Source organism: Salvelinus alpinus, chromosome 31 (assembly GCF_045679555.1).
Source record: "Salvelinus alpinus chromosome 31, SLU_Salpinus.1, whole genome shotgun sequence".
NCBI classification, from domain to species: Eukaryota; Metazoa; Chordata; class Actinopteri; order Salmoniformes; family Salmonidae; genus Salvelinus; species Salvelinus alpinus.
In genome coordinates, this window is record NC_092116.1 from 28811155 (window position 1) to 28870160 (window position 59006).

The 59006-nt window shown below is 43.3% G+C and overlaps 5 protein-coding genes across 15 annotated transcripts; 4 read left to right on the top strand and 1 right to left on the bottom strand.

Moving 5' to 3' along the window:
- Positions 1–715: 715 nt before the first annotated feature.
- On the top strand, positions 716–6440 carry LOC139561604 (uncharacterized; the record flags this gene model as incomplete). The annotated part of the gene is made up of 2 exons (XM_071378825.1): positions 716–857; positions 5115–6440. Coding segments are annotated over 2 exons (1077 nt in total), but the record flags the coding sequence as incomplete, so codon positions are not given.
- A 4653-nt stretch (positions 6441–11093) lies between these two features.
- On the top strand, positions 11094–16808 carry LOC139561457 (uncharacterized). 3 transcript variants are annotated; one of them, XM_071378581.1, is made up of 7 exons: positions 11094–11794; positions 11927–12104; positions 12206–12537; positions 14662–14863; positions 14971–15219; positions 15324–15759; positions 16420–16808. In XM_071378581.1, the coding sequence occupies exons 4-7, from the start codon at positions 14799–14801 to the stop codon at positions 16660–16662; spliced, it is 993 nt and encodes a 330-aa protein (XP_071234682.1). In that variant the 5' UTR covers positions 11094–11794; positions 11927–12104; positions 12206–12537; positions 14662–14798; the 3' UTR covers positions 16663–16808. The 3 variants fall into 3 exon arrangements, with proteins under 3 accessions (XP_071234682.1, XP_071234681.1, XP_071234683.1); XM_071378580.1 differs by having other exon boundaries at positions 11094–11490; XM_071378582.1 differs by having other exon boundaries at positions 11094–11490; positions 11927–12092.
- LOC139561464 (uncharacterized) lies at positions 16806–29924 on the bottom strand. Of its 8 annotated transcripts, none has more exons than XR_011672141.1 (12): positions 26772–29915; positions 25936–26090; positions 24495–25612; positions 23968–24388; positions 23320–23639; positions 19915–21398; positions 19587–19802; positions 19340–19495; positions 18596–19161; positions 17720–17966; positions 17370–17501; positions 16806–17275 (listed from the first exon to the last, which is right to left on the bottom strand). XR_011672141.1 is itself a non-coding variant. In XM_071378592.1 (9 exons), exons 6-8 carry the CDS (start codon positions 19652–19654, stop codon positions 18627–18629), a joined length of 759 nt encoding a protein of 252 aa, XP_071234693.1. In that variant the 5' UTR covers positions 19655–19802; positions 19915–21398; positions 23320–23639; positions 23968–24388; positions 24495–25612; positions 25936–29915; the 3' UTR covers positions 17673–17966; positions 18596–18626. The 8 variants fall into 8 exon arrangements, 2 of the variants coding, with proteins under 2 accessions (XP_071234693.1, XP_071234692.1); XR_011672142.1 differs by having other exon boundaries at positions 24495–24568; positions 25006–25612; positions 25936–29915; XR_011672145.1 differs by having other exon boundaries at positions 18981–19161; positions 25936–29924.
- Positions 29925–33150: 3226 nt separating this feature from the next.
- On the top strand, positions 33151–44595 carry LOC139561437 (zinc finger protein OZF-like). 2 transcript variants are annotated; one of them, XM_071378532.1, is made up of 4 exons: positions 33151–33427; positions 33564–33695; positions 41598–42047; positions 42616–44595. In XM_071378532.1, the coding sequence occupies exons 1-4, from the start codon at positions 33385–33387 to the stop codon at positions 43917–43919; spliced, it is 1929 nt and encodes a 642-aa protein (XP_071234633.1). In that variant the 5' UTR covers positions 33151–33384; the 3' UTR covers positions 43920–44595. The 2 variants fall into 2 exon arrangements, with proteins under 2 accessions (XP_071234633.1, XP_071234634.1); XM_071378533.1 differs by lacking the exon at positions 41598–42047 and having other exon boundaries at positions 33162–33427.
- Positions 44596–47964: 3369 nt separating this feature from the next.
- Positions 47965–53925, top strand: LOC139561446 (gastrula zinc finger protein XlCGF26.1-like). The gene is made up of 2 exons (XM_071378546.1): positions 47965–50635; positions 52160–53925. The coding sequence occupies exons 1-2, from the start codon at positions 50470–50472 to the stop codon at positions 53368–53370; spliced, it is 1377 nt and encodes a 458-aa protein (XP_071234647.1). The 5' UTR covers positions 47965–50469; the 3' UTR covers positions 53371–53925.
- Positions 53926–59006: the final 5081 nt, after the last annotated feature.

A 59006-nucleotide genomic window follows, 5' to 3' on the forward strand; every position in this document is an offset into this window, starting at 1 on the left:
AGGCTTTCTGCATAAGTCTCTATGAGATTTGCACACCTGGATTGTACAATATTTGCACATTATTATTTTAAAAATTCTTCAAGCTCTGTCAAGTTAGTTGTTGATCATTACTAAACAGACATTTTCAAGTGTTGCCATAGATTTCCAAGAAGATTTAATTAGTGATGCACCGATATTACATTTTTGTCCGATACCGATATCCAGTATTTTCCTTGCCAAAAAAACCCCGGTACCCGATATTTAACATTTTAGCGGCATTTTAAGCATTCTAGTTCATTTAAATAGTTAACACACACACATGGACGCAGCGGTCTAAGGCACTGCATCTCAGTGCAAGATGCCCTGGTTCAAATCCAGGCTGTATCACGTGATTGGGAGTCCCATAGCGCGGCGCACAATTGGCCCAGAATTTGTTCTTCTTTTTCTCCCCCCAATTTCCTGGTATCCAATTGATAGTATTGCTGCATCTCCCGTACGGACTCGGGAGAGGCGAAGGTCGAGAGCCATGCGTCCTCCGAAACACAACACAACCAAGCCGCACTGCTTCTTGACACAATGCACATCCAACCCGGAAGCCAGCCGCACCAATGTGTCGGAGGAAACACCGTACACCTGGCGACCTGGTCAGCGTGCACTGCGCCCGGCCCGCCACAGGAGTCGCTAGTGCGCGATGAGACAAGGATATCCCTGCCGGCCAAACCCTCCCTAACCCGGACGACGCTGGGCCAATTGTGCGCTGCCCCATGGGCCTCCTGGTCACGACCGGCTACGACAGAGCCTGGACTCGAACTCAGAATCTCTGGTGGCACAGCTAGCACTGCGATGCAGCGCCTCAGACCACTGCGCCACCCGGGAGGGTAAGAATTTGTTCTTAACTGACTTGCCTAGTTAAATAAAGGTTACACACACCACACTGACCAAAAAGTTATTTTGTTGGCATTTACGCATGTCCCCATTACCAGTAAAACATCCTCAAAACCTATTTCTTTCACTTGATGTGCCGTTTTGTTGTTCAGTCGTTTCATACTCAACCAGGATTATTGTGAATTTTCCAGTATGTATGTGGCAATTATTTATTTCAGAAGGAGCCAGCAAAACTAGTGTACTCTATATGTGCTCTGGGTCATTAGACATGCACGACTGGTTATTCCTGTAACTGTGTTATGGCCAACTATGTACTGTTGCTATGGTTACACCTCTTTTGATATTTTCCAGAACAGGGTTGTCCCTTTCAGAGGAGTTAGCAGGATGACATGTATGGTTATTTCTGTAGGGTGCCATGGTCTGTTACTATGGTCCTACATGCATGAAACTATTTCTGTGGCTCTACAGGTTCCATGTCCTAATATGAAGGCAATAGCTAACTATATAGCTCGGTGTAACTCTAATTTATAAGACAGTTGTTATTTGATTAATGGTGGTCGGACCCATCTATGTGAAGCTAGCTACAATAAGGATTAGCCACAATAGTGGACTTTGCGGTTAGCCTTCAAAATAAATGTATGGCATAATTCTACTATTTGTATTCATTTGCATCACTGTCAATGACATACTTTTATTTTGAAGACAAACCTCAAATTCCAGTATTTGTGGCTAGCTTCACAACACATGGTGCGGTCGAGCTAGATGAAGCTAGCTGGCTGCTTATAATTTGGGCAACAGGTTTAAGTAGCTGGCTAGCTATTTATTTTAATGAACTGGAGTTCAATTTCAATAGGCGAACAACAAGTGGCTACCTAGCTAATACTTACTCACTAGGATTCCTAAATCATTGCTAAGAATAATGAAAATGACTGCAGTTTCTACTGGTCATTGTTTTCAATCTGGTTGTATTGGTGTTAGCTAGGTACCAAGCTACAGCTAGCTACCCCAGAAGTTGCGGTCGAACAAATGATGCTTTATTACCAACGCGGTATTATAAACACATCGTTCGTGGCCGGTGTGTTTGCTTGTTTGCATACTTTTTTGTACAGCTTTGACAGTACTACTGCATCTTTTTTGACACGCAAAGACCCAAACGGCGTTCCATAGTGTGTATGTCGTGAAGCTAATAGCAGTGATGCTATTACTGTGTAACTCTGGTAGGGCAACATCGGAAAACTTGGTAGTGTGTACCGGTGCTCGACCAGTCAGCGAAAGCCAACATCACCCACGACAGAGAATGGTTGATTGTCAAGGGCAATGAATTCCATTATTTTGGCTTTCATGGATTTCGCCTTTGAGTTGTCTCGCTGAAATGTTCTTACTCTTTCAAATGATTGCTTGACTTGTTTGACTGCTCGATCCACATAGCAGACATTGTGGGCTAGGTTAGGAATTCTGTGTTGCACGTGTAGCGTAACATTTTACGTGGCGTCATTACGTCATGTGCCTATGTTATATAAGTATGCACGGTAGCTTTGACATCGGTTTTTAACATCGGCGTTAAACTAGACATCAGGCTGATACCGATGTTGGCATTTTTAGCTAATATCGTCCGATTCCGATATGTTCACCGACATATCGTGCATCCCTAGATTTAAGTCAAAACTGTAACTAGGCCACTCAGGAACATTCAATGTCTTATTGGTAAGCAACTCCAGTGTATATTTGGCCTTCTGTTTTAGGTTATTGTTCTACTGAATGGTTAGTTCCTTATTGTAAAGAGCATGCATGTTTTGCAATATTTGTATTCTGTACAGGCTTCTGTCTCTTCACTCTGTAATTTAGGTTAGTATTGTGAGTAATTACAAGGTTGTTGATCCAGCCTCAGTTTTCTCCTATCACAGCCATTAATCTCTGTAGCTGTTTTAAAGTCACCATTGGCCTCATGGTGAAATCCCTGAGTGGTTTCCTTCCTCTCCGGCAACTGAGTTAGGAAGGATGCCTGTATCTTTGTATTGACTGGGTGTATTGATACACCATCCAAAGTGTAATTAATAACTGCACCATGCTCAAAGGGATATTGTGTCTGCTGTCTGCTTTTTAATTTTTACCCATCAATAGGTGCACTTCTTTGCGAGGCATTGGAAAACCTCCCTTGTCTTTGTGGTTGAATATGTTTGAAATTCATTGCTTGACTGAGGGACCTTATAGATAATTGTGTGATACAGAGATGAGAAAGTTGTTCAAAAATCATGTTAAACACAGGAGGGCGGCAGGTAGCCTGGCGGGTAGGAGCGTTATCAGTAACCGAAATGTTGCTGGATCGAATCCCCGAGCTGACAAGTTAAAAATCTGTCATTCTGCCCCTGAGCAAGGAGGTTAAAACCTCTTAGGGATCCCTTAACGCTCGAATCCCGTTAGCGGGATAGATTTGACAACATCCGGTGAAATTGCAGAGCACCAAATTCAAACTACAGAAATATAAATATTTAACATTCATATAAATACAAGTGTAATACATCAAAATAAAGCTTAACTTCTTGTTAATCCAGCCGCTGTGTCAGATTTCATAAAGGCTTTACGGCGAAAGCACACCATGCAATTATCTGAGGACAACGCCCCGCATACAAAAACATGAAAACCATTTTTCAACCAGGCAGGTGCGACACAAAAGTCAGAAATAGCGATATAATAAATGCCTTACCTTTGAAGATCTTCATCTTTTTGCAATCCCAAATGTCTCAGTGACACAATGAAGGGTCGTTTTGTTCAATAAATTCCTTCTTTATATCCCCAAAATGTCCATTTATTTGGCGCGTTTGATCCAGAAATACACCGGTTCCAACTCACCCAACATGACTACAAAGTATCTAATAAGTTACCTGTAAACTTGGTCCAAACTTTTCAAACAACGTTTCTAATCCAACCTCAGGTACCCTAAAATGTAAATAATCGATAAAATTTAAGACGGAATAAACTGTTTCCAATACCGGAGAAAAATAACGAGGAGCAGCGCACTCCTGTTCACGCGCACCAAAAGACTTGAGTCCATCTGAGTGACACATGGAAAGAATAGGACTACTTCTTCATTTCTCAAAAGAAAAACATCGAACAATTTCTAAAGACTGTTGACATATAATGGAAGCCATAGGAACTGCAATCTGGGCCCTAATAAATCAGGTTTCCCATAGAAAAGCATTGGAAAACACAATGACCTCAAAAAATAAATTCCCTGGATGGATTGTGCTCGGGGTTAACAGTTTTAGAAACTTTAGAGTGTTTTCTATCCAATACTACCATGCATATGCATATCCTAGCTTCTGGGCCTGAGTGACAGGCAGTTTACTTTGGGCACGCTTTTTATCCGGACGTGAAAATACTGCCGCCTAGCCCAAAGAGGTTTTAACCTACTGTTCCCCGCGCGCCAATGATGTGAATGTCGATTAAGGCAGCCCTCCGCACCTTTCTGATTCAGAGGAGTTGGGTTAAATGCAGAGGACACATTTCAGTTGAATGCATTCAGTTGTACAACTGACAAGGTATCTCCCTTTCCTATTATTGTTGGTGACAGAATGCAACTTATTATGTGACTATTTAAGCACATTTTTACTCCTTAAATTATTTAGGTTTGCCATAGCAAAGGAGTTGAATAATTCCACCTTGACATTATGGGGTATTGTGTGTAGGCCAGTGACACAAAATCTAAATGTAATCCATTTTAAATTCAGTCTCTAACACAACAAAATGTGGAGGGGGGAAAAAAAAGGTCAAGGGGGTGTGGATACTTTCTGAAGGCACTGTAGCTAGCTTCATAAAGTATTCACACCCTTTTTCTACATTTGGTTGTGTAGTGCATGTTTAAAGTCGTGTGGTTCTGTTGGTAGATCAGTAAGAAAGTGTAAGTCACTCTGGATACGATTGTCTGTTAAATTACAAATTTGACAGACTTCACATAGAATTACGTAAAAAAAAGAAAAAAAAGAATCAAAAACAACGTATTGCAACACCCAAAGAAAATAACACAGTTACACAGGTCAAACACAGGTACAAGGTAGGCATTAAAGAATGGACATGTTTACAGTTTGGACAGATATAGGGACTCGATGCAACCAGAGATACACTCCGCCGGCACTCATCACATCTCCATTGAGATGTATATATGGTGGAATTCAGTTGTCTCAGCTTGTCTAAAGTCTGTATAGATTTGGGGACTGTGGTAACCTCTGCTCCTCCTCTCTCCTTCCCTCCAGACTCCCTCCAGCTCTCTGTCTCTGAAGAGGAGGTTCCCCCTGAGCAGCAGCACTGTGAGCAGGAGTGGAGCCCCAGTCTGGGGAAGGAGGACCCAGAGACCAAACAGATTAAAGAGAAACAGGAGGAACTCAGGACCAGTGAGGAGGAAGAGCAGCTTCAAGGTCTGGAGCCTGATATCATAGAATTCAAATTCACTCCTCCCTGTGTGAAAAGTGAATGTGATCCGGAGGACCCACTTTGGTCCTTGACTCTTCCCCAAATCCAGACTGTGGAGAACAGAGAGAGTGACTGTAAACGAGTGGATTTCACACGTTTTGGCACTGTGACCCACATTAAGGGTCTCAACATTTTCTGTGACCCTCCAGATAATCAAAACAATGCCTCCAGCCACAGTTCAGCTGTAAGCAGCGACCCAGTAGGACTTGACAGCAGCCCACCATTTGAGCCTAGCCTATCATTGGATCCAAACACACCAATGGGGGAACACTATTCCAAACCCAGCACCACATCTAGAATAACTCACCACTGCCGTGACTGTGGTGAAACGTTTCCTCTGAAAGCTGACCTGCAGAGGCACGTGACTTTTGCCAAGAAGAGATTCAGCGAATGCCACTTATGCAAAAAACAGTACAACTCCACCTGTAAACTGAAGGCCCATGTCCGACTCTGTCACGATGGGAAACCCTGCACCTGCCCCTTTTGTGGCAAGGCCTTCAAACAAAAAGGACATCTGTCCAGGCACATGAATATTCACACAGGAGAGAAACCATTTACCTGTGGTGACTGTGGGAAGAGCTTTATTCAGAAAGGGGACCTAAGGAGACACATACTGACTCACACAGGAGAGAAACCATTTAGCTGTGGTGACTGTGGTAAAGGCTTCATTCGCAAGGAGCACCTAACTGCACATATACGGACTCACACAGGAGAGTAATCATTTATCTGTGGTGACTGCTGGAAAAGCTTTAGTCTCAAGCAGAACCTAACCATGCACAAACTGACTCACACAAGAGAGTAATCATATGGCTGCTCAGTCTGAGGTAAAAGATTAATTCAGAAGGTAAACATGCTGACGCACGTGAGATACATCCACAAAGAAAGAAAATAGGATGAAAACACAAAAAAAGAAAGACAGTTAGGACAAAGATCTCCTATCAGAAGATGGGAATAAAAGGCAGGATGTGAACAACACTCTTAGGAAAGCAAAGCTACTCTGGATAATTCGTGCTGTGGGTTTCAGATAAATAGATACACGATGGATTTACTTTAGTAAAATGTTTTGTGTAAATAAAGTTTGATTTTAATTAAAAGTTTAGGAAATAAAATAACAGTAGTGCCTGTATTTTGTTCAACGTCTGTTGATGTTTTCACGTAATTAGAAACAGGGATATCTGGTGATGACAGAATGTTCTGACTGGTGTTATTGATTTATAAAAAAATGCATTCATTCCAGGAGTTATCTCCTTCCGTCTGTCCCATGAGTGTTTCTCATCCATTCTGACCCAATGTTGCTCATTCATGATATTGTTTTAAATTGTAACTTCTGGGAAGTAGTGATATAGTCAACTCCTCATAAGTGCACTGCAGTGTTTTTCCTGTCCCAATTCAATAACATCTACACTACCGTTCAAAAGTTTGGGGTCACTTTGAAATGTCCTTGTTTTTGAAAGAAAGGCACATTTTTTGTCCATTAAAATAATATAAAATTGATCAGAAATACAGTGTAGACATTGTTAATGTTGTAAATTACTATTGTAGATGGAAATGGCTGATTTTTAATGGAATATCTACATAGGCGTAGAGGCCCATTATCAGCAACCATCACTCCTCTGTTCCAATGGCACGTTGTGTTAGCTAATCCAAGTTTATCATTTTAAAAGGCTAGTTGATCATTAGAAAACCTTTTGCAATTATGTTAGCACAGCTGAAAACTTGTGCTAATTAAAGAAGCAATAAAACTGGCCTTCTTTAGACTAGTTGAGTGTCTGGAGTATCAGCATTTGTGAGTTCGATTACAGGCTCAAAATGGCCAGAAACAAAGAACTTTCTTCTGAAACTCGTCAGTCTATTCTTGTTCTGAGAAATGAAGGCTATTCTATGCGAGAAATTGCCAAGAAACTGAAGATCTCGTACAACACTATGTACTACTCCCTTCACAGAACAGCGCAAACTGGCTCTAACCAGAATAGAAAGAGGAGTGGGACGCCCCGGTGCACAACTGAGCAAGAGGACAAGTACATTAGAATGTCTAATTTGAGAAACAGACGCCTCACAAGTCCTCAACTGGCAGCTTCATTAAATAGTACCCGCAAAACACCAGTCTCAACGTCAACAGTGAAGAGGCGACTCCGGGATGCTGGCCTTCTAGGCAGAGTTGCAAAGAAAAAAGCCATATCTTAGACTGGCCAATAAAAAGAAAAGATTAAGATGGGCAAAAGAACACAGACACTGGACATAGTCTGAATACCTCTCGTATTGCCAACCTTACTACAATGGCAGCAAATATTCCTATGAATTCAACAACACACTTTATTTATATCATCCCTTCTCCTGAAGTGAATGGTTTCACCCACTATTCTACCCGTGAACTGCGGCGTTCTTTGATATCTACATTGCGTGTGAGGTTGATGGAAACTCTACATTTTCAATTTGTCACACTGGCATGTCATGCCTAAGTTTGCTAATCTTGCCAATTAAAATATAATAAAAATAATTGGCAATATCCGTGGGTTTTGTGATGAATGAGCCATCTGATTCAATGAATGATGGAACTGAGTTTGGCTTTTTGTCCAAAATTTCATTTAAGGTGCTCCAAAGCTTTTTACTATAATTCTTTATGTCATTCTTTATGTAATGTATCTTTGTTTCATAGTGTAGTTTCTTATTCTTTTAATTAAGTTTGGTTACATGATTTCTCAATATGCAATACGTTTGCCAGTCGGTTGTGAAGCCAGACTTATTTGCCATTCCTTTTGCCTCATCTCTCTCAACCATAACATTTTTCAATTCCTCATCAAACCACAGGGATTTAACATTTTTTACAGTCATTTTCTTAATAGATGCATTCTTATTAATAACTGGAATAAGCAATTTCATAAATGTGTCAAGTGCAGCGTCTGGTTGCTCCTCGTTACACACTGCAGACCAACAAATATTCAACAACATAGGAATCACTACAAAACATATTGTATGACCTCTTATACACTAAACTCAGCAACAACAATAAAACGTCCCTTTTTCAGGACCGTGTCTTTCAAAGATAATTCGTAAAAATCCAAATAACATAGATATTCATTGTAAAGGGTTTAAACACTGTTTCCCATGCTTGTTCAATGAACCATGAACAATTACTGAACATGCACCTGTGGAACGGTCGTTAAGACACTAACAGCTTACAGATGCTAGGCAATTAAGGTCACAGTTATGAAAACTTAGGACACTAAAGAGGCCTTTCTACTGACTCTGAAAAACACCAAAGAAAGATGCCCAGGGTCCCTGCTCATCTGCGTGAACATGCCTTAGGCATGCTGCAAGGAGGCATGAGGACTGCAGATGTGGCCAGGGCAATAAATTGCAATGTCCGTACTGTGAGATGCCTAAGACAGCGCCACAGGGAGACAGGACAGACAGCTGATCGTCCTCGCAGTGGCAGACCACGTGTAACACCTGCACAGGATCGGTACATCCGAACATCACACCTGCGGGACAGGTACAGGATGGCAACAACAACTGGGACTGAGACATTTCTCACCATTGAACTGCCCAATACAACGGCCAGAGAAGGGGATGTAGAAATCCGCCCATTCCTACCCATCACACAATTCACGCACCATGCTTCACTGTAGTGGTGTTATTGACCAGGTGATGAGCGGTGCCAGGTTTCCTCCAGACGTGATGCTTGGCATTCAGGCCAAAGAGTTCAATATGGGTTTCATCAGACCAGAGAATCTTGTTTCTCCTGGTCTGAGAGTCCTTCAGGTGCCTTTTAGCAAACTCCAAGCAGCTGTCATGTGCCTTTTACTGAAGAATGGCTTCCATCTGGCCAGAGAGCTGGCGGGCAACTCTCAACAAGAAGCAACAGCAGTGGATTGACCAGACGCTGTTTACCAGGAGCCGCCTACGGAGCTCACCGTTAATCACTGTCCTTGCCCTGGTGGGGTGAAGACCAGAAGAGGGTGATGTCCTTCCTGCTTCCAAGGCCTGCCTCAGAAAGTGCTGGGGTGAGTATTTCTATAATAAATGAGAATAAATGAGTTTAGAAATGGTATTTTAATATTTGCTAATGTTGGGTCGACTGTTAGTAGTGTGCCACTCTCTCCCTCTCTCTCTTAGAGCTGGCGGGCAACTCTCAACAAGCATCAGCAGCGGTGGACTGGTCGGACGCTGTTCACCAGGAGCAGCATGGGGAGCACAATTCATCACCGACTTGCTTGAGAGACACCAGACTAACGTCTGTCCAGTGTGAGGGCACAATTCATCACAGACGAACTAATCAGCATTTCACTCAAATGTGTGGCATGAATATGCAATCCTTAAAATTGTCTTCTAACAAAGGGACAGATACACAGACACTCCTGCCATTTCTATGGCCCCCTCTAACTTCAAAATAACTTGAAGTGCTGCTGAGGGGAAGACCGTAGAACAGTGGCTGGCGGAGAAGAGACGCTAAGGGGCAAGCTGCTGGAGGAAACTGAGCCACACGTTGGGTTGTCGTGAAACATTCCTTTTGTATATAGTTCAGTTCACCTTGTTCCCCTCTACCAAGACAGTGTAGAGGCTTGTGTGTGTTGAGGGCCCTCTGAGCTATATTCTCTGTAGCCTATGACCACTGGCAGGAAGTCCCATGACAAACAGGTCTGAGGTGAGTCACCAGCCTGACACCGGTCCTTTTTTTCAATGTGGGCCTGTCTAACCAATGCTAACAATGATCTATTCCAAAGGAACATATATTCGGACATTGCTGAAATGCGTTTTAAGTTTGACATTTGTAACTAATCTGTATTTCACTCAAATGTGTGGTGTGAATATAAGCAATGCTTATAATTGTCAACTACAAAGGGACAGTTATACAGGCACTCCTGTAATTTATAAGGCCCCTCTAACTTCAAAATGTTAATGGTGATCTGATATGAACTGAAATATTTTAAGTGCAAAAGATAAGCGTACAAGAGGCATGGTAAAGGTTTATTTTACTTTATTATAAATTATTTATAAAAATACATATAAGAATTTGTGTGAGGGCAGGGGATATTGACAATGTATGAAATTTAAATATGAACTGTAAAAAATGTTTAAAAGAGTAATGAGTTGATTAGAATACAATGACATTGTTATTTTTGTCTACTACAAAGGGATAGTTTCACCTTTTAACTTGTATGTCTTGTAATTTAGTCCATCTTCTATCACCTTAACTTGCACAGTCGGTAAACAGGGGACATACAGACCGTGTGGGTCACACATTATCCTGTCATTTCTTTCAATGTGTTGTTTTCCACATCTGGTGTGAGCTGATGTTACCCTCCTGTGAAAATGTGACAAGGCACCTGTCACTAATTTACAGTGGTCCCTGTGGGACGCCATAATGAAAAAACATTAAAACAATGAAGCAGCAAGCAGCCATGATGGGGTTCAAGCTAGGGCTGTGCATACAGACGAATGATTGTTTTTATTAATTACTTTTGTATCCACTTTTCAATCACAAGGTAACTGTTACAAATGTAGTCACCTGCTAAAGCTCAAGGATGACACGCAAATTCGTGAAGCGTTCCTTATTTTTCCCCCCCTGGGGATAGTTCTGGCTTTTTAACAACTAAAACTTGTGTGTACTGTGTGGTGGAGAAAGCACTGCGAAACTCCTGTGGATGTTCGCTCCCCTCTAGTGGTCATGTTAGGTAAGTGCACCTCTAGAGGTCATGTTAGGTAAGTGCAACAGGACGGCTGAACTAAACGCAAATCAAATCAGACACTGTGTCCCAATCCACAAGGATAAAAAGGCAGCATTTCAAGGCAAGATGTCGAAAGTGGCATGTCTCAAGCTCAATGACACTTAAAGGGGAATGGAAGTACATCTAAGCAAAGAGATGTATTCAATCAACTAATACTAAACATGTGCATTTAACATTAAAAAAAACATCTCTATATTTAGTGTTTTGAACTTCGACAAGGTTTATTTGAGCTATGGTCAGCGCCATTTTTAATTACCATAGTAACGACTGGCAGGAATCAGAAAATTGTCTGTTATTGAGTTTTCGCGCGGAGAGTGGATCGAAGAGAGTGAGTTTAGGACAACGAAGATGGCAACAAAACGTAGTAATTCAAACATGAACTGTATAGCACCCGGCTGTAGGAATTGGCTCAACAACTAAAAATCCCTCGGTAAGCTACCATCGGCTGCCCAAGGACCCACAACTTTTGAAGACGTGTCAGCTGGAGCTAGCAGGATCTGTAGCCAGCACTTCACGGAGGAAGGGCACTTTCGATTCGGCAACCGGGAGTTTCCGAATGGAAAGGAATCATAGGCCTACGTTGAAGCCCTCTGCTTGCCCCCTCCATTTTCAATTCAAGTTTGACATTTCAAATCAGATGCTTGAGCTTGTTCCAATTTTACAACAATTTCGAGGTCGATACAACATACATACAACTTGCATACAACGAATTGGACCAAGCTAGGCCTTCATTGGTGGGTTTTTGCTCTCTTTGTCTAAATTGGAACAAGCTGAAGCATCTGATTGGAGGAGGGCAATCGGAACAATTGGGACAGAGAAGAAGGTCCCCTACTAGTTGCGTCCCTAATCATGCATTGTTCTCTCAGGTACCAGGGCAAATGCCATGCATTTCCAGGCATTCCTGTTGGATGGACTGGTGAGGTGGAACGAGGCAGCCTCTGCTTTGTTACAGTGGCCACCTGCAGCACATCCTTACCCTTAGCAGCCAAAGGGTGCTTGGCCAGGACCAGGTTAAGGACTACACCAAGCCTAGTGAGTACACGGGTAAGTCGAGTAAGAGAATGAATATTTACATCAATTGCATTGATTACATCCCATTAACACTTCCCTACTCTGCTTTTGCCTGATTATTTTTTTTTTAATAGGGGAACTCCTTGGAGTTGAGTACCTGTACTCTCAGACTGGCAGAGTGCTGCAGGATGTCAGCGCAGACCCTGACGTTCCAGAAGAGGCAGCCGCCGTCGAGCCGCTCGATGAGGGCTTTCAGGAGGAGGATGTGGATCCGACAGTTCACAGCCCTCCTGTTACTCCTATGAGCGCCCCGTCCTCCAGCTCAGCGGCACCTCTGTCAGGGGAACCCGCTGACACACCCAGGTCTGGGCCATCCAGTCCCACCGCCCCTGAAGACGGAAGCTCTCCTGAGGCCACTGATCGACACGATTCTCCTCACCCTGACCACTCCTCCTCTGATTCAGAGGTAAGAGTTCAATTATAATTGACCTTTTGTGTTGTTAAAAATAAAAATTCTATTGCAACCTCTTTGCAATAAGGACTTGAGACCAAAAGCTCAAGAGACGTTTCAAGTGTTTAATACCAAGGATGCAGTCAGCTGAGTGCATACATTTAGGAGTCACCTCCCCAGCTATCCATGTTATACTCTTCCCTTGTAGGAGTCACCTCCCCAGCTATACATTTTATACTCTTCCCTTGTAGGAGTCACCTCCCCAGCTATACATGTTATACTCTTCCCTTGTAGGAGTCACCTCCCCAGCTATACATTTTATACTCTTCCCTTGTAGGAGTCACCTCCCCAGCTATACATTTTATACTCTTCCCTTGTAGGAGTCACCTCCCCAGCTATACATGTTATGCTCTTCCCTTGTAGGAGTCACCTCCCCAGCTATACATGTTATACTCTTCCCTTGTAGGAGTCACCTCCCCAGCTATACATTTTATACTCTTCCCTTGTAGGAGTCACCTCCCCAGCTATACATGTTATACTCTTCCCTTGTAGGAGTCACCTCCCCAGCTATACATGTTATGCTCTTCCCTTGTAGGAGTCACCTCCCCAGCTATACATGTTATACTCTTCCCTTGTAGGAGTCACCTCCCCAGCTATACATGTTATGCTCTTCCCTTGTAGGAGTCACCTTCCCAGCTATACATGTTATACTCTTCCCTTGTAGGAGTCACCTCCCCAGCTATACATGTTATACTCTTCCCTTGTAGGAGTCACCTCCCCAGCTATACATGTTATGCTCTTCCCTTGTAGGAGTCACCTCCCCAGCTATACATGTTATACTCTTCCCTTGTAGGAGTCACCTCCCCAGCTATACATGTTATGCTCTTCCCTTGTAGGAGTCACCTCCCCAGCTATACATGTTATGCTCTTCCCTTGTAGGAGTCACCTCCCCAGCTATACATGTTATACTCTTCCCTTGTAGGAGTCACCTCCCCAGCTATACATGTTATACTCTTCCCTTGTAGGAGTCACCTCCCCAGCTATACATGTTATGCTCTTCCCTTGTAGGAGTCACCTCCCCAGCTATACATGTTATGCTCTTCCCTTGTAGGAGTCACCTCCCCAGCTATACATGTTATGCTCTTCCCTTGTAGGAGTCACCTCCCCAGCTATACATGTTATACTCTTCCCTTGTAGGAGTCACCTCCCCAGCTATACATGTTATGCTCTTCCCTTGTAGGAGTCACCTCCCCAGCTATACATTTTATACTCTTCCCTTGTAGGAGTCACCTCCCCAGCTATACATGTTATGCTCTTCCCTTGTAGGAGTCACCTCCCCAGCTATCCATGTTATACTCTTCCCTTGTAGGAGTCACCTCCCCAGCTATACATGTTATGCTCTTCCCTTGTAGGAGTCACCTCCCCAGCTATACATGTTATACTCTTCCCTTGTAGGAGTCACCTTCCCAGCTATACATGTTATACTCTTCCCTTGTAGGAGTCACCTCCCCAGCTATACATGTTATACTCTTCCCTTGTAGGAGTCACCTCCCCAGCTATACATTTTATACTCTTCCCTTGTAGGAGTCACCTCCCCAGCTATACATGTTATACTCTTCCCTTGTAGGAGTCATCTCCCCAGCTATACATTTTATACTCTTCCCTTGTAGGAGTCACCTCCCCAGCTATACATGTTATACCCTTCCCTTGTAGGAGTCACCTCCCCAGCTATACATTTTATGACCCCACTGAGTTTCCCTCCTTTCCCCTGTTGAATGTCCATGGTCCTCTCTTTGTTTAGCTATCCATCTTCTGGGCCTGACCCTGCTCTCTGATCCTAGACAATTTCCTCTTTTCTGATTAGGTCAACCTTTCTAAATTAGCATACACACAGTTTCATGGCCTAAACTCCATTAATACTCACAGTAATCATTCACCAAACAGGAAACAAACAAACTACAGTTTAACTTGAAACATGTTACATTTTAACAGAATCCATCAGTGTGATTTTCAGTTACACAACATAAAATAACATTATCTATTTCGTTTGTAGAGGAATCGTATGTGTTACCTCTAAATGTGTGACATTGTCCTCACCGATTTTCCCCTGTCTCTTATGATGCAATGCCGGGCTACCAGCATGTCTGCAGGCTTGCCAGGGCCTTGGAACCGTCAGTTGTTGTCGGACCGCAGGGTAGACTGTCTGGTGGCGCTGTTGGCGCTGCCAAACTATGACAAGTAGCGTTTGATCTACCCTGCCCGACAAGGGGGAGAGGATGGATCGGCGGCGGTTTAAGGTACTGAAGGGGAAGGAGTACCAGACTCTCTCCAACGGTATATTGTTAGTATTCATGTCCTTCACCTGACTATTATATTGTCGCTATATTAAATGCATATGAAGGTCATTATTTTTCTATGTTCTCTAATTATTTATCTCCTTCGTTTCAGTTGTCTTCTCGGACTGAACTCGGGCCCTGCTAATTGGCCAGCCATCTTCCGTTTGGTGGAGGCCATTAGCAGTCATCTCTGTCAGATCCATCCCAGCACCACGCAGTCTGCCGGCGTCAAGAAGAGCAGGCGGGCGCTCATTCTGGCAGACTACGTGGCCATCAGGGTGGCAATGCTGAACAGCCCGAGGTTGATGGCCCAGACCAACCTTCAGCTGTTTGAGCTTAATCAAAGGACCATCAGTCAGTGGTAAGACATTAACTTATAGAAGACTTGTTACATAAAAGCCATGTGACTAATGCCTAATGACAATCTGAGTGACAGCTTGTGTTTGTTTTCTCTCCCTGTTTCAGGTACTCCCGGTGTCAGAAGGAGATGGAGAGGATGGTGCTGCAGCAGGGATTGGAGCTCGCTCCTGCCCCCAGCGTCAACGCCCAGCCCCTCCCTGCAGCCAAGCCCGTCCACTACCAGCGGGAGGGGATCCAGGCACCCTTCCCTTTCCCTACACTGCCCCCCCCGGTCCCACGCCAGGCCACCCAGCAAGGACGGTCCGCCCATTCTGCCAGCCCACCTGGAGCAACAACCCCCCGCACTTCCTGGCCCCTCCCAGCCCAAGGACCACCGACGGGCTCCTCTTTACCTCCAAGGACAACGGCTTGGAGGGGACAGCCGGGAAGAGACGAAGGCAATACGAGCAGTACATCTGCTCCAAACGCGGGTTGCCGAAGCGGCGGGAGACGGGGCACAGCCGCTTCGGCGGAGTGGCGTTCTGCTCTGTTGCTGAGGAGGGTAAGACCGTGGCCCAGTGGCTGGTGGAGGGAAGACCGTGGCCCAGTGGCTGGTGGAGGGAAGACCGTGGCCCAGTGGCTGGTGGAGGGAAGACCGTGGCCCAGTGGCTGGCGGAAATGAAGGACGCTAAGGGGCGAGGTGACGGACACTGAGCCACTGGCTGGGTGGTCTCGGACGTTTTTATTTTAAATAGTTCCCCTCTACCTGGACCGAGACCTTGAGCATGGTGTAGAGGCTTGTGTGTGTTGACGACCCTCAGAGCTATATTGTCTGTAGTTTATAAGACTACTGGTAGGGTCACCCATGGCCAGCAGGTCAGAGGAACTATATTGTCTGTAGTTTATAAGACTACTGGTAGGGTCACCCATGGCCAGCAGGTCAGAGGAACTATATTGTCTGTAGTTTATAAGACTACTGGTAGGGTCACCCATGGCCAGCAGGTCAGAGGAACTATATTGTCTGTAGTTTATTAGACTACTGGTAGGGTCACCCATGGCCAGCAGGTCAGAGGCGAGACACCAGACTAACATCGGTCTGTTCCCCCACGGGGAAGTCGGGCACAATGAACGTTTTATGAGCGCAGGAACATTTTGACATAGTTCAATAAAATTATTGTATAGCAAGTTCTCGTGTGTGACAATATGTCTCTTTTCTCAATAGTTGGGTTTACTTATGCATCTGTCACGAAACAAAAGGGCCCAGCTGACCACAACAAAGCCTCAAAGCACAAGACTTGTCACCCAGCAAAACCCCCTTTCCTCCCTCCATTGGACTGAGAAGATTGAGCAGGATCTTGATCCATGGCCATCTTGTAGGTTGGCCCCTGTGGTTTCACAGGGCTCGTGGAGCACCTTAACGGACTTTACAGAGACCCCAAAGATGGCTCAAATGAACTTGATGTAAACATGTTAAGGTATTAAATGAATTATGTAATATACATGTTAAATAGGCACAGTGGCCCTTTAAGTAGGTGTGGCTACAATTATGTTAAGTAGCCATGTGCTTCCCAAAATTCAAAAACAATAAATGAGCTATTTGACATGTGATAGTTTTAGGCTCTCAAGCTCTTTATTTATCAACCAAGAAAACAGATACTTTTAACTATTTACATTTTCAAACATATTACACAACTTTACATTTTTGAAACATTAAAACATATTACAGAACTATTTCTGACCCTCCGCTTCCATGCTGTGGTCCTTGACACCCGAGGCCCAGGCCCCCAGTTTTTACAGTCTCCCCTGTACTGGCTGTGGCCAAATTCTTTTCTTTTAGGCTTGCCACATATCTTGCAGGGGAAAGCAACGGGTAACCTCCTCTTCCTCACAAGGTTCATGACCAGCCGTTGCAATTCTCCTCCTCAAATATGTGGATCTGGTCAAGGGGAGGCCTTTTCCGAGGGTGGAAGCGGCAGCAACTCTAGCATTAGGGGGGGGTTGCTTGTTGGTTGGCACCGCTTTAGCTGTCCTCCGGGCCCCCTTGTTGCTTCTGGATGGAGCTGGCTTCAGGTTCTTGTCTAGAGGGACACACAGGCATTAGTGGCTTATTATACACATCACACACAGGAAAATTGCTATTGTCAAACAAACTGTGAATTTAAGAGAACTCACCTTTGGGGGTGGTGGGAGGGGTGTCTGTTCAGAACTGGGGGCCAACATGGATGGCTGAATTTCAGGTGGGGGGGGGGGGGGGGACCGGGGAGATTAACAACCTTTCGGCTGAGGCTGGTATCGGGTTCTTGTCTACAGAAGGACAAACGGGTATTAGTGTCTTAATGAACACACCAAACAATATATTGCTATATTTAAAATTGTGATTTTTACATGTTATTTGAATGAATTCATTCATTTTTTGGGGTAATAGATTTTTTATTTTGATCCACTGAAGTTTTTTTTTGAATTGCTTATTTTTTAAGATGAATTAAATTTATGGAATATAAAAAATAAAATAAAGACTTCACCTCTGGGGAACCGCTAGTTCAGAACTGGAGGCCACCGTGGACGGCTAAATGTCAGGTGTGAAGGCGGGTCCTTGTATTTTCCAGCACGCCGCTGTGCTCTCTCTCTCCTCTCTTTCCCTCGTCTGCCTTTTTATTCTGTCACACTCCAGTTGGGCCTTTTGGGCTTCCCTCTGATTCTTTCTTCCAAATATAGTGTTGGACAGCACACATTCTTGTCCCAGGCAAGGTGTTGAGCTGCCTTATGTAGCTGTGAGAACCAAAATAAAGAATTAGCCGATACACTAAAAGGTGGATAACAAATAGATTCATAATTTTAAAAAGTTTGTTTACAGCCTGTAGAGTTATAGACTACATTGATCACAGTGCCAAAACCTGCCCTCTAGAAAGCTCTATCCATCTTGAGTAATAGACATTGGGAAACTGAGACTCCCTGAGGATGAACTTCAACAAATGGTGTGCAGCAACCAATCAGAGATTAGTGGGCGTCACTGGGGGCGGTGACTCCCTGCTGTCACCTCTAGTATCTGTTGGTCATGTCTGAGTAGAAACGGACTGTTTGGTGTGTTACAATTCTGTATATAGTGTGTCTATTAACTGAGTAGAAAATTATGACCGATTTACTTTTTTTAATTTGTTGAACTTTATAAAGAGTGTATAAAATTAAATCAGAATGAATTTCAAAGGAGAAAAAAAAATGTATTCAATTATTTATTGTCACAGGGGATGTCATGTGTGCTTATCTCAGCATGATGTCCCCTACACCTACTGTAAAAGCTACGGTGATTAAAAATGAACTAAATATACAAGAGATTAACAAGTTAAATTGATTGAAAATGAATGTCGTAAAAAAAAAAAGTGAACAAGAAATATATTTACAAAAAAAATGTACACGTAAGTCAGTCGATGTTTACTGGCCCTGGCTAACACCACGCTGGGACCTCATCAGTGCCAGCCACTCCTCCACAGTTTGGCTGCCAGAGGTAGCGGCACAGAATCTCACAGTTCCATACATACTGTGTCCAAATTCACAAGTTCTAGGCTTGCCACATTTAGAGCAGTTGTATCCGTCGTACGGCTTGTGCTCCCTGACTATTCCCAGACTCTTCCTCTTCCTCCATACGGTGGTCCTGGAGACCTTGGGTCCACTAGCAGGAGAGAGCAGAGCAGTGCAGGTCTTGGGAGACTGGAGAAATAGGGAAGGAGGTGGTAGGCAGACTAGGTGGTGGTAGAGGTGGCAGTGACTGACTAGTGGCTGCTCTACCACGCTGTGTAGCCTGCCCCGTTCTGTCCTCTGGAAGCTGCTGCTGGTTGATGGGGCTGGCAGCAGTGATGTGCTCCTGACTGCAGCGTGGAAAGGGCCTGACTCCTCCCTCTCTGTAGTCATGCTGTCCCGGGTCTGGTGCAGGGTCACTCTCTCCATGGGGGACATCGGTTTGTTGTACCTGTGTGAAAAACGTGAAATATGTTAATTGTTATCATTAACACTATGTCAACCAGTGAACTACACATAAAATATATAAAACTTACCACTGTGTCAAGGTCAACTTGTTGACTTGGAACAGTTGCAACCTTGTGTGGGTAATCAGGTTTGGGCTGCCCAGCACCATGGTTCTGATTTACCTGTAGTCCCCCAGGATAGCAGCCCACCGGTTGACCCGGTTCCCAAGCACCATCTTGCCTGCAGGGTGTTTGTGGCACAGCTCAACAAAAATGGCCTCTACTGTCCTGCTGGTGTTGGGCCACTGAGCAGGTCCAGAGCCTTGGCCAAGCAGGGAGCTGAAGGTAGATAAAGGAAACATCACATTAATGAGAAATACACTCATGGCTTTGTGTGTGAAGTGAGTTTAGAACAATGTGCAGTACGTACCTCTCGGGGTAGGAGACTGCTGCCTTGTCTCTTCTCTGGAAGGTTTCCCCAGAGAGCCATGATGTCATCTATGTGCCTATTGGAGATAGGCACATAGATGACATGGCCCCTCCAGCAGCCATGGCCCCTCCAGCATGGCCCCTCCAGCAGCCTCACCAGACTCCTGGCCAGGAGGACGTGCTGGTATCCACTAACCCCATCAGGTCCTATGTACTCCTGGATAATAAAAGAGTCGTGGGGAAGGGTTGGATTAATAGTCAGATTAACTATTATGAATGGAAAGAAACTTAAGCAATGTGAGCTGCTTAGGATGTGGATAGGCTCTTACGTCATCCTCCGTGTCCTGACTGGCAGCGGGTGCAGTGTCCACCTCCGTAGTGTCATCAGGGGGTGTGATGACAGGTACCTGGGTTGGGTTGAGTGGGCTGACATGGGGTGGGCTCAGTGGGCGGTGAAGTGGCCTTCCTGAGTGAAGGGAGTGGTGGGAGACACTCATCGAGGGTGTGCAAGGAGATGGTGGGGTCGTCCTCCTCTCCCTCTCCCTCTCTCAAATAGATCAGGTGTCCCTTCTGGGACATCCGGGTCCTTACCGAGGCTGGACTCCAGCTTCTGGTCACCATCGGTCTGGGAGAAGAGATACTCGACCCCAATGAGTTCCCCATCCTCTGTATGCTCTCTTTATGCGGCGGCTCACCTCCTGCATATTGGTGTGGTATGCAGATGATGTGGAGCGCCTGCGGGAGGCCAAGCGAGGGGAGCTGAAGGAGAGCCACATCACGGGGCTCAGCGACGCACAGGTTATGAAGAGGATCAGCCCCAAAGAGATGGCTCGGCACTGTCGTCGCCGCCGCACGCGCGGGGCGGAGGCGACCGAGCGTCTCATCGGGGAATTCCTGGAGACTTTCATGGATGCCACAGACACCCTGGGCAACCGGCTCCTGGACCGTGACCGAATGCAGGCCACCTGGCAGACCCAGAGACGACACCTGGTCTGCATTCAGGACCCCCCCCGGTGTCAGCATCTACACCAACAAGGGCAAGGACGTGACCATGGGAGGGGTCATCCTGCCTGTGTTGCGCTGCTCACGTGGGTCCACCTCCCTGGAGTCTTTCCACCTCAACCACTTCATTCCTGGTATGTTAAATGTAAAACCGGGTTGCGTTGTTGTGAGTGTCAACAACTGTGCATGTGAGGAGATCTTGTTTGTTGTTGTCGTTCATAGGAACAAGTGCTCGTGTCGAGCTCTTTCAGCCCTACCTCCTTGAAGGGTTGGTTGGGTGGAATGAGGACCGTGCCGAAGCTGCAGCGGAGGGGGGGGACAGAAGCAGCCCCTGCACTGCTATGATGGTGTAGCCCAGAACGCCATCAATGAGCTGAGCCAGAAGCTCATGGGCTGCAGTCTTGTGAAGGATCACACAAGGCCTGCAAAGTACTCTGGTATATATTTATAAATTATACAAAACATGTGCGGTTCTGTTTATGTACAAATCTCTTTTTTGTTGTCTCTGTGGTCACTCCCTGAGCAAAACGACGGATGAGGTGCCACACATCCAGCCGGACGATGAGCTCATCCCACTGGCTGAACATGGCTGCCGTCTTCCCCATCAGGGCGCCGCAGTCCCGGTCGACAGAGCAGCTTGGGAGGTGCCACTCCAGCTCTACTGTAGCGCTGCTGGAGGCCAGCTGCCATGTCGTGCAGGCCCTCTCCTTCGCTGTCAGTGAGGACCGTAATGAGCACCTGGTCGTACTCATTGCCCACGTTTGTGGCCCACGCTGCTGTCCCGTGTGCTGCCCCAGAGTTTCTTGGTCACCTGAGGGCCGTCAAACAAACACAGACAGACAAACACAGTCATCTCAGTGAGTGGACACAAATTTTCACTAGATGTCGACCGATTAATCGGAATGGCCGATTTCAAGTTTTCATAACAATCGGAAATCTGTATTTTTGGACATCGATTTGGCCATTTTTTTTTTTACACCTTTATTTAACTAGGCAAGTCAGTTAAGAACACATTCTTATTTTCAATGACGGCCTAGGAACGGTGGGTTAACTGCCTTGTTCAGGGGAAGAACGACAGATTTTTACCTTGTCAGCTTGGGGATTCGTTTTTGCAACCTTCCGGTTACTAGTCCAACGCTCTAACCACCTGCCTTACATTGCACTCCACGAGGAGTCTGCATGGCAGGCTGACTATCTGTTACACGAGGGCAGCAAGAAGCCAAGGTAAGTTGCTAGCTAGCATTAAACTTAACTTATAAAAAACAAATCAATCTTAACATAATCACTAGTTAACTACACATGTTGATATTACTAGTTTATCTAGCGTGTCCTGCATTGCATATAATCAATGCGGTGCCTGTTAATTTCTCATCGAATCACAGCCTACTTCGCTAAACGGGTGATGATTTAGCACCGTCGTTGCACCAAACCTAACCATAAACATCAATGCCTTTCTTTAAAATCAATACACAAGGACATATTTTTAAACCTGCATATTTAGTTAATATTGCCTGCTATCATGAATTTCTTATAATTAGGGAAATTGTGTCACTTCTCTTGCGTTCCGTGCAAGCAGTCAGGGTATATGCAGCAATTTGGGTCGCCTGGCTCGTTGCGAACTGTGTGAAGTCCATTTATTCCTAACAAAGACCGTAATTAATTTGCCAGAATTGTACATAATTATGACATAACATTGAAGGTTGTACAATATAACAGCAATATTTAGACTTAGGAACGGTTCCGTATTTCACTGAAAGAATAAACGTTTTTTCTCTCTAAATTATAGTTTCCGGATTCGACCATATCAATGACCAAAGGCTCGTATTTCTGTGAGATAAATGTTATAATTAAGTCTATGATTTGATAGAGCAGTCTGACTGAGCGATGGTAGGCAGCAGCAGGCTCGTAAGCATTCATTCAAACAGCACTTTCGTGCGTTTGCCAGCAGCTCTTTGCAATGCTTCAAGCCTATCAACTCCCGAGATTAGGCTGGTGTAACCGACGTGAAATGGCTAGCTAGTTAGCGGGGTGCGTGCTAATAGCGTTTCAATCGGTGACGTCACTCGCTCTGAGACTTTGAGTAGTTGTTCCCCTTCCTCTGCAAGGGCCGCGGCTTTTGTGGAGCTATGGGTAATGATGCTTCGATGGTGGCTGTTGTCGATGTGTTCCTGGGGCAAGGAGAGGGACAGAAGCTATACTGTTACACTGGCAATACTAAAGTGCCTATAAGTACATCCAATAGTCAAAGGTATATGAAATACAAATTGTAGAGAGAAATAGTCCTATAATAACTACAACCTAAAACTTCTTACCTGGGAATATTGAAGACTCATGTTAAAAGGAACCACCAGCTTTCATATGTTCTCATGTTCTGAGCAAGGAACTTAAACGTTAGCTTTTTTACATGGCACATATTGCACTTTTACTTTCTTCTCCAACACTTTGTTTTTGCATTATGTTTCATTATTTATTTGAGGCTAAATTGATTTCATATTAAGGTAAAAGTGTTCATTCAGTATTGTTGTAATTGTCATTATTACAAATAAAAACCGACCGATTAATCGGTAATCGGCTTTTTTTGGTCCTCCAATAAATCGGTATCGAAAAATCATAATCGGTCGACCTATAATTTTCACGACTACAAGTCATTATAAAATAAGTAATTATAAGTTATTATTCATTTGATTGTCTCTAACTAGTATTATTTCTGGTCAAAAGAACATAAAAATCACCTTCTTGGTTGAATCCATCTTCAGGATGAACCCAAAGATGGAGGTGACTCTGGCCTTGAAGTCCTCCAGCTGGAACAGAATGTCGTAGCCGTGGACAGTCAGCAGCCACTGGGCTGAGGGCACATCCAAAATGGGAGGAGGAGGTGTTACCCTCAGTGGTGCAGCACCTGGGACTACAAAGTGGTCACAGACGGACAGGTAGTTCAGGGTCCATCCAGGTCAGGCTGTGCTGCTCCCTCAGCTGGTTGTACAGCCTGGTCACACTGTTGCCCAGTGTCCTCTCTCTCATCAGCCTGACCACCTTCAGGTCACAGGACAACCTAACAGACAATTGCGGGAAAAAAAAGAGGAGACAAGGGTGAGGGGGGGGGGGGGGGATCTACAAACACTTTGATAAGGGAAGGAGGGGCTTGAGGGAAACGGTTGATTTTGAAACAGTTTGCTTTGTTTGGACAGTTCCTGATAAGAGGTCAAAAGTCAGACATTCAGATCAAAGAGGTATTTAACAATTCAATGGTGCTTTGAAACATCAAAACCTCAGTGTTGACAAGAACCTCCTAACCGCCTCTTTCTCACTATGATAAAAAAAAAAAAAAGTTTCCTCAAAGTGAACAAGTGCTTTGATTTTCAGAGGTGTGAATTACTAACCTGTAAGTCAAGATAGCTGGGAACTTCAAGCGATGACTTGCATCCAGCTGGTTCAAGACCTCCAGCGACCATCCTGCTAGCTTCCTCTGACAGATGCAGCATTCCAGGTACTCTGTCCCCATATAATACCAGCCGTCCATGTCAAGCACCCTCCGAACCGTCTGAGTTTGTGGCGCTTGCACTGTGGCTGGGTGCACACAAACTTAGAGGCCCACAGGCGGTAGGGCATCCAGAGGAAGAACGGCCAGAGGAAGTAGGCGGTGGGAGAAGCTGATGTAAGAGGCAGGGGGGAGTACCACAGCTCAAGCTGGCTTTTCAGGACACATTTGAGCTGCTTGTTCCCTGTGAAGATGGCCTGACTGACCCACTCTTGCTGCTCCTTTGAGAGGGTCTGCTTCCATCCCTCAGGGAGAAGCACCTGCTGCAGAGAAGAGAATCAATACATTGATTTTCCATCACCACACAACCAAAAGCTAAACCAAAAGCTAAATGAAATAGCCAAGTCATAGGTGAGATGAGACATTTACCTGAGCACCAGCAGCATGCTGCACTGGTCCAGCTGTTGGCTGGGAGGTTGACCGGGTCTGGGGAGCAGTAGGAGCTAGCACAGCAGGGGGGGGTGGGAGCAGTAGGAACTGTTACAGGAGCACAGCATAGTCTCACAACATTTTCCAGTGAAATAAATGAAATAATTAAATTAGAATAGAGCTTCAGCTTCAAAACCTGTTGACAGCCAATGCACTTTGAGTTTTGATCAGTGTTGGAAGAGGTTAGGAATCTTGGTTAAACAATCTACATTTAAAAAGCTACAAACGACAGATATACAGTGGGCAGACCATTTATAAGCAAGAAACAGGCCCAACAAAGTGATGCAGATTGAAACACAGGTTGGAATGTTTGCAAGACAAGACAAGCTACAGTATACATAAGATTTCACAAAAAGGCTTTTTCTACAGCAAGCAAAATGGATGAAAATAAGACATTTTACAATGCTTTCTAAGCCCAGCTAGAAGACATTTTAACTATTTTACCACTTACCTTAACACTTTAAAGTGTATCCTGTTAATGCTAAGAACAGATAATGATTTAGGGGAAAGGTCATTTCATATGTATATTCTTCTCAACAGAAGCAGACAAAAAGTGCCATAACATAAAGCACCTTGGTTAGCAGTCTCATTGACAGTTATTGTCAGGAAGCACCCTGATAAGACTCATATACTTCAAACACACAGCGCTCTCTGAGGTAGTATCTAAAAGCTTTAACAGTTGCCTTTTACCGAGCAGCCGGGCAGGCTGGGGATTATGTAGAGTAGCAAGGCCGTGCTGGTGCTGTGATTGGTGTCGTTCCCACCTGTGGCGGTTCTAGACAATTTCACCTGGGGGGGCCAAGCTGGGGCCAGTTGTACTGCTAGAGGGGCCAGTTGTACTGCTAGAGGGGCCAGTTGTACTGCTAGAGGGGCCAGTTGTACTGCTAGAGGGGCCAGTTGTACTGCTAGAGGGGCCAGTTGTACTGCTAGAGGGGCCAGTTGTACTGCTAGAGGGGCCAGTTACATTAGACGTTATTGTTGTCATATCGTTTTCTTCACTGCATTGCAGGCATTAGCAGGGAGAAGACCATGTTCATAATCATCATCGTTGCCACTGTCTAATAACGGATGAAAAAAAGAACGATAGCAAAAATTAGTCATGTAAAAATTATTTCATACTCCACATTTAGGGGGGCCAAAATTGTTGTCACAAGGGCACTGCCCCCCCCCAGAACCACTAGTGGTTCCCCCCTCAACAATCTTTGCTAGGTTAGTGAAAACTAAACTGATCCTAACTCTGTGTCTAGGAAAAGCATACTCAGAGCTGAGAGGACTCAGGCTTAGTGTGTGCTTTGAACCCTTTCACATTTGTAAAGCAGCAGAAACTTTTACCAACAAGGAGAGGGGAAAATAAACAAAGACATTTGTGCTGAACACTCACAAGTAGCCATCTTGGATTTGTCTTTAAAGCTGGTCCCCTTTCACGTCGCTGGTGCAGTACTGCTTTTGTCCTCCAGGTGGCGCTCAATCCACAGAAAATAAGACTTCGGCTAACAGAGAGCTGATAAATGCTGTTCCACCGAACCTACGAAACAACTTTGCCCGAAAGTCAACATATGTGGACAACAGATACAAATGTTAGGAATTTCTCACGTTTGGCATCAACACATTTCAGCAATTTTAAACAAATGATATGCCATGTTCATAAACTGCAACAGAAGTGACATGCCGTCTGCATTGTTTAAATGTCCTTTACACCTAAATAATGTATGTTCCAAGTGCCTAACGTTATGTATCAACATGAGAATACTGGTAAAAATGGAGATCCGCACACACTGTCGAAAATGAGGAATTAATCCAAAACGGAGGGTTACATTTAAGCCTCCGTTTTGGATTGACTCTTTTTCGACACTGCGCGTTTCTCCACCTTTTCCAACAAATTACGTTACAACCATGTTTTCCCAGACTAGTAAATTAGAAGACAAAGTTGAAAGCAGACAAAAATGACAAACTCCAAAATAGAGGTTGCACTTTACATTACAGCAGCACGGAATAAAATGGTGGAAATGACATATGGTAGGTAACAAGTTATAGCGAGCAACTCACACACACCGAAGCGCAGCGGAATGCGTGTAGGTAGTCTGAAGGGAGATGCATGGCCATAGCATAGAGAATTGTGTTTTTTTTTCAACAGCAGTAGCTGTATTATTATTATTAACAAAAACCACTAATATAACTTGAGAAATTCAATCAAGTGTGCTTCACTGAAAAACTTACCTATAAGCATACCTTTTGCGCAGTATATAACTTTCTGGGTCTGGTTCTAGAAGCTGCTAGCTCGTATTTGTCGACTGGTCACAACGCGCTTTCTTCTTGATTGGTTCAACGCCAATAAATCAATGCTCGATGCGTCCTATCACCGCACATTTTCTACATACACCTGACGATTGAAATAAATAGAGCCTGCACGCATGCCAATATCAATGTTCTAACACTGTAGATAGTAGGCGTACACACACACAATACATTAGGTGGTTGTTACTCCAAATATGTTATGAGAACCAATATATGTGATTTGAAGAAAGTTTTGAGTAGCTAGTCACAGTAATTGGTCTAGAGACATGTTTCTCATATCAGTGCCCTGTACTCTTCAGTGGCAACGTTCAAAAACAATGGAAAAGTCCTATTTGGAATCCTTGGGATGTCCCTACCCTAAACCCTAACCTTAACCTCAGACATCAACATTGAAGAATCATACTTAAAATATTGATGTCAACCAATTTTCAACATAGATTACAAATATTGTAGAATATGTTGAATTTGTCAAATATATTCCAGCACCTATTTTGTATAAAAGAATACAAAAAAATTATCCCGAGTTGCGCAGTGGTCTAAAACACTGCATCTCGGTGCAAGAGGCATCACTGCAATACCTGGTTCGAATCCAGGCTGCATCACATCCAGCCGTGATTGGGAGTCCCACAGGGCAGTGTACGGTGGCCCAGCGTCGCTTGGGATAGGCTGTCATTGTAAATAAGAATTTGTTCTTAACTGACTTGCCGAGTTAAATTAATGTTACACTAAGGGCTTGTAAGTAAGCATTTAACTGTAAGGTCTACACCTGTTGCATTCAGAACGCGTGACAAATAAACTTTAATTTGATACCTTCTTAGTATACCATCTAGTTACAGTGCACATTCTTAGTATACCATCTAGTTACAGTGCAGGGTATATACAATACTCCAGACACACTTCTTCTGGTTCATGCAGATTCACAACTTTACAAAAAATATTTTCTCATCCCTTCAAACGACTCGCTGAATGTTTGACCCTGGATCCATGTGTAAAGGGACATACAGTATTTCTGTGGCGTATGACATTATTCAGAATATGGCACGCCCCACTCTTGATTATATAAATCACTAATTGGAGAAGGAGTTTGGAGGCTAGATTTCAGATATCACCTGGCATTCTGCAGTTGACAGGAAAGCAAGGATGGGTTACTACAGTTAAGGATTTAATCACCTCCACTTTGGCAGGAGTATATATATCCATATATAGATCTGTTGCAGATGCTAAAAAGGTTGCCTAGCAACAAACATCTTAAGAAGATTTGTAGGAAGATATTAGAAAAGTTTGTAAAAATATAAATAAAGATATTGTTTAGGAATTATTTACTTTTTTTTTTTCTCAAGAAGCTTCATTTTTTTTTCTCTCTAAGAAGTGTTTTGTAAATTTGGGCCCTGCTGTGGATGCTAAAAAGGTTGCCAAGCAACAAAGATCTTAAGAAGTGTTTTGTGAATCTAGGCCCTGCTGATGATGGCATCAGGCCACTCTGAATCATATGTACTGGTCATGCACAACACTAGCTCCTCTCTGGTCCTCGATCTTTAAGACTTTTCCATATACCCTCAGTGGCCAGTTTATTAGGTACACCACCCCGTTCACAGAAATGGTTAGCTTCTTATGGCTGAGATCCCGTTAACGGAGAAAATGCTAATCAATTACTTAAAAATCATACAATGTGATTTTCTGGATTTTTGTTTTAGATTCCGTCTCTCACAATTGAAGTGTACCTATGATATAAATTACAGACCTCTACATGCTTTGTAAGTAGGAAAACCTGCAAAATTGTAGACCTCAAGTCTGGTTCATCCTTGGGAGCAATTTCCAAACGCCTGAAGGTACCACGTTCATCTGTACAAACAATAGTACGCAAGTATAAACACCATGGGACCACGCAGCCGTCATACCGCTCAGGAAGGAGAAGCTTCTCCTAGAGATGAACGTACTTTGATGCGAAAAGGGCAAATCAATCCCAGAACAACAGCAAAGGACCTTGTGAAGATGCTGGAGGAAACAGGTACAAAAGTATCTATATCCACAGTAAAACGAGTCCTATATCGACATAACCTGAAAGGCCGCTCAGCAAGGAAGAAGCCACTGCTCCAAAATCGCCATAAAAAAGCCAGACTATGGTTTGCAACTGCACATGGGGACAAAGATCGTACTTTTAGGAGAAATGTCCTCTGGTCTGATGAAACTAAAATAGAACTGTTTGGCCATAATGACCATCGTTATGTTTGGAGGAAAAAGGGGGAGGCTTTCAAGCCGAAGAACACCATCCCAACCGTGAAGGACGGGGGTGGCAGCATCATGTTGTGGGGGTGCTTTGCTGCATGGGGGACTGGTGCACTTCACAAAATAGATGCCATCATGAGGGAGGAAAATTATGTGGCTATATTGAAGCAACATCTCAAGACATCAGTCAGGAAGTTAAAGCTTGGTTGCAAATGGGTCTTCCAAATGGACAATGACCCCAAGCCTACTTCCAAAGTTGTGGCAAAATGGCTTAAGGACAACAAAGTCAAGGTATTGGAGTGACCATCACAAAGCCCTGGCCTCAATCCTATAAAAAAATTGTGGGCAGAACAGAGAAAGCGTGTGCAAGCAAGTAGGCTTACAAACCTGACTCAGTTACACCAGCTCTGTCAGGAGGAATGGGCCAAAATTCACCCAACTTATTGTGGGAAGCTTGTGGAAGGCTACCCGAAACATTTGACCCAAGTTAAACCATTTAAAGGCAATGCTACCAAATACTAATTGATCACAAACTGATCACAAACTGTAAGTTGTCAACATATTGTGATGTGGAATCTGCATATGGGAAAATACATTGATTTTGAAAAAAAGGTCATAAACTGTTGCTTTGACAGTGAAATTTCAACCACAGGTTTATGTTATCATGGGAACCAAATTTCGACATAGACAAAGCTTGTATAAAATATGTTGAATTTCTACCTGTAGAACAATGTCAGATCTTCCAACGTTATATCCACTATCAGAAAAAAACAAATGGTCCTGGCAAGACCTTCTACTGGAGAATTGATCTATCTCCCATCCAGGGTTTGAACCAGTGTTACCTATTACAGCAGGGATGTTTACTCTGTTTTACAGTAAGGAACATAGTACTGAAAACTATATTACAGCAGGGATGTTTACAGCAGGGATGCTTTACTCTGTTTTACAGTAAGGAACATAGTGCTGAAAACTATATTACAGCATATCTGCTGTAAAGAAAAAATATACTACTAAGCTCGCAACTGTGGTGCCAGTATAATGCTGTAAATTCACAGGGAATAGTTTTACAGTGCAGTAGGAGTGTGGCCAGTGGGAACTGGCTTTTGCCCAGACTATATCGTTTGGTGGAAGGATGAAATAAAACTAATTTACTTATTAAAATAAAATATGAAAACATGTTAAAAAAAAAATAATCACAATTATGTTCGCAACCGTTTTATAAAAGCAATAAGGCCCTCGAACCCGGGTATAATAGTGTGATAATTCCTTCCTTAAGGGCTGTCCCCGGCCCGAGGCGAACAGCCATTGGTCGGGAGTTATGACACGATAATCCCCGGGTTCTTATTAAGAACACACACTAAAAGAAAAAGAAAAATGTTTTGAGCAAAATAGTTTTTTTTTTTTTTTTTTAGATACAACTGCAAACTTTAAGGAGTAGGGCATTGAAGGAGTTGGTTTGATGGGAAGTCGTGATGTCATTGCCTGAGGACCAATAGAGAACAAAAGAGGAAAGCCCCCCCCCCCACTTGTGATGTCATGACTTACCTGGACCACCTATTGAGATGTGCCCTTTGTTAAGTAAATCAGATGTTAAATGAGATGAAAAGGAGACTGGAGGACCACTTCATGTTTACTACAGTGTTTTTCCAACTCCACTTCATTAACCTTATAGTTAAGCAATAAGGCACGAGGAGGTGTGGTATATGGCCAATATATCACGACTAAGGACTGTTCTTATGCACAAACCCCTGAGGTGCCTTATTGCTATTATAAACTGGTTACCAATGTAATTAGAACAGTAAAAATAAATGTTTTGTCATACCCCTGGTCTATGGTCTGATATACCACAGTGGTCAGCCAATCAGCATTCAGGGCTTGAGCCACCCAGTTAATCATTTAAAACATTCCTTAGCCCAGGACACTTTAACAGGTGACTCTGCAGGAAAATGAAGGAAAAATAAGTACTGTTTCTCTAATATCTGATCATTTATTGACAGGACATACAAACAGGCTTACGTTTCTCTGTAATCGAGTGTCCCACTTGCCTTGTCTGGTTGAGTGCACACTGTCACATCAGTCCGAAGATGTGACAGACGTTAGGAGTCGCCTGTGTTACAATATTTTGCTTTTTAGTTCAGTTCATACAATAAATAATCATCCTAGATCACCATATATTTATTATAAATGTTTCCCCCACTTATCCATTATTACTGGTCTGTAGCTTGTAGTAAGACTCTATCCACCTGGGAGCATTGTGTTTATCAGTGATGCATGGGTTAACTCATAACCCGCAGCCCCTGTGGTCATATACGCAGGGTGGATGGGTTTAGGGTCATTAAATATTATGGTTGAAGGGTGGGTGGGTGACAGGCAGGTTGAATGAAGATTAACAATACGTTTTTAAAAATCCATAAATATATTACATGTGAAATTTATATAGGCTACATTGAGGTTTTTTCCTTCATTCTTTTAGGCTATCTGGTATTGTTATTTATTTGGGATCCCCATTAGTTCCTGCCAAGGCAGCAGTTACTCTTCCTGGGGTCCAAACACACCAAAGCGTCCACATTACATATAAAACAACAGATAAAACAGTGAACTATGTTTGTACTGAATGAGCTAAAGATAAAACAGTCCATCATATAACATCCCCACATGTTCAATACGACCATACAACACCACCACATATCCACAACACGTTCAATACCACCATACAACAAAATCACAATGTGTGCATATGCATGTTGTCTGTGCCTGTGTGTGTGTCTCTTCACAGTTCCTGTTTATTCCATAACGTGTATTTTTATCTGTTTTTTTTTAAATCTGATTCTGCTGCTTGCATCAGTTACCTGATGTGGAATAGAGTTCCATGTAGTCATGGCTCTATGTAGTACTGTGCACCTTCCATCGTCTGTTCTGGACTTGGGGACTGTGAAGAGACCTCTGGTGGCATGTTTTGTGGGGTATGCACGGGTGGGGTATGCACGGGTGTCTGAGTTGTGTGCTAGTATTTTAGCGCATAAACCTAAACTTTAGGGCTTAACTGTACACATGCCAAATAGCGTACACAGCCAATCGCCAAATAATGTATCGAAGCTAAACTGAAATCTTATCAGAAACACATTGGGTCGTTTTCACAGCTTTCTTTTTCCTTACAACTGGTTAAACTGGTGTCATAAAAAAAAAAAATGTATTTTACCTTTATTTAACTAGGCAAGTCTGGACATTTTGCATAGAAAATCTTTCCCGTTTTTTTATTGTTGCTTTATTGTAATTTCTCCGCAGTCCCTAAAAGTCTTTGCTCCACGAAAGATGACGGAGAACTTGATTATTGAAGCATTCATTCCATCGATCTAGTACATTATTTGTTGAGCAAGGATTTATATTAGTCTTCTAGGGCAACATATAATTACAAAAGAGAAGCTACATGTGTATAAATATAGACAAGAAATTATAAGCAGAAACATATCGAAATCAGGCAACAACAAAACAATCCTGCACCCCTGTCAAAACATCTTTCTATTGTCTTTGACTGTAGCCTATAGCGCATGTTCTATATCAGGTTAGGGTTGGGCGCGGGCTTCAGATTACTTTATCACGTATAAATCGGTGGTTGCGGATGGGTTATTAGCAATTGTGGGCGGATGCTGGTGAAGTAACAGCTGAATCGTGCACCATTAGTGTTTATGCACTCACCACCCGCTGATACGAACAGAAGCAGACGACAATGCAGAATTGAAACTGAGCGTACATTTTTTGGGGGGGAGGCCACGCGCTTCCTGAAATATTGAGTATTTCCAACCAATTGTGTCGAAAATAGGTTCATTACTCAAGGCTTTGAACAACAGTGTACACTAGTGCCACCTTCAGGTCAAAATAATTTAGAAAAGCCAAATTATTGAAACAATGACGTCGCACGCGCTAGTGAAGCCAAAGACAGTACAGTATGAAGATAGGCAGAAACTGCTTCTCTAATAGAAATCCCCGATCACGCTTGTAGGCGGTGTCATGGCGACGTTGGCTAGCGAAAGTCATGCGTAGAATCACGTCATCGGGTCTCGTGCCGAACTGCGCATGTGCGCACTGTAAAACGCACTCCGATATATATAAGTACTTTTTGACGAAAATGAAAACGTGTCAGTTTGTCACTTTCACGAGCTCTGAGTAATAACATGTTCAACTACTTGTGCCCACAACTAGGTTGTGCCTTTAGATTTCGAGATAATTAACAACTAAGGCAGAATCTTTCACTTCTCCCATTGATTTATCTAACCCGGCCTGCTTCGCAAGCGTTCCCGGAAGTCTAGCAATGTCGCGCCTCTTTTGTCTTCTACCAAACCACGATAAGAAATGTAAGCGTCCGCACAGTGCTTCGAAATAAACTTAGCGATTTCAACGCATGTTCCGGTATCATCACTACTGAATGTCCAGCTCTCTCTCTCTGTCGGTTGAAAATGTATAAACTAGATGCGTTTCGTGTATTTTTAGATGAGCGTTTAACGGCGGCTGCTCTGGAGATTTTCGGGGCAGTTGAGAAAACGGTAGTGGAGTACCAGCAGGAGAATGATCGGCTACGGAGACTGCTGCGGATCACACCGGAGATACAACTATGTAGAATAGGTTCGTATGTAGATCTACTGATTTAATACACTTTTTAGGTAGCCAGCAGATCTGACCCGCTTGCATTCAGCTGCACTAGGGTTAGACCGCATTCCTGTGTATATTAAAAGGAAAGGTTCAACCATTTTGGATGTTATATTGATTTTGTACATCTCTGGGTGATGTTCTATCGATTCCCTGGGTCATTTAATGTTTTCATGTGTATCTGCGTTATCAAGCAGGCAGAAATCCATCCGTTACTATGTAGCACCGTGCTAAAGTCGCGCTCACTACACTGGAAGTTAATAGTAATACGACTTTTAGATCGCGAAAACGTCTATCATACATATCAGGACAATGTCTTCTCTTGAATGAGCCATTGATCATATTTTTGCGATAGAAATGTGTAAGTTCACAGCACATTTTTCCTATTTGTCTGCCTTTTTAGTCCAGGGTGCATTGCATGGTGCAGTTGCCAGAGATATTATAGAAAGGAGATAGGAATCCCATGAATTAAATAAACTATTAACGCTCCACCCAGCAGAACATGTGGTCATCCCTACTGCCTCTGGCCTGGCGGACTCACTAAACAGCAATGCATCTTTTGTAAATAATGTCTTGAGTGTTGGAGTGTGCCCCTGGCTATACATACATACATTTTAAAAACAAGAAAATGGTTCTGTCTGATTTGCTTAATTCATATGAGGAATTTTAAATCATTTATACTTGTATAAGTATATTTTAGCAATTACATTTACTTTTGATACTTAAGTATATTTAAAACCAAATACTTTGACTTTTACTCAAGTAGTATTTTACTGGGTGACTTTCACTTTTACTTGAGTAACTTAACTTAACTTACTTAATAGTATTAAGGTATCTATACTTTTACTCAAGTATGACCATCAAGTACTTTTTCCACCACTGCCCACTGACTCCCATTCACTCCTTGAAGGAGAGCGCTCCTTGTCCCAGAATGCACAGCGCGGTCGATTGACGTAGCATGGGCAACGTTTCCCATCTCCTCAAAAGTATCTCTGCCGTTGAGAATGTTAGACTTCACTCAGTGAGGCACATCAATCTGCAGGTTGAACATGGTGAGATTGTAGACTCCTAAATTGATGGTGCAGTTTGTAAATTCAAATTTTATTTTATTCAACATGTCATTAGTTTCAGGCTGTATATAGGTCAAATCAAACTTTAAACTCTAATTCTCTAATTCTCTAACTCTAATTCTCAGAGTGGCTCAAGCAATTTCTCCAAACATCAAATTAAATGAATATGTCACGCCCTGGCCATAGAGAGGCTTTTATTCTCTATTTTGGGTAGGCCAGGGTGTGACTAGGGTGGGCATTCTAGTTTCGTTATTTAAATGTTTTCTGTTTCTATGGTATGGTTCTCAATCAGGGACAGCTGTCTATCGTTGTCTCTGATTGGGAATCATACTTAGGCAGCCTTTTTCCCACCTGTGTTTTGTGGGTAGTTGTTTTCTGTTTAGTGTTTTGCACCTTACAGGACTGTTTCGGTTTTCCCTCTTGTTTATTTTGTTTGAGTGTTTTGTGATCAAATAAAATCATGAACACTTACCACGCTACGCTTTGGTCCGATCCTCATTACGACGAGAGCCGTGACACAATAGGAGCCGCCGCGTGGGTTGAGAATATTTAGGAGGTGCATCAACCCATGGATAGAGCCGGACAGATAGTATGGCGGCCCATTGTGAAATATCGCAGCTCCCTGGCATTAAATCATAGAATCATTAGACTCTGAATTACGCTTTACTCTGCCTGCTCCTACCTCACTTTGTTTTGAGTTGACTTCGCTCACACCCGGGAGGTGGTCTAATTCCAAAACAAATGCATTAACTTTTCTTTCGTGCGAACACAGCCCATCCGGACAGCTTTTTTTTATTTAACTAGGCAAGTTAGTTAAGAACAAATTCTTATTTACAATGACGGCCTACCCCGGCCAAACCTAACGACGTTGGGCCAATTTTGTGCCGCCCTATGGGACTCCCAATCACTTCGGTTGTGATACATCCTGGAATCGAACTAGGGTCTGTAGTGACGCCTCTAGCGCTGAGATGCAGTGCCTTAGACTGCTGCGGCACTCAGGAGCCCCAAATCGAATACCCTCAATCTCTCGTGGACGGACGACCAAATTATGCAAGATTTTAGTTTTGGGTTAACTGAAATTAGTGACTAAATTACACAAAATTGTAGTTTTGGGATAACTGGGATTAATGTCTTATAAACGTCTGTTTCTAGTTCCAGATGTAACTTCGCTAGGTAAAGCTCCGCCTTATCTCAGCTCACTGGTCACCATAACAACACCCACCCGTAGTATGCGCTCCAGCAGGTATATCTCACTGGTCATCCCCAAAGCCAACACCTCCTTTGGCCGCCTTTCCTTCCAGTTCTCTGCTGCCAATGACTGGAATGAATTGCAAAAATCGCTGAAGTTGGAGACTTCCGGCGCCGAAAAGAGATGGCCGCCTCGCTTCGCGTTCCTTGGAAAATATGCAGTATTTTGTTTTTTTATGTGTTATTTCTTACATCGGTACCCCAGGTAATCTTAGGTTTCATTACATACAGTCGGGAGGAACTACTGAATATACGATTAACGTCAACTCATCATCGTTCCTACCAGGAATATGACTTTCCCGAAACGGATCCAGTGTTTTGCCTTCCACCCAATACAATGGATCTGATCCCAGCCGGCGACCCTGTGCGACGCCGTAAAAGGGGCAAACGAGGCGGTCTCGTGGTCAGGCTTCGGAGACGGGCACATCGCGCTCCACTCCCTAGCATACTACTCGCCAATGTCCAGTCTCTTGACAATAAGGTTGATGAAATCCGAGCACGGGTAGCATTCCAGAGAGACATCAGGGATTGCAACGTGCTCTGCTTCACGGAAACATGGCTAACTCAAGAGACGCTAACGGAGTCGGTGCAGCCAGCTGGTTTCTTCATGCATCGCGCCGACAGAAACAAACATCTTTCCGGTAAGAAGAGGGGCGGGGGGGTATGCCTTATGATTAACGAGACGTGGTGTGATCATCATAACAACACACAGGAACTCAAGTCATTCTGTTCACCTGATCTAGAACTCCTCACAATCAAATGTCGACCGCATTATCTACCAAGGGAATTCTCTTCAATCATAATCACAGCCGTATATATTCCCCCCCAAGCAGACACATCGATGGCCCTGAACGAACTTTATCTGACTCTTTGTAAACTGGAAACCACACACCCTGAGGCTGCATTCATCGTAGCTGGGGATTTTAACAAGGCTAATCTAAAAACAAAACTCCCTAAATTCTATCAGCATATCGATTGTGCTACCAGGGCTGGAAAAACCCTAGATCATTGTTATACTAATTTCCGCGACGCATATAAGGCCCTCCCCCGCCCCCCTTTCGGAAAAGCTGACCACGACTCCATTTGTTGATTCCAGCCTACAAACAGAAACTAAAACAACAAGCTCCCGCGCTCAGGTCTGTTCAACGCTGGTCCGACCAATCTGAATCCACGCTTCAAGACTGCTTCGATCACGCGGATTGGAATATGTTCCGCATTGCGTCCAACAACAATATTGACGAATATGCTGATTCGGTGAGCGAGTTCATTAGGAAGTGCATTGACGATGTCGTACCCACAGCAACGATTAACATTCCCAAACCAGAAACCGTGGATTGACGGCAGCATTCGCGTGAAACTGAAAGCGCGAACCACTGCTTTTAACCAGGGCAAGGTGACCGGAAGCATGACCGAATACAAACAGTGTAGCTATTCTCTCCGCAAGGCAATCAAACAGGCTAAGTCCCAGTACAGAGACAAAATCGAGTCGCAATTCAACAGCTCAGACACAAGAGGTATGTGGCAGGGTCTACAGTCAATCACGGATTACAAAAAGAAAACCAGCCCCGTCGCGGACCAGGATGTCTTGCTCCCAGACAGGCTAAACAACTTTTTTGCCCGCTTTGAGGACAATACAGTGCCACTGACACGGCCCCCTACCAAAACCTGCGGGCTCTCCTTCACTGCAGCCGAGGTGAGTAAAACATTTAAACGTGTTAACCCTCGCAAGGCTGCAGGCCCAGACGGCATTCCCAGCCGCGTCCTCAGAGCATGCGCAGACCAGCTGGCTGGTGTGTTTACGGACATATTCAATCAATCCTTATCCCAGTCTGCTGTTCCCACATGCTTCAAGAGGGCCACCATTGTTCCTGTTCCCAAGAAAGCTAAGGTAACTGAGCTAAACGACTACCGCCCCGTAGCACTCACTTCCGTCATCATGAAGTGCTTTGAGAGACTAGTCAAGGACCATATCACCTCCACCCTACCGGACACCCTAGACCCACTCCAATTTGCTTACCGACCCAATAGGTCCACAGACGACGCAATCGCAACCACACTGCACACTGCCCTAACCCATCTGGACAAGAGGAATACCCATGTGAGAATGCTGTTCATCGATTACAGCTCAGCATTTAACACCATAGTACCCTCCAAACTCGTCATCAAGCTCGAGACCCTGGGTCTCGACCCCGCCCTGTGCAACTGGGTCCTGGACTTCCTGACGGGCCGCCCCCAGGTGGTGAGGGTAGGTAACAACATCTCCACCCCGCTGATCCTCAACACTGGGGCCCCACAAGGGTGCGTTCTGAGCCCTCTCCTGTACTCCCTGTTCACCCACGACTGCGTGGCCATGCACGCCTCCAACTCAATCATCAAGTTTGCGGATGACACTACAGTGGTAGGCTTGATTACCAACAACGACGAGACGGCCTACAGGGAGGAGGTGAGGGCCCTCGGAGTGTGGTGTGAGGAAAATAACCTCACACTCAACGTCAACAAAACAAAGGAGATGATTGTGGACTTCAGGAAACAGCAGAGGGAGCACCCCCCTATCCACATCGACGGGTCAGTAGTGGAGAAGGTGGAAAGTTTTAAGTTCCTCGGTGTACACATCACGGACAAACTGAATTGGTCCACCCACACAGACAGCGTTGTGAAGAAGGCGCAGCAGCGCCTCTTCAACCTCAGGAGGCTGAAGAAATTCGGCTTGTCACCAAAAGCACTCACAAACTTCTACAGATGCACAATCGAGAGCATCCTGTCGGGCTGTATCACCGCCTGGTACGGCAACTGCTCCGCCCACAACCGTAAGGCTCTCCAGAGGGTAGTGAGGTCTGCAGAACGCATCACCGGGGGCAAACTACCTGCCCTCCAGGACACCTACACCACCCGATGTCACAGGAAGGCCATAAAGATCATCAAGGACAACAACCACCCAAGCCACTGCCTGTTCACCCCGCTATCATCCAGAAGGCGAGGTCAGTACAGGTGCATCAAAGCAGGGACCGAGAGACTGAAAAACAGCTTCTATCTCAAGGCCATCAGACTGTTAAACAGCCACCACTAACATTTAGCGGCCGCTGCCAACATACTGACTCAACTCCAGCCACTTTAAAAATGGGAATTGATGGAAATTATGTAAAAATGTACCACTAGCCACTTTAAACAATGCCACTTAATATAATGTTTACATACCCTACATTACCCATCTCATATGTATATACTGTACTCTATATCATCTACTGCATCTTGCCATCTTTATGTAATACATGTACCACTAGCCACTTTAAACTATGCCACTTTATGTTTACATACCCTACAGTACTCATCTCATATGTATATACCGTACTCTATACCATCTACTGCATCTTGCCATGCCGTTCTGTACCACCACTCATTCATATATCTTTATGTACATATTCTTTATCCCTTTACACTTGTGTGTGTGTATAAGGTAGTAGTTGTGGAATTGTTAGGTTAGATTACTTGTTGGTTATTACTGCATTGTCGGAACTAGAAGCACAAGCATTTCGCTACACTCGCATTAACATCTGCTAACCATGTGTATGTGACTAATAAAATTTGATTTGATTTGATTATATCTCCCTCACTAACTTTAAGCATCAGCTATCTGAGCAGCTTACCGATCGCTGCAGCTGTACACAGCCCATCTGTAAATAGCCCATCCAATCTATCTACCTCATCCCCATATTGTTTTTATTTACTTTTTTGCTCTTTTGCACACCAGTATTTCTACTTGGACATCATAATCTGCACATCTATCACTCCAGTGTTCATTTGCTGAATTGTAATTACGTCGCTACTATGGCCTATTTATTGCCTTACCTCCTCACGCCATTTGCACACACTGTATATAGACTTTTTCTATTGTGTTATTGACTGTACGTTTGTTTATTCCATGTGTAACTCTGTTGTTGTTTGTGTCGCACTGCTTTGCTTTATCTTGGCTAGGTTGCAGTTGTAAATGAGAACTTGTTCTCAACTGCCTACCTGGTTAAATAAAGGTGAAATAAATAACTTGTTTTTTTCCTTGTCATTTTTTTGTGCAACACCAAAACATGCCACTTGGTGGCAGTAAAATAACAGTTCAACAGTTAAAGGCTAAAGGCTAAACAGTAACAAACAATTGACAATGGCAAAAAGTGCAAAAATAATGAGTGTGTCAAGCTTGAGTCTGAGGGGTTACATAGAGCAGTTTCTCTGAGCCTATTGGAAAGGGATTTTTATAGAGTTGATAGCATTTGTGTTTTAGGTCACACTGAGTGACACGTTGTCATCTTCAACATGTGACCTCTTAGAAATGGCTTGTTCCAGAAAATATGCTTTAGCTATGCCGCTGGAGGTTGGAACCCGCTTGGCTATAGAGATCTATCAATTCTGTTAATAATTTAAGTGTTCTATTTAATTATGTGGTATATACAGTGCATTCGAAAAGTATTCAGACCCCTTGACTTTTTCCACATTTTGTTACGTTACAGCCTTATTCTAGAATTTATTAAATAAAAAAATATCCTCATCAATCTACACACAATACTCCATAATGGCAAAGCAAAAACTGTTTTTTATAAATGTTCCACATTTATAAAAAATAAAAACAGAAATACCTTATTTACATTAAGTATTCAAACCCTTTGCTATGATACTTGAAATTGAGCTCAGGTGCATCCTGTTTCCATTGATCACACTTGAGATGTTTCTACAACTTGATTGGAGTCTACCTGCGGTAAATTCAGGGAGGTGACCAAGAACCCGATGGTCACTCTGACAGAGCTCCAGAGTTCCTCTGTGGAGATGGGAGAACCTTCCAGAAGGACAACCATCTGTGTAGAACTTCACAAATCAGGCCAATTTTTGGTAGAGTGGCCAGACTGAAGCCACTCCTCAGTAAAAGGTACATAACATCCTGCTTGGAGTTTGCCAAAAGGCACCTAAAGGACTATCAAACCATGAAAAACAAGATTCTCTGGTCTGATGAAACCAAGATTAAACTCATTGGCCTGAATGTCAAGTGTCATGTCTGGAGGAAACCTGGCACCATCCCTACGGTGAAGCATGGTGGTGGCAGCATCATGCTGTTGGGATGTTTCTCAGCAGCAGGGACTGGGAGACTAGTCAGGATCAAGGGAAAGATGAACGGAGCAAAGTACAGAGATCCTTGATGAAAAACTGCTCCAAGGCGCTTAGGACCTCAGACCGGAGTGAAGGTTCACCTTTCAACAGGACAACGACCCTTAGCACACTGCCAAAACAATGCAGGACTGACTTGAATGTTCTTGAGTGGCCCAGCCAGAGCCCAAACTTGAACCCGATCTAACATCTCTGGAGAGACCTGAAAATAGCTGTGCAGCGACACTCTCCATCCAACCTAACAGAGCTTGAGAGGATCTGCAGAGAATAATTGGAGAAACTCCCCCAATACAGGTGTGCCGAGCTTAATCCATTTTAGAATAAGGCTGAAACGTAACAAAATGTGGAAAAAGTCAAGGGGTCTGAATACTTTCCAAATGCACTGTAGGTAACCTCTGCTCCTCCTCTCCAGACTCCCTGCAGTTCTCTGTCTCTGAAGAGGAGGTTCCCCCTGAGCAGCAGCACTGTGAGCAGGAGTGGAGCCCCAGTCTGGGACAGGAGGACCCAGAGTCCAAACAGATTAAAGAGGAACAGGAGGAAGGCAGGACCAGTCAGGGGGAAGAGCAGCTTCAAGGGCGCTTTGATACCAAAGACTCCATATCCACTCCTTCCTGTGTGAAAAGTGAATGTGATCAGGAGGACCCGTGTCAAGAAGCCGTACGAGCTGAATACCCAACTCTCAGTCCACTGAAAACATCTAAACTACAGTTGTTTCGTGTGTTTTTAAATGAATGTTTAACGGCATCTGCTGCTGTGGAGATTTTCGGTGCAGTTGAGAAAACGGCAGCAGAGTACCAGGAGGAGAATGATCGGCTACGGAGACTGCTGCGGATCACACCGGAGATAAAACTATGTAGAATAGGTTCGTATGTAGATCTACTGATAATTAGCTATAGTTCTACTAAATTAATAAACTGTTTATGCTTTCAGCGGTCACCATTTCAACAATTTTAATTCGTATTTTTATTACTTTTAGCGTGAATGGATAAAAATACCCCAATGTACCAATGCTTTCCCTGGACAGCAGTGTCACAAATCTTCTCCATTTAACGAGTGTTGAGTAAAATTCTATCTGAACTTGCTCTGAAAGATGTTCCGATTTATTCAACGTCCCTTTTGATAAAGCTCAGGATGACCATTTGGTTAGGGGTTAAACATTTTATCTAGAAACAGTTGTGATTACGGTTTTGTAAACCCTGAACCGTCAACTTAATTATCATCCAAAAATAACTTTACAAATACAAAATATACTGTTAGCTGTTTTAAAACAGATTTACACAGAGGTTCTTGTGTAACACGGCTTTGAGACAATGTTTTTTTTGTGTTCCTTCTCGAGTTTCCATTAGCTAAAAATGTGAAATGTTATTGTGCACTCAGGCATGTCTAAAGAGTGTATTGGTAACCTCTGCTCCTCCTCTCCTTCCCTCCAGACTCCCTGCAGCTCTCTCTCTCTGAAGAGGAAGTTCCCCCTGAGCAGCAGCACTGTGAGCAGGAGTGGAGCCCCAGTCTGGGACAGGAGGACCCAGAGACCAAACAGATTAAAGAGGAACAGGAGGAACTCAGGACCAGTCAGGAGGAAGAGCAGCTTCAAGGGCTGGAGCCTGATATCATAGAGTTCAAATTCACTCCTTCCTGTGTGAAAAGTGAATGTGATTTGGAGGACCCACTTCAGTCCTTGACTCTTCCCCAAACCAAGACTGTGGAGAACAGAGAGAGTGACTGTAAACAAGTGGATCTCAAACCTTTTGGCACTGTGACCCACATTAGGGGTCTCAACATTCCCTGTGACCCTCCAGATTATCAAAACAATGCCTCCAGTTCAGCCGTAAGCAGCGACCCAGTAGGACTTGACAGCAGCCCACCATTGGATCCCAGCCCGCCATTGGATCCCAGCCCACCATTGAGGAAACACCATTCCAAACACAGCACCACATCTAAAACAACTCACATCTGCCGTGACTGTGGGAAAAGCTTCAGTATCAAGAATGACCTAACCAGGCATAAACTGACTCACACCGGAGAGAAACCATTTAGCTGTGGTGATTGTGGGAAAAGCTTCAGTATCAAGAAGGACCTAACCAGGCATAAACTGACTCACACCGGACAGAAACCATTTAGCTGTGGTGATTGTGGGAAAAGCTTCAGTATCAAGAAGGACCTAACCAGGCATAAACTGACTCACACCGGAGAGAAACCATTTAGCTGTGGTGATTGTGGGAAAAGCTTCAGTCAGAAGGGAGACCTAGGGAGGCACATACTGACTCACACAGGAGAGAAACCTTTTAGTTGTGGTGACTGTGGTAAAAAATTCAATTGCCACTGGCTCCTAACCAGACATAAACTGACTCACACAGGAGAGAAACCATTTAGTTGTGGTGACTGTGGGAAAAGCTTCAATCAGAAGTGTCACCTGAACTTGCACATACTGACTCACACAGGAATAAAACCATTTAGCTGTGGTGACTGTGGGAAAAGCTTCAATCAGAAGGGTCACCTGAACTTTCATATACGGACTCACACAGGAGTGAAACCATTTAGCTGTGAGTTCTGCGATAAAAGCTTCAGATACAAGGGCACCCTAGCCGAACATATACAGATTCACAAAGGAGAGAAACAACATGGCTGCTCAATCTGCGGTAAAAGTTTCACTCATAAAACAAATCTTCTGAGGCATGTGGATAAAGTCCACAAAGGAAGAAAACAGGAAAAAAAACTGAAAGATGAAAGAAAATGAGGACAAAGATGTTCTGTCAGAAGATGGGAATAACAGGCAGGATGTGGACAACACTCGTAGGAAAGCAAACGCAACTCTGGATCATTCCAGTTTCAACTGTTCTGCCTGCGGTTATGGAACCCCTACCTGTCCCAGACCTGCTGTTTTCAACTCTTAATGATCGGCTATGAAAAAGCCAACTGACATTTATTCCTGATTATTATTTGACCATGCTTGTCACTTATGAACATTTTGAACATCTTGGCCATGTTCTGTTATAATCTCCACCCGGCACAGCCAGAAGAGGACTGGCCACCCCTCATAGCCTGGTTCCTCTCTAGGTTTCTTCCTAGGTTTTGGCCTTTCTAGGGAGTTTTTCCTAGCCACCGTGCTTCTACACCTGCATTGCTTGCTGTTTGGGGTTTTAGGCTGGGTTTCTGTACAGCACTTCGAGATATTATCTGATGTACGAAGGGCTATATAAAATAAACTTGATTTGATTTGATTCATACTTTGGGGTTCAAATGAATAGGTGTGTGATCAAATGGTGCATAGTGTTGTAGTAAGGTCACAGGTCTGCTGATCAAAGTCTGTTGATGTTTTCACGTAATTACAAAAAGGAATTCCTGGGCATTTGTTTAGTAATTTCTCTCATAATGTCTGATATTATTGATACATAAAATACAATTCCAGAAAAGGTCTCCTTGTCGGTTGCCTTAACAAACCTCCAAGAGTATCTCAACAGATTTCACCTAATGCTGCTCATTCATGATATTGATTTAATCTTGTATAGAGTAATGATATACAGTTGACTCCTGGTGGAGAATGGATTCTCCCAGATCAGCCTAAACCACTGTTTGTCGACATGTAAACTCAGCAAAAAAAAGAAACGTCCTCTGCGTTTATTTTCAGCAAACTTAACAAACTCTTCCACCAAGGCACCTGCAAGTTCCCAGACATTTCTGATGGGTGGAATGGCCCTAGCCCTCACCCTCCGATCCAACAGGTCCCAGATGTGCTCAATGGGATTGAGATCCGGGCTCTTCGCTGGCCATGACAGAACACTGACATTCATGTCTTGCAGGAAATCACGCACAGAACGAGCAATATGGCTGGTGGTATTGTCATGCTGGAGGGTCATGTCGGGATGAGCCTGCAAGAAGGGTACCACATGAGGGAGGAGGATGTCTTCCCTGTAACGCACAGCGTTGAGTTTGCCTGCAATGACAACAAGCTCAGTCTGATGATGCTGTGACACAGCGCCCTAGACCATCACGGACCCTCCACCTCGATCCCGCTCCAGAGTACAGGCCTCGGTGTAATGCTCATTCCTTCGACGATAAACGCGAATCCGATCATCACCCCTGGTGAGACAAAACCGCGACTCGTCAGAGAAGAGCACTTTTTGCCAGTTCTGTCTGGTCCAGCGACGGTGGGTTTGTGCCCATAGGCGACGTTGTTGCCGGTGAGGACCTGCCTTACAACAGGCCTACAAGCCCTCAGTCCAGCCTCTCTCAGCCTATTGCGGACAGTCTGCGCACTGATGGAGGGATTCCTGGTGTAACACGGGCAGTTGTTGTTGCCATCCTGTACCTGTCCCGCAGGTGTGATGTCCGGATGTACCGATCCTGTGCAGGTGTTGTTACACGTGGTCTGCCACTGCGAGTACGATCAGCTGTCCGTCCTGTCTCCCTGTAGCACTGTCTTAGGCGTCTCACCCGTACGGACATTGCAATTTATTTCCCTGGCCACATCTGCAGTCCTCATGCCTCCTTGCAGCATGGCGAAGGCACGTTGACGCAGATGAGCACGGACCCTGGTCATCTTTCTTTTGGTGTTTTTCAGAGTCAGTAGAAAGGCCTCTTTAGTGTCCTAAGTTTTCATAACTGACCTTAATTGCATACCGTCTGTAAACTGTTAGTGTCTTAACGACCGTTCCACAGGTGCATGTTCATTAATTGTTTATGGTTCATTGAACAAGCATGGGAAACAGTGGTTTAAACCCTTTACAATGAAGATCTGTGAAGTTATTTGGATTTTTACGAATTATCTTTGAAAGACAGGGTCCTGAAAAAGGGACGTTTTATTGTTGTTGCTGAGTTTACTTATTGTTTCCCTTTACTACTGATCTGTAGCTGCCTTAATAAACCTCCATCCAGCTGGCAGAGGTGTTTCTGTGTTCGCCACCCACTAGAATTACGACTTTTCAATTGTTTTTGACTAGATCACGTAAGTAGAATGCGTCCACTAGTTACCACAGCCAGAAAAAAAAAGTGTCTATATTGTAAAAATTTATGAAAACAAAAATCAGCTTTTGGTCTGACCAGACCCAGGAGGCAGTTCCAAAACAAATGCAATCACTTTTTACCCAATTCCAACTCCTCACACCGGGGTAACCCGGGACAGATAATCAAATTCCTTCAATTCCTATAACATTTTAAACAACCCTGTGGATCATTATCCGACAACGCTGAATGCAGGTCAAACTACTGTATCACCCAAGTAAGGGATAATCAATGAGTGGCTATGAGTTCTCTGGAAAATAATGAAAGGTGTGTTCACACGAAGCACTAGCGGAATGGAACTCACCTTCTAGGGAGTTGCATTATTTTCCAGAGAACAGAGCCCCGAGTTGAATATCCCTTTTAATTCAGGGCTATAAATTTAACACATTTGCAGGTAGAAATGTGTTCAACATCCACTGAAGTACCTAGCTAGCAAGTTTACTAGATAGCTACAGTAGTTGCCTTGGTAACCAAACAAACATCAGTCCTAGCTTGTTATTATGAATATCGAATTGAAACGTTGTCAATAATGTTTTGAATTCGACTTTTGCTTTCGAAAGCAGCTCAAACAGTGTGTTTTGCGTTTAATAACATTAAGACTACATTACCCAGCAAGCTATGCGAGGGTGGGGTTGAAATATGCCTTACATTGCTACACAAGGGGATTGCTACCTGAAATATCTGTTAATTAAAAGTAGTTAAACCTAAGAACAAACAGTACATCTAAGAATTAACTACAGCCATTGAATTCTACCGTGCGTTATAGGGAAATAATGCACGCTGTAGAATGCCCTTCAGGGCAATCAGAAACAAGTACTCAACAATGCTCTGATATTAAATCTGGATATTCAACTCTTCACCCCAGGTCTCATTAAGATGACTAGTAGAGGCCAGAGAACGGATACAAACTGGGAGACTAAGGCCTAGATTCAATCAGATCGAGCATCAACCAGCAATAGCTTTTTAAAAATTGTTTTATTTACCTTTATTTAATTAGGCAAGTCAGTTAAGAACAAATTCTTATTTGCAATGACGTCCAAACCTGGACGACGCTGGGCCAATTGTGCACCGCCCTATGGGATTCCCAATCACAGCCGGATGTGATGCAGCCTGGATGTGAACCAGGTACCTGCAAAGCTGATGTTTGGCCAATGTCTGAGGTGTAGTTGCGTTGCAGCTGTCAAAGCACGGAGCAAATTCTCTTGATCATTGTCAGGAAACCACACCCGGTTAAGCATAAGGTAAGGTTAACTTATGCTTCCCAGTGAAATACTTACACCATCGTCTCTAACATGTTGACTCAGCATTCCCATTTACAAGTCAGAATGTTAAACAAACTGACTTTACCTATTGTCCGCTGATTTTGTCCCTATGTCGGAGGTAATCTGATACAAATATCCACAGGGAAGTGTTATCAACCCAACCTTCAGTGAACTGGTTTGTATTTCAGTTTTTTATTTCCAATACTGATGCAATTCGCGCTGTGACAAAACACTTGCACAATATGTCCGAGCCTAACTGAACCACAGACCAAAGGGCAAAAACTTCCAGCTGATTGTGAGGAAACGTCCTTCAGTCGACTACGTTTGGTTACATTCGGCTATCGTTTACATATTGTGCATCACGTGCAATGCGTCAAGAGATTGAAAATACAAGCGGCAGAACCTACCGGAGCCGCAAAATGTTGGATAAGCGACACTTTCCTGTGGATATCCTATCTCCACCTCCTATTGCCAAAAGGACCAACAGCATGTACAACTGGTAAAGTACGTGTAAATATAATTTGATTAAACTTTCTGGCTTGTAGAGACTATTGCATCTTTTTAAGGGCAACTAGAGAGAATATAGTAGACGGTATGTGTCAAAAGGTGATTGATGAGCTATTCCTGTGTCATGTGTTTATGCCCTTTTAAGGACTTCCTGTACTGATGTCCTCATGCTATTTATGGTGTGCTTATGTAACATGATCGCACAGCTGTTTCTGCGAAGTAAAGCAAATGTTTGCAATAAGTTTGAACTGTTTGAAAAATGTGAAACAGTTTTTGTAGTGAATTTATGGAGCTGTTGGGTAGCTTGTGACCCCTTGTATAATGAAAAAGTCATTTCCGGGGTAGGTCTGCCTGAGTATAAGTAGATAAACTACAGAAAACATGTCTCCTAGACCAATTCTAGGTGTTATGTGTCCTTCATGTCTAGGACAAAACCATCTTAAGCCATTTTCTCCTGCGTTTCGCATGAGAGAATGGCTTGAGATAAGACTTTTTCTATGTCAGATCGAACAGGCCCTGAATGGACCATCCCTGCCTGGGTACGCATTGGAAGAGGAAGTCTGCGGGCGAGATGATTAGAAAGTCATCTCTTCAGTAGCATATGGTCCAGACTCCAAAGTGACAATTTTAGGTTGTTCTGAATTCAATAGCTCAAATGCCACAAAATCTGTATCTTCAAAAGCATGCACATAGGTCAACTATTTTGTGCCTGTCTTTAGCTTCAGGTGGGGAGATTACTTTAAAGTGCTTGATATGATGAAACACGTACAGCAGTTTTTCCACCACCGTGAACATTTATGAACATGGGCCCCTCTGTCCTCAAGACATAACTTGGACTTAACGGCAAGAGGGTTGATCCTCTTCCAATGCGTACCCAGGCCGGGATGTTCCACTCGGGGCCTGTTTGATCTGACATAGAGTAAGTCTTAAGCGCACTCTCAAATGTTGTTGTTTTTTGCCATCATTGTAAGCCTGCCACACACACTATACGATACATTAATTAAACATAAGAATGAGTGTGAGTTTTTGTCACAACCCAACACGTGGGAAGTGACAAAGAGCTCTTATAGGACCGGGCACAAATAATAATAATCAATAATTTTGCTCTTTATTTTGCCATCTTACATATAAAACTTTATTTGTTAATTGAAAATTGTGAACAACTCACCACAGGTTAATGAGAAGGGTGAAAGGATGTACATAACTCTACAATGTTGGGTTGTATTGGAGAGTCTCACACGGAACCCAAACCGGCTGCGCGCGTGCGCTATCGTGCATACATTTATTTTGTCCCCCTACACCAAACGCGATCACGACACGCAGGTTAAAATATCAAAACAAACTCTGAACCAATGAAATTAATTTGGGGACAGGTCGAAAAGCATTAAACATGTATGGCAATTTAGCTAGTTAGCTTGCACTTGCTAGCTAATTTGTCCTATTTGGCTAGCTTGCTGTTGCTAGCTAATTTGTCCTGGGATATAAACATTGAGTTGTTATTTTACCTGAAATGCACAAGGTCTTCTACTCCGACAATTAATCCACACATAAAACGGCCAACCGATTCGTGTCTAGTCATCTCTCCTCCTTCCAGGCTTTTTCATCTTTGAATTTATATGGTGATTATAGTGTAATTGCTCATCTGTAAAAGAGACCTTGGTCTCAGCATGCCTCCCTGTTAAAATAAAGGTTAAACAAAAATTCTGACCTCATTCAAACTAATGCTATACTGTCGACTCCTGATGAAAATTAATTATATATTATATTAATCCACTGTTTGTCTACATGTAATGATATTTTCCCTTTTTACCTGGCTGCCATGCACAGTAGTAAACCTCCATCCAGCTGCCGGCGCTGTTGTTCCTTTCCGGGTTTGCCATCAACTAGTTTGGACCGAGTTATTACAGATAGAACAACGTGACAGATATTTCACCGGATATATAAATGTGAAGCATCTGCTTGGCGTTCCCACTCGTTACCAAATATGGTAGTGAGAGGAAGCACAGTGCCCGGCAGTGGGAGAAGATGGAAGGAGATGGATTTTGGCCGACATTCTTCAAATGTTCTCATTATTGGATCTCAATAAAGTTTTCTGTTCCCAAAGCTAAGCCTTGAAGACTTTATCATGTGCAAAAGTTTGTCAACATCGCTTTGTCTAAAAGGAGCGCAAAGGCGAATTTAGTTATTGTACAAGGATACGCGTTCCCTAACGGCAAATGCAGATGTATACTAGAACGGTCCAATAGGATCTCGTTAGCTCGTGCATGGCTCTGCCCACCGCCTTGCTTGTTCTGCCCACTATGACTAATTTCTTCCCATTGGAAACGAAAGGCTGTGGTCTATCTTGGTTAAGTTATAAAAGTCTTTGGAGTTATTTTCCTAAATTCCTTGACTAGAACACGGAAGTAGGATTGGAGACGACTGTGTCACAGACAGAAGGGGATTTAGTTATACATGTCTTTGACTTTGTTTTGAATTCCTTGCGTGGAGTAACGAAAGATCAACTGAAGACTGAAAATGTCTAAACTACAGTTGCTGCGTGTGTTTTTAAATGAGCGTTTAACGGCGGCAGCTCTGGAGATTTTCGGGGCAGTTGAGAAAACGGTAGTGGAATACGAGGAGGAGAATGATCGGCTACGGAGACTGCTGCGGATCACACCAGAGATACAACTATGTAGAATAGGTTCGTATTTAGATATATACTGGAAGCTAGCAATAGTTCTACCTTATTGATAAACTATTTGTGCTAAAAGTGATCACCATTTCATACATTTTAAGAAGGTGTTTCTAAACCACGCATGGATTAAAAACATTGTCATAAAAAAAACAGGAAGTGATTTGAATGTATTCTTTAAAAAATGGAACACCTTTTAGAAATGAATCTTATTCTCCAGGCTGCATCACATCCGGCTGTGATTGGGAGTCCCATAGGACGCACAATTGGCCAGGCGTCGTCCGGGTTAGGGTTTGGCCAGGGTAGCCCGTCATTGTATATAATAATTTGTTCTTAACTGACTTCCCTAGTTAAATAAAGAATATATAAAAAATAATAATATTATCTTCAATTCATTGAGAAGTAGTTTAATTATTTTATTTTTTATTTCACCTTTATTTAACCAGGCAGGCCAGTTGAGAACAAGTTCTCATTTACAACTGCGACCTGTCCAAGATAAAGCATAGCAGTGTGACAAAAAAACAACAACACAGAGTTACACATGGAGTAAACAAAAGTACAGTCAATAACACAATAGAAAAAAATATATATACAGTGTGTGCAAATGGAGTAAGGAGATAAGGCAATAAATGGGCCATTGTAGCGAAGTAATTACAATTTAGCAAATTAACACTGGAGTGAAAGATGTACAGATGATGATGTGCAAGTAGAAATACTGGTGTGCAAAAAAAAAAAAAAAAAATGGGGATGAGGTAGGTAGATTGGATGGGCTATTTACAGATGGCCTGTGTGCAGCAATCGGTGAGCTGCTCAGATAGCTGATGCTTAAAGTTAGTGAGGGAGATATGTCTCCATCTTCAGCGATTTTTGCAATTTGTTCCAGTCATTGGCAGCAGAGAACTGGAAGGAAAGGCGGCCAAAGAGGTGTTGGCTTTGGGGATGACCAGTGAGATATACCTGTAGGAGCGCATGGTACGGGTGGGTGTTGTTATAATGACCAGTGTGCTGAGAAAAGGCAGCGCTTTACATAGCAAAGACTTATAAATGACCTCGAGCCAGTGTGTCTGGCGACGAATATGTAGCGAGGGCCAGCCGACGAGAGCATACAGGTCGCAGTGGTGTGTGGTATATGGGGCTTATGGTGACAAAATGGATAGCACTGTGATAGACTGCATCCAGTTTGCTGAGTAGAGTGTTGGAGGCTATTTTGTAAATGACATCGCCTTTAGTCGAGGATCGGTAGGATAGTCAGTTTTACGAGGGTATGTTTGGCAGCGTGAGTGAAGGAGGCTTTGTTTGCGAAATAGGAAGCAGATTCTAGATTTTATTTTGGATTGGAGATGCTTAATATGAGTCTGGAAGGAGAGTTTACAGTCTAGCCAGACACCTAGTTTTTACAGTCAAGCCAGATTTTAGTTTTACAGTTATTTAATTGGAGATACAGTTTACCTAGTCTTGAATTTACAGTCTTTAATTCAAATTGACCCCAACCCTGATGTCTAAAGTCTAGGTAACCTTTGCTCCTCCTCTCAGTCCCTCCAGACTCCCTGCAGCTCTCTGCCTATGAAGAGGAGGTTCCCCCTGAGCAGCAGCACTGTGAGCAGGAGTGGAGCCCCAGTCTGGGGCAGAAGGACCCAGAGCCCACACAGATTAAAGAGGAAGAGGAGGAAGTCAGGACCAGTCAGGAGGAAGAGCAGCTTTCAGGGCTGGAGCCTGATATCATGGAGTTCATATTCACTCCTTCCTGTGTGAAAAGTGAATGTGATCTGGAGGACCCACTTCAGTCCTTGACTCTTCCCCAAACCAAGACTGTGGAGAACAGAGAGAGTGACTCTAAACCAGTGGATCTCAAACCTTTTGCCACTGTAACCCACCTAAAGGGTCTTGCCATTCTCTGTGACCCTACAGATACTGGAAACATTGCCTCCAGCCACAGCTCAGCCGTAAGCAGGGACCCAGTAGGACTTGACAGCAGCCCACCATTGCATCCTAAACCACCATTGGATCCAAACACGACAATGGGGGAACACGGTTCCAAACCCAGCACCACGTCTAGAAAAACTCCCCACTGCCGTGACTGTGGTGAAACGTTTCCTCTGAAAGCTGACCTGCAGAGGCACGTGACTCTTACCAAGAAGAGACTCAGTGAATGCCGCTTCTGCAATAAACAATACAATTCCACCTGTAAATTGGAGGCCCATGTCCAACTCTGTCACATTGAGAAATCCTGCACCTGCCCTGTTTGTGGCAAGACCATCAAACATAAAGGAGATCTGTCCAGGCACATGAGTATTCACACAGGAGAGAAACCCTTTAGCTGCGGTGACTGTGGGAAAAGTTTCAATCAGAAGGGGCACCTGAACTTGCACATACTGAGTCACACGGGAGAGAAACCATTTAGCTGTGGTGACTGTGGGAAAAGCTTCTATCAGAAGGGAGACCTAGGGAATCATATACTGACTCACACACAAGAGAAACCATTTAACTGTGGTGTCTGTGGGAAAAGCTTCTATCAGAAGGGACACCTTACAGATCATAAACGGACTCACACAGGAGAGAAACCATTTAGCTGTGGTGACTGTGGGAAAAGCTTCAATCTGAAGGGGAACCTAAGAAAGCATAAACTGACTCACACAGGAGAGAAACCATTTAGCTGTGGTGACTGTGGGAAAAGCTTCAGTCAAAAGACTAACCTGCTGACTCATGTCAAAAACATCCACAAAGGAAGAAAACAGGATGAATAGTGAAAGAAGAAAGAAAATTAGGACAAAGATGTTCTGTCAGAAGATAGGAATAACAGGCAGGATGTGGACAACACTCTTAGGAAAGCAAAGAAAGACAGTTAGGACAAAGATCTCCTATCAGAAGATAGGAATAACAGGCAGGATGTGGACAACACTCTTAGGAAAGCAAAGAAAGACAGTTAGGACAAAGATCTCCTATCAGAAGATAGGAATAACAGGCAGGATGTGGACAACACTCTTAGGAAAGCAAAGAAAGACAGTTAGGACAAAGATCTCCTATCAGAAGATAGGAATAACAGGCAGGATGTGGACAACACTCTTAGGAAAGCAAAGAAAGACAGTTAGGACAAAGATCTCCTATCAGAAGATAGGAATAACAGGCAGGATGTGGACAACACTCGTAGGAAATGAAAGCTACTCTGGATCATTTATGCGGTTGGTTTGAGATCAATAGATTTGTGATGGATTTACTATTGTAAAACATTCTATATGAACACAGTTTGATTTGAATTATGATGTAATGATTAAACATGACACAGCATTGTAGGAAGCTCACAGGTCTGCTGTTCAGTCTGTTGATGTTTTCACGTTATTAGAAACAGGAATTCCTGGTCATTTGTTTTAGAATGTCTCTCATGTATGAGAGAATGGTCTGACTGATGCCATTGACACGTTAAAACGTACACACTTTCAGTAAAATATCTCATACAAATATTTCTCATCGATTTTTGACCTAATGTTGCTCAGTCATGATATTGATTTTGTATTTTATGGAGTAATGATATACAGTCGACTCCTGAGAATTGATTAAAAGCATTCCAGGTGAAGCTGGTTGAGAGAAAATAGTAAAAATAAAGAAAAACCCTTGAATAAGTCAGTGTGTCCAAACTTTTGACTGGTACTATTTTTGGACACACCTCCTCATTCAAGGGTTTTTCTTTATTTTTACTATTTTCTACATTTTACATTTTCTACAAGAATTTATTTAGATTTTTAAGGTTAACCACGATATATATATTCAAATCTAAAGGATGTAATTCAACCAGACAGCTCCCTTATATCATGGTAAAAGGCAGCACTTGACTGTTGCACTTGAATCATTCCCACAGTGAATGGCTAGGCTCACTATGAAACCACACTATTACAGAGACTTTAATATTTTTATTTTATTTTACCTTTAATTATACAGGTTTTTTCTCATTGAGATAACATCTCTTTTCCAAGAGAGACCTGGTCCAATAGCTGCAGGGGGAACAACGTTTCAGACAAAACAACTTACATACACTAACACAACATTAAACAAAACTATAAACACACATGCAGTACAACAACAACAAAAAATCCGTGAAGACTTGACTAAAAACAGCTGTCCTAAAGACAATTACACTCTTCTATGATATATACATCGATCAAGTGTTTAAACGCCACCAACGAAACTAGATCATCACATTTTTAAATGTTCAGGAGAGAATTCCAGGACCACGGAGCTGAGTAACTAAAACATTTTCTACCATGACCGGTTCTAATTCTTGGTACTGTTAGAAGCAAATCAGAATGGGACCGTAATTGATATTTATTTACCGCCCTGATTAAAAACGAACAGAGATAAAATGGCATTTTCCCCAATATTACGGCAGCAATTGATATGGTGAAAACAATGTGGGGAGACAGACTCACAGAAACTCACGTCAATACATTTGTCAGATAACACTGTTAAACAAATCATTTATGCTACCAAATTATGATAAGTGTACTATATTAGGTATTAGATCACTAAAAAACACAACTTTAACGTTACCGTGTAGTTTACCAATAAAATGGTCTGACGGTGAAGTGGACATACTCAGTATACATATCCCATTTTAATAGAAAGTTAGCAATAAATAGATAAGATCTTGCTATCTTGGAAAGGAAAATACATTTTTATTTGTGGAAAAATCACCCTGATTACATCTTTAGTCATATCCCAGGTTACCCTGATTACATCTTTAGTCATATCCCAGGTTACCTATTTGCCTATTGTCTTGCCTACACCAAGCGACCAGTTTATTTTAAATTATATGAGCAAAATGTATTTTATTTTATTTGGAACGGCAAGCCAGACAAAAATAAACGGGCCTATTTATATAATGAATATGAATTTGGAGGGCAGAAATGATAAAATATTAAAGCATTAGACCTCTCACAGATTATTAAGAATGTCTCACCTGATGTTCAAGAATGGCCTTTTTCCCTTTTTTCAGATTACAATCTCTCACTTTCGGTTATTTGAAAATGAAATAATCTCCAAAATATTGCTATTTTTTAAAACAAGCCATAGAAAGGTTGGTTGCAATTTCAGTTTAATCCACCAGAAAATAACAAATATTGTGATTTAAAAAATATGTATATTAAAAAAAGATATGAATAATCTTTTGTAAAGGATATCATAAATAGGACTGGTGGAGTTATGTCACACATGCAGCTAACAAAAATATCTGGAAATGTCTGCTCTACCCAAAATTACAACCAACTAATTGCAGCATTACCATAAAAATCATAGAGGCAAGTGGAAGGTGCAACCAATAGAATGTTATATATATGGGGGATACAACCTCTCCAGCTCTGCAGAGTTTTGCAGAGTTATATGGTTAATAGAAATAAGACTGGATGGACATTAGTTATGGCTGCTTTGTGTGATGTGTTGTTGTCTCTACCTTCTTGCCATTTGTGCTGTTGTCTGTGCCTAATAATGTTTGTACCATGTTTTGTGCTGCTACCATGTTGCGTTGCTACCATTCTGTGTTGTCATGTGTTGCTGCCTTGCTATGTTGTTGTCTTAGGTCTCTCTTTATGTAGTGTTGTCTCTCTTGTCGTGATGTGTTTTTTGTCCTATATTTATATTTTATACTTTTTTTCTTTTTAATCCCAGCCCCTGTCCCCGCAGGAGGCCTTTTGCCTTTTGGTAGGCCGTCAATGTAAATAAGAATTTGTTATTAACTGACTTGTCTATTTAAATAAAAATCAGAAATAGATGGGAGAGGTGAAGGTTAGAGGAAGGATAGGAGTAAAACAAACAAAATATAACTTTTGTCAAATGGATTGTGTCCATAAAATGTATATAGTATGTATAAGCTGGAAGTAGAAGCGTAAATGTTGTTGTTCATTAGTTTACTCCAATTAGGGGAGGGGTGGTATGGTTAGTGAAAAATACAGGAAAACATATTTTTAAAAGATGTATATAGAGTGCATATGGAAAGTATTCAGACCTCTTTACTTTATCCACATTTTGTAACATTATAGCCTTATTCTAGAATGGATTAAATTGATAAAAAAAACTATCTACACACAATACCCCATAATGACATCACAATACCCCATAATGACATCACAATACCCCATAATGACAAGGCAAAAACTGTTTTAAAAAAAAATGTTTTGCACATTTATAAAATAAACTGAAACATCTAATTTACATAAGTATTCAGATCCTTTACTCAGTACTTTGTTGAAGCAATTTGGGAGCGATTACAGCCTCGAGTCTTCTTGGGTATGACACTATACTCTTGCTCCCAGACAGGCTAAACAACTTTTTTGCCCGCTTTGAGGACAATACAGTGCCACTGACACGGCCCCCTACCAAAACCTGCGGGCTCTCCTTCACTGCAGCCGAGGTGAGTAAAACATTTAAACGTGTTAACCCTCGCAAGGCTGCAGGCCCAGACGGCATTCCCAGCCGCGTCCTCAGAGCATGCGCAGACCAGCTGGCTGGTGTGTTTACGGACATATTCAATCAATCCTTATCCCAGTCTGCTGTTCCCACATGCTTCAAGAGGGCCACCATTGTTCCTGTTCCCAAGAAAGCTAAGGTAACTGAGCTAAACGACTACCGCCCCGTAGCACTCACTTCCGTCATCATGAAGTGCTTTGAGAGACTAGTCAAGGACCATATCACCTCCACCCTACCGGACACCCTAGACCCACTCCAATTTGCTTACCGACCCAATAGGTCCACAGACGACGCAATCGCAACCACACTGCACACTGCCCTAACCCATCTGGACAAGAGGAATACCCATGTGAGAATGCTGTTCATCGATTACAGCTCAGCATTTAACACCATAGTACCCTCCAAACTCGTCATCAAGCTCGAGACCCTGGGTCTCGACCCCGCCCTGTGCAACTGGGTCCTGGACTTCCTGACGGGCCGCCCCCAGGTGGTGAGGGTAGGTAACAACATCTCCACCCCGCTGATCCTCAACACTGGGGCCCCACAAGGGTGCGTTCTGAGCCCTCTCCTGTACTCCCTGTTCACCCACGACTGCGTGGCCATGCACGCCTCCAACTCAATCATCAAGTTTGCGGATGACACTACAGTGGTAGGCTTGATTACCAACAACGACGAGACGGCCTACAGGGAGGAGGTGAGGGCCCTCGGAGTGTGGTGTCAGGAAAATAACCTCACACTCAACGTCAACAAAACAAAGGAGATGATTGTGGACTTCAGGAAACAGCAGAGGGAGCACCCCCCTATCCACATCGACGGGTCAGTAGTGGAGAAGGTGGAAAGTTTTAAGTTCCTCGGTGTACACATCACGGACAAACTGAATTGGTCCACCCACACAGACAGCGTTGTGAAGAAGGCGCAGCAGCGCCTCTTCAACCTCAGGAGGCTGAAGAAATTCGGCTTGTCACCAAAAGCACTCACAAACTTCTACAGATGCACAATCGAGAGCATCCTGTCGGGCTGTATCACCGCCTGGTACGGCAACTGCTCCGCCCACAACCGTAAGGCTCTCCAGAGGGTAGTGAGGTCTGCAGAACGCATCACCAGGGGCAAACTACCTGCCCTCCAGGACACCTACACCACCCGATGTCACAGGAAGGCCATAAAGATCATCAAGGACAACAACCACCCAAGCCACTGCCTGTTCACCCCGCTATCATCCAGAAGGCGAGGTCAGTACAGGTGCATCAAAGCAGGGACCGAGAGACTGAAAAACAGCTTCTATCTCAAGGCCATCAGACTGTTAAACAGCCACCACTAACATTTAGCGGCCGCTGCCAACATACTGACTCAACTCCAGCCACTTTAAAAATGGGAATTGATGGAAATTATGTAAAAATGTACCACTAGCCACTTTAAACAATGCCACTTAATACAATGTTTACATACCCTACATTACCCATCTCATATGTATATACTGTACTCTATATCATCTACTGCATCTTGCCATCTTTATGTAATACATGTACCACTAGCCACTTTAAACTATGCCACTTTATGTTTACATACCCTACAGTACTCATCTCATATGTATATACCGCACTCTATACCATCTACTGCATCTGCCATGCCGTTCTGTACCACCACTCATTCATATATCTTTATGTACATATTCTTTATCCCTTTACACTTGTGTGTGTGTGTAAGGTAGTAGTTGTGGAATTGTTAGGTTAGATTACTGTTGGTTATTACTGCATTGTCGGAACTAGAAGCACAAGCATTTCGCTACACTCGCATTAACATCTGCTAACCATGTGTATGTGACTAATAAAATTTGATTTGATTTGATTTGATTTGATTTATAAGCTTGGCACACCTGTATTTGGCGAGTTTCTCCCATTCTTCTCTGCAGAGCCTCTCAAGCTCTGTC

Bases quoted from the DNA above. Each gene is read 5' to 3' on its own strand.
- LOC139561464 (XM_071378592.1), bottom strand. From the start codon at position 19,654: ATGACATCATGGCTCTCTGGGGAAACCTTCCAGAGAAGAGACAAGGCA. The intron at 19,496-19,586 runs GTACGTACTGCA...ATCTACCTTCAG, and splicing joins GCAGTCTCCTACCCCGAGAG to CTCCCTGCTTGGCCAAGGCT. The intron at 19,162-19,339 runs GTAAATCAGAAC...TTTTTCACACAG, and splicing joins GCTATCCTGGGGGACTACAG to GTACAACAAACCGATGTCCC.
- LOC139561446 (XM_071378546.1), top strand. From the start codon at position 50,470: ATGTCTAAACTACAGTTGCTGCGTGTGTTTTTAAATGAGCGTTTAACG. The intron at 50,636-52,159 runs GTTCGTATTTAG...TCCTCCTCTCAG, and splicing joins GATACAACTATGTAGAATAG to TCCCTCCAGACTCCCTGCAG.
- LOC139561437 (XM_071378532.1), top strand. From the start codon at position 33,385: ATGTCGCGCCTCTTTTGTCTTCTACCAAACCACGATAAGAAAT. The intron at 33,428-33,563 runs GTAAGCGTCCGC...GTGTATTTTTAG, and splicing joins ACCAAACCACGATAAGAAAT to ATGAGCGTTTAACGGCGGCT. The intron at 33,696-41,597 runs GTTCGTATGTAG...CCTCCTCTCCAG, and splicing joins GATACAACTATGTAGAATAG to ACTCCCTGCAGTTCTCTGTC.
- LOC139561457 (XM_071378581.1), top strand. From the start codon at position 14,799: ATGGATCGGCGGCGGTTTAAGGTACTGAAGGGGAAGGAGTACCAGACT. The intron at 14,864-14,970 runs GTTAGTATTCAT...CCTTCGTTTCAG, and splicing joins ACTCTCTCCAACGGTATATT to TTGTCTTCTCGGACTGAACT. The intron at 15,220-15,323 runs GTAAGACATTAA...TCCCTGTTTCAG, and splicing joins CAAAGGACCATCAGTCAGTG to GTACTCCCGGTGTCAGAAGG.